The 72,089-nt window shown below is 41.2% G+C and overlaps 5 protein-coding genes across 6 annotated transcripts; 3 read left to right on the plus strand and 2 right to left on the minus strand.

Moving 5' to 3' along the window:
- Window positions 1-10,079: 10,079 nt before the first annotated feature.
- LOC311064644 (beta-1,3-galactosyltransferase 1-like) lies at window positions 10,080-11,072 on the plus strand (the record flags this gene model as incomplete). Its single annotated transcript, XM_084084554.1, has 1 exon — window positions 10,080-11,072. One exon carries the CDS (start codon window positions 10,080-10,082, stop codon window positions 11,070-11,072), a length of 993 nt encoding a protein of 330 aa, XP_083940680.1.
- Window positions 11,073-12,567: 1,495 nt separating this feature from the next.
- Window positions 12,568-50,481, minus strand: stk39 (serine threonine kinase 39). 2 transcript variants are annotated; one of them, XM_084083931.1, is made up of 18 exons: window positions 50,144-50,481; window positions 46,853-46,965; window positions 46,388-46,496; window positions 45,441-45,579; window positions 44,989-45,044; window positions 43,377-43,486; window positions 42,334-42,435; window positions 42,065-42,198; window positions 41,895-41,943; window positions 40,909-40,974; window positions 35,908-36,030; window positions 34,403-34,432; window positions 33,730-33,786; window positions 32,146-32,207; window positions 22,730-22,782; window positions 21,918-21,986; window positions 21,370-21,434; window positions 12,568-14,603 (listed from the first exon to the last, which is right to left on the minus strand). In XM_084083931.1, exons 1-18 carry the CDS (start codon window positions 50,343-50,345, stop codon window positions 14,529-14,531), a joined length of 1,614 nt encoding a protein of 537 aa, XP_083940057.1. In that variant the 5' UTR covers window positions 50,346-50,481; the 3' UTR covers window positions 12,568-14,528. The 2 variants fall into 2 exon arrangements, 1 of the variants encoding a protein (XP_083940057.1); XR_014602685.1 differs by having other exon boundaries at window positions 14,519-14,603; window positions 21,370-21,480.
- Window positions 50,482-54,071: 3,590 nt separating this feature from the next.
- LOC311064414 (beta-1,3-galactosyltransferase 2-like) lies at window positions 54,072-55,246 on the plus strand (the record flags this gene model as incomplete). The annotated part of the gene is made up of 1 exon (XM_084084244.1): window positions 54,072-55,246. The coding sequence occupies exon 1, from the start codon at window positions 54,278-54,280 to the stop codon at window positions 55,244-55,246; it is 969 nt and encodes a 322-aa protein (XP_083940370.1). The 5' UTR covers window positions 54,072-54,277.
- A 3,854-nt stretch (window positions 55,247-59,100) lies between these two features.
- LOC311064416 (retinol dehydrogenase 7-like) lies at window positions 59,101-61,968 on the plus strand. The gene is made up of 5 exons (XM_084084246.1): window positions 59,101-59,235; window positions 59,455-59,829; window positions 60,363-60,583; window positions 61,326-61,489; window positions 61,651-61,968. Exons 1-5 carry the CDS (start codon window positions 59,161-59,163, stop codon window positions 61,878-61,880), a joined length of 1,065 nt encoding a protein of 354 aa, XP_083940372.1. The 5' UTR covers window positions 59,101-59,160; the 3' UTR covers window positions 61,881-61,968.
- Window positions 61,969-66,203: 4,235 nt separating this feature from the next.
- LOC311064417 (sodium/potassium-transporting ATPase subunit beta-233-like) lies at window positions 66,204-67,016 on the minus strand (the record flags this gene model as incomplete). Its single annotated transcript, XM_084084247.1, has 1 exon — window positions 66,204-67,016. One exon carries the CDS (start codon window positions 67,014-67,016, stop codon window positions 66,204-66,206), a length of 813 nt encoding a protein of 270 aa, XP_083940373.1.
- Window positions 67,017-72,089: the final 5,073 nt, after the last annotated feature.

Below are 72,089 nucleotides of genomic sequence, written 5' to 3' on the forward strand. Positions count from 1 at the left end.
AAAGTACAGAAAATGGGAAACACTCCAGTAAAGTAAAAATTCTTCAGTAATTGAGTAAATGTACTTACAGTAGTTACTTTACACCACTGATTCCACGGCAATAAAGAAAGACAATCCTTATCCAGAACGAGGTCGACTTTTCGCGGCATCAACATGTACTGTATAAAAGAAATACATTTCAAAGCATAAGCCTGGCACATATAGGGTTGTTGTTTTTTGCAGGCATGAATTAACCATGTTTAGTGTGTACATGTGTGTGTAATGTACAGTATGTACAGCAGGGGTCTTCAAGGTTTTTCAGCCCAAGGACCCCTTAGCTGAGAGAGAGAGATGAAGCAGGGACCCCCACTACATAATGTATAAAATTGTGTTGCAGATTAAACTTTTTCATAGACGGCTTCATAGACTAGTTTGACAACACTGTCATCAATGTTGCATAAATTCATGTTTTTTTTGTTTTGTTTTTTTACACACATTAGCTTCTCTATTAATTCATGTTCATGTGTATTTTCAGACATTATGTAACTAATATAAGCCTCGAATACCTAGTAAACTTGACCGTTGGCTCTGTACTTGCCTTGCTTTTTTTTTTCCTTTACACCTCTTTGCCCCAAAAAACAGCTCAGAACGCCTCGCAGCGTTGTAAGCTTGTAGATCTGCTATTTCAGGCTAATGTTCCCCTGAATCCGAATCTGCGAGCTTGTACATCTGCTATTTTTGATTTTCTTTTTTTTTATATCGAAAATGTTGAATAATGTTGATAATTTTTCAACATGCCGGTACATTGTCTCTTCTGGGGGTCCCTGGCAAAATCTTTTCAGATGGGGGTCCACGGACAAATACATAATCCGTTTGGGGGTCATTGACATGAAAAGGTTTGAGAACTACTGGTATACAGTATATAGCTGGGGGTTGGACCTAATCCTGTGGGGACTAATCACTTTTCTTATCCCATAGTTCTACATACAGGGACTATTCCCAAGATATTAAATATTTTACCCACATGAACCCTAGCATCCCTATTCTGGGGCAAAATACTCAGCAAAAATAGCAGATCTACATGTTCTTGTGTGAGATCTGCAACTTTACTCCGGAGGTCCCGGGGGTCCCAGGTACGATTCCAGCTCTCAGCAAATTTGTGGAAATGTCCTTGAGCAAGACACTTGACCCCTAGCTGCCCCCCCCTCCGCGCTCCTCTGTGGACAGCACTCAGCTGGTTGAAGCTGAAAACTGATGTTCCCCCGGATATGATAGGTATAAAACAGTGGTTTTCAACCCTTTTCATATCAAGAGGTCCATTATTTATTTGGCATTTGAGCCACGGACCACCATTTGATGAGATTTGGACTCTCAGAACCAAAACTTAGAATATTTTGTTATCATTGGATAAGAGTTTGTCAAAATAACAATTCTTCTACATTCTCTAATTGTGAAGACTTCTTGTAAATTAAGTAATGCAGATGTTTAACAATAATTTAACTCTTGAGAGCGTAAAATGAAACCAAATGGACCCTCTCCTCCCTTCTCCTCCCTCCCCGCTTTGCTTTGCGGCCCTAACCTCTAGTGACTAGTCCCATCCTCCCAACCTCGGTCATGTGATAAAGAGGTCAGACTTCCTGTATCTGGTTGCTATGGCAACCTGCCAGATCAGGCTGAGGGTCTGATAGGCAAATCAGAGAATCAATCAAACCGAGAGTCCGATCACTGATCGAGGTGGGGTAAGATGCCTAAAGAATAGCCATAGCTCTGATCAACAGTCTGTGGCAAGTTTCGGGCAAATGGAGTGGTCCTGTGCTTGCTTACCCTGGACGAACTTTCGGAGCTTTTGTCAATTATATAGTAGTAAGATGTATAATTATAATTATGACTAACCTTAATTATTGACTGTATTAAGACGTATGATACTAACGAACTAACCTTCTTCATTACAATTCTGTGGGATTGAGAATTGTCTAATAGAGGAGCTGATGTTCTGAAGAGGCTTTGTTTTGGATATATACACGCAATACAATGACACCTAAATGGATTTAACGGATACAGCTTAAAGTAATGTATTGTTTAGGACTGTTTGTAAACTGCGTCCCTTTATTGCCAGCTTATTGAAGCTTCATAATGAGGTTTAAATCAGCCTAATTATGCACCTGGGATTGGCTCCTGTATCTAGAAACACGGGATAAGAAAAGCCATTGGTTCCACATGATTAGTAAGCTACAGTGTATACTGACGAATACTTTAAACCACTTAAAGCCTGCTATAGCCTATATGTCTTTGTTGACCGAAGGACCTCAGAGGTCTATACTAGGTCCCCTACTTTTTTTCTCTTATCCACTTAAGCCCCATATCATTCATCATGTGAATAGAGAAAATAGCCAATCTACAAGCTCAATGCGCCGTGAAGTGTTGCGTTGGGAGGTTTTACATCAGCTATTTTACCTTTTTTTTTTTAAATATATATTTCTTTTTTGAAAGGTTTTTCACCTGTATGCCCAAAGTTAGTTTGGTTAAGCCCCATATAATACATCATGATGAATAGAGAAAATAGCCTAATCTACAAGCTCAATGCGCTGTTAAGTGTTGTGTTGTGAGGTTTTACATTAGCTATTTTACCTTTGTTTTTTAAATATATGTTTCTTTTTTGTACAATTTTTCACCTACAGTATATGCCCATGTGTACATTAGGCCTTTCACAATTATTACATAATCGTCTTTAATCGCAATTATTTTTTATCATCGAAAATCGAAATAGCAGATCTACAAGATTACAACGCATCACAAAGTGACGCGTTGCAGGCTTGTAGATCAGCCATGATTTCTGCCATTTTTAAATGTGTAATGGCAATTTCCACCTTCCATTGTTCCAATGTTGCACATTACTTCACAGGTGTGGTATGGAGTGATCCTACACAGTAGACAAGTCAGAATACAAACAAGATGGATGTCCAGTCAAAGAATACAGTTTAAGGTGTATTTGTTATAGTTGCAGTTTGTTACTGTATGAACATAAACATACCATTGATATTGCAGTGTCATTCCTGTAGTGAATCTCTGGGTTTGTGGTTCTGTTTGTCTCCTCCTCCTTGCTACTGGTAAAAACGGTGTGCCTCCTCACCAACCTGTGTCCTCTGTCCTGTGATCTGCCTAATCAGTGCACCTGTGTGACCCATTAAATAACCACCCAGTGCTGTCCAAAATAGAGCCTGCCACCCAGTGTCCAAAAGTAATAATGCCAACCTTCCAAATAATATAACACCATCAAATTGGCTCCTACAACATACATGTATTAAATATGTCAATAATTTCTTTGTATATTGAAGTTATTGGTCATACAGTATCTGCCCTGTGCAAAACAGATTTTTTTAAATTCATAATGTTCCAATGTTCAATGCCAAACACACAATTAAATCGTTGATCGCAATTGAGTGACAATTATTAATCGTCAACTTAAATTTGTAATGGTGACAGCCCTATAGTGTACATCCCAGTATTACTATAGTCTCCCAGTATTACTATAAACTGTTTCATGTCAAGGACGCCCAACTTGACACTTATTAGCCCGCAGACCCCCATTTGAAAAGATATGCCATGGAGGGACCCCCATAAGAGAAGATTTCTACGGCTCTAGCAGTGATTCTCAACCATTTTTATTAGGCTACGGACCCCCATTTAATGGCATTTCTATCTCTGGGACCCCAATTAATATTGTAAAATCAATCAATTAAACTCTGAGAGTGTACAAATGGACCCAAATGGACCCTAACGGTGGTCCCATTTGTACACTCTCAGAGTTACAGACCCATAAGGGTCCATTTGGTTCCTACTAGCCATCATTTAGCTGGGGACCCCCTGGAACTCCCTCAAGGACCCCTGGGGGTCCCCGGACCCCACTTTGAGAACCAATGCTATAGTCCATGTCTGAATGAGCCAGAGTCAAGTAGGAGTCAGTAATCCAAGAACAGAACGGAGCATAATACTGTGGGTGTCAGGCTTGGTTGTGGAGCCTGATGATGGCTAGTGGCACAAAAGGAACTGTCCAACTCGCTTTGTGTTGCGCCGGGATCGATGTGCTTACCTTTTTCGTATGGGAGCTGTGTGAGACTGTCAGTAAATTGTGTTGTGTAAGACTTCTGCTGCAAACCCCGAGGGGAATGCAGTGAGTTCAGCATGAAAGCAAACTGAGAAATAAGACCTTCTGGGACTCGTAGTCTAGTCTGCTGAAAGGCTTATTTTTAAAGTCAAACCCAAAAGCTACCAGACAGAGAGAGTTGGAGTGTTTTTCGAAGGTTCTATGAGCACGGGTCAACATACCAATTTCCTTTATTTGTGTGATATCCTGCACTCTTTCTTTACAGATGTTATGACTCTTCTCTCTAAAGCTGAGTGGTACCCAACTTTTTCTGGACCAGGGCCCACTAACAAATCTCAAAGTTGTTCGGAAATCTCAAAAACCCATCGGACCACTTGACCCATTCAATCCGGGAAGGCATCTGTGTCATTTTAGATTTGAGCTATAACCATTATTTTCATACTTAAGCTATTCAAAAATATATCAGACCACGCTATGAGCTTGTAGATCTGCTATTTTTAAAACATCTTGAACATTTGTGCAAATCTTTGAATACATTTTTAGCGGTGCCAACCGCTCTATACGTGGCTTTGTCCGTATGTCCGTCCGTCCGTCCGTCCGTCCGTCCGTATGAGCCTGACGGCAAAGAAGAAACACATACAAACACACGCACACACACACACACACACACACACACACACACACACACACAGACTTGGAGATTGCCTACGCCAACTCTCCCCTCATTGGCCACACGTGCCACTGGCTATCAAAGAGGGGTCCAGGGACCCCCAGCTTATGTTGTGTCCGTCGTCCGTTTCAGCACGGGCTTTAAACAGCTATAACTCCAGTTCGCAGCATGCCAGCAAGTCCAAATTTGGTATGTGGACTTAGACCACCAATAGGGACGAGCATTGACTGCTGAAGCCCCGCCCCGCCCTATTATAGCGCCACCAGGAGGCCACTGGCTTTAAACAGCTATAACTCCAGTTTGCAGCATGCCACCAAGTCCAAATTTGGTATGTGGACTTACACCACCAATAGGGACGAGCATTAATTGCTGAAGCCACGCCCCGCCCTATTATAGCGCCACCAGGAGGCCCCGCCCCAAAGGCACCGCTTCCTTCACACAGGGTGTGATATTTTTTTTAACTCAAATCTTTGCTTCTGGGGGTCTCTGGAACAACATATTTTGATGGGGATCGGTGGCCAAAAACATATAATTTTGGGTGATCCTTGACAAGAAAAAGTTTGAGCACCAATGATATAGCAACAATAGTTTTTCAGAAAAATGAAGACATTTGAAATTCAAAGATTTGCACAAATTTTCACGATTTAAAAAAATATAGCAGATCTACAAGCTCATGCATATCTGCTATTTTTGAATAGCCAAACAAATCTAAAATGACACAGATGATTTCCCGGTCTTGTGGGTTAACATAGCAGCTGTTTAAGAGATCAGAGGGGTGGGCTGCAGGCATTTTCAGAGCACGTTTATTATATTGATCAATCAATCGATTGTTTTCCTGCTTGGATCAATGACAAAGTTTAAAGAAAAAATACCATGACATTTTCTTTTCTTTTTTTTACATTTCTTTTGTTTTTATGTTATCCTAATTTTTTGGTGTGTTTTGCCAATTATTTGGGGGCCCACTTGCAGAATCCTCACGGCCCAGCAGTGGGCCCTGGCCCCCAAAGTTAACCACTTAAACCCCAGCATCGTTTTTGTGGGGAAAGCTTTCGCTGAAAATAGCAGATCGACAAGCCCACAACTGTGAACTTGTCGATTGGCTATTTTCAGCGAAAGCTTTCCCCACAATAACAGAAAACATAAAACACACTAGTATTGAGCCCTGAGGGACTCTGGTTACCCATATGGGGTTTAACCCATTAAGAACTGAAGCCGATTCTACAAAATGTCTTCTAAATCTTCTGAAAAAAATTATGTTTCTATATCAGTGCTAAGATTTGAGTTAGAATGTTCGCTTTAAAACAATATATATTCAAAGATTTGCACATATTTTCACGATTTTTCAAAAATAGCAGATCTACAAGCTCGTAGCTCTATGAGCTTGTAGATCTGCTATTTTTAAATAGCCAAAGTGTAAAATAATGCTTTTTAGCTCAAATTTAAAAGTGACACAGATGCGTTCCAGGTCTTAATGGGTTAAGTGGTTAAGAATCACTGCTCTGGTTGATTTCTTTGAAACCACGGCTTTGTTAGGGGGTATTGTATTTCCATTTGGTTTATTCACATGGGTTTGGTGGTTTTGAAGATGGAAATGTCTGAAGCGTTCTGGTCATTCCGGTATGAAGAGCATTAGCCGTGCTGTGTGGTGACACCATCACCCAGGGTGAGACCAAATCAGATAGTAAAAGCCTTTCCAAAAAATAACATAAAAGCCCTGCACGAATGCCAGGCCACCTGTGCCACCTGCCACTTATGTCTGTAAATTGCAGTCCAAATTGCGAAAATAAAATGGTGAAAAGTGGATGTGTTAAAGGTAATAGGCAGCTGGGGTGCTTGGTGGCTCAGCCAGTTACATATCTGTGACTAGGCCTGTCACAATTGTTACATAATCGCCTACTTGCAATTATTTGAGATAATCACAATCATTTGAACATAATCCTCGGTATCGTTTCCATTCATCTGTATAAATTAATTAATTTGTTGAAATCTTTTGATAAATATTCTTTTTTTTGTCCTTTTTTAATTTGAAAGTATAAAATGATTAAACATGATGGTCTGTTTTGGCCATAGTTATCTCATTATCTATTTTGATTATTTGTATCGGTCATTGCTCTGTATATTTCAGTTATTGTCTCCGCCATGGCGAGAGAGTATGTTTTACCCCCTGTCCGTCCGTCCGTTCGTCGGTCCGTCCGTCTGTGTGTCCGTGTGTCCATCTTTCTGTGAGCAGCTAATCTAATCGTTGGCCCGGTCGCTGCGAAACTGTGCACACACACTGCCTGGATGCCAATTCAGAACCTCTACCCCAAATGTTTTACATGGGCCTGTTATAGCGCCACCAGGAGGCCGATTTGTTCAAAACTCATTTTTTGAAATTACTCCTACAGATTTTATCCAAACATCATGGAAATCGATACACAGTATCTCTATAGTCATGTGGTCAACACGGATCTGTCCGATTTTCCATATTCCATCCTGATTGGCTAAGATTGGCTTCCAAAGTTTGCAGGATTGGTTTGTTTTGAACAAAATGCCTCAAATCATGAACGCAGCGTGCAATTTCCGTGAAATTTCACACGCGCATTCCCACGAGGCACTAGGAGGAAGAAATTCCACCCTTTTCACATTGGCCTGTTATAGCGCCACCAGCAGGTCTAATTTAGCAAAACACATTTTTGGCACAATAATGACAATTAGTAAAATGTCATGATCGTGACAGCCCCTATCTGAGATGCGTTGTAGGTTTGTAGATCAGCTATATGTTCGGCGCACGGCACCGTCGTGACAAATTATAAATCAAGTTTTAGTGCAGCTCCTTTTGTGCGGCTCCTGTCAGGTCCCCGTCAGGTCTGCCCTCCCTCTGCCCTCCCTCTGCCCTGGCTTTTCTGTCTCTCTACTACACTCACCTGTGAATAAAGCATGAAACGCCCGAAAAATAAGACATCTGAGAAAAGGAACAGCACCACTGCAGCGTGGTATAGTGCACAAAGATGGTGATTGTGGTGGTGGTGTGTGTGTGGGGGTGGTAAGGAGGGGGGGGGGGGACTCAAGGGAGAAGCTAGTTATCACTGCATGGCTCTCCCTTTTACTGCCATGTCATTATACGGAAGAGAGATCTCAAAATATTTTGTTCCAGGGACCCCCAGAAGCAAAGATTTGAGTTAAAAATGTTCGCTTTAAAAATATTTATATTCAAAGATTTGCACACATTTTCACGATTTTTCATCTTTTAACATCAAATCTAAAAATGACACAGATGCGTTCCAGGTCTTAAAGGGTTAAATCAACACTCCGGACTTTGATGATGTCTCTTTAAGAGTGTTCATCATAGTGGAATTGAATGTGTGCCAGGACACTCTCAGACAGGCTATTGTTTGAAAAGAGGAACAGTTCTTGCATTGTCTCTTCATTCAAACTTGATACATGAATGCTATACAGTACATTACCTATTCATGCAAGGTTATGGTCTTTGTTGTTTTGTGACTTTGTAAACGTGACAAAGCGTGAAATGAAGATACTAAATGATATCTTCATACTTTGCCAAGCTCTCACCAATATAGCAGTGGGATGTGTTTTTTTCAGTGGTGTGTTTGAAGCACATTCTAAGGTCCTTGATGCCATTGCAGAACACAGAACTGCATTTTTAAGAACTCCCGTGTAAAATTACCTCACCCCCCCGCCTCGAAAGCAGCATTGTATCACATAATAATAAAACATTATCTCATAATGATACATCTCATAACACATTTGTTCAGGATAGTCTGATCATCATGTCCAGCTTAATAGAACCGTACATTCCCTGGACGTCCACTACGCTCCCAGGATGCTGGTCTCCTCACAGTCACAACAAATAATAAAGTAACGGTTGGTTGGGGGCAGAGCATTCACACATCGTGCCCCCTATCTCTGGAATACTCTCCCTCAAGTTGTTAGAGATGCCGACTCTCTGGGCATTTTTAAATCCAGGCTAAAAACGTATCTTTTTTTCCCTGCATTATGGTTCCCCCTAGTTTTATTGAACTTATTGCTTGGTTTATTGCCACGTTCTTGCCCTGTGGTTTTAAATATTGTTCAAAATGTATTCTCTTTCTTTTTTTTCTTTTTTTTCCTTTCTTTTCTTTGCTGTGTACTGCATGGTAACCTGTTTGACCATGCGGGCGCATTTTACGGTGTTTTTTGACTACTATGTATTTTGTGTTGTGAAGTGCACAGAGACCACTTGGGGTGATGTTGCACTATAAATAAAAATAAACTGAAACTGAACTGAAACAGTATCATGTTCATTATCATGTCAGAATCATGTCAGTGATACTGACATTGACCATGATACTGACATGATAATGACCGTGATAGTATCGTGGTCAGTATCATGTCGGTATCATGATACTGACATGATACTGATGATGTCAGTATCAGGTGCCCTGTCACAGCCCCTGTCACAGGGATGTCAGCCCCTGACACAGGGATGTCAGGTCCTGACACATCAGGCCCCTCTCACAGCACTGTGTGACAGGGATGTCATGTCCTGCCACAGCCCCTGTCACAGGGATGTCAGCCCCTGACACAGGGATGTCAGGTCCTGACACATCAGGCCCCTCTCACAGCACTGTGTGACAGGGATGTCATGTCCTGTCACAGGGCCTGACATCTCTGGTAACACATTACCATGGTAACATCATGACACCATGACAGGACCATGACAGCCCTGCCATGCAGTGCTATGAGAGGAGCCTGTTGTGACCTGTTCTCTGCAGTAGTTCTACAGAAGTTTCTACATCCATAATAGTTTATTAGTATGCAATCTTATGACAAATCTCACTGAGAGGATAGGTCTGCCTCTGCCAGAGGCAGTACAGCGTTATTTTTATGAAAGTATAATGCTGTAGTTATTGATACAAAAAAATGCATGAGGTGATTGTGATTGTTTTTCTGTTTCATTTAATTTAAAGGTTTAACAGTACTTACTCTTAAAAGCAAACTAATTTATTTTTTCTCTGTCTCCTGAATGTATTAAGGTTTTTGTATGTTAATGTCTCTCTCTCTCTCTGTCTCTCTCTCTCTCTCTGTCTCTCTCTATCTTTCAGATTTAAATGGAGGAGCGGGACTGTCTGCAGGAGGAATTGGACGCCCATACAGATATAAACTACTGTGCATTTAAAAAAAAAGGAAGACGGCATCTCTTCTCTCTGAAGCAATCCATTACTGACAATTAATGTCAAGCTGCACGTTGGAGCAGCTTAACGCTGCCTCGCTGGGAGAAAGATTGCTAATGGAAGCAAAGCCTTATAAGATCCATCACATTAAAACACACCTGAATACAGCATAATGCCTTCAAAGGTCTCATGTTTATACCTGTTGACAGTGGTCTGCTGGGCGAGTGCACTGTGGTACCTGAGCATATCCCGCCCGACGTCCACGTACGTCGGGCAGATCTACGTGCCTATACGGAAGACTGTGAAACAACAACCCCAGAAAAACGAGACCTTCAGCAACATCCACACTCGCCCCCTCAACCCACATGCCTTCGAGTTCGTCATCAACGAGCCCCACAAGTGCGACGCCGTCACGCCCTTCCTCGTCATCCTGATCAGCACCACGCACAAAGAGTTTGACGCCCGCCAGGCCATCCGCGAGACCTGGGGCGACGAGAGCGTCTACAGCGACGTCCGCATCCTCACCGTCTTCCTGCTGGGCCGCAACACAGAGGACGTCCTCAACGAGATGGTGGAGCAGGAGAGCCAGATCTTCCACGACATCGTGGTGGAGGACTTCATCGACTCGTACCACAACCTCACCCTCAAGACCATGATGGGCATGCGCTGGGTGACCACCTTCTGCCCCAAGGCCCAGTACGTCCTGAAGACCGACAGCGACATCTTCGTCAACATGGACAACCTGATCTACAAGCTGCTGAAGCCCACCACCAAGCCGCGGCGGCGATACTTCACGGGCTACGTGATAAACGGCGGGCCCATCAGAGACATGCGCAGCAAGTGGTACATGTCCAGAGACCTGTATCCGGACAGCAGGTACCCGCCGTTCTGCTCGGGCACGGGCTACGTGTTCTCGACGGACGTGGCGGAGTCGATCTACAAGACCTCGCAGCACACCAGGCTGCTGCACCTGGAGGACGTGTACGTGGGACTGTGCTTGCGCAAGCTGGGTATTCACCCTTATCAGAACAGCGGTTTTAATCACTGGAAAATGGCCTACAGTCTGTGCCGGTACCGGCGCGTTATCACCGTCCACCAGATTCCCCCAGAGGAGATGCATCGCATTTGGAACGACATGTCCAGCAAGAAGCACCTGAGATGTTAAAGAGGCATGGGGGAACGCCCGCTTCTGTTTTTCCATTCTACCTTTTGCTCACTGCAGAATATTGTAAGAATTGTGTGAGGGCTTTTCTAAGTTTCTGTTTCATGCACAGCGAAAATCCTGAGTGTCAGTTGAAAGTGTTAACCCATTAAGACCTGAGGGCGATTCTAAAAATGTTTTCCAAATCCTAACATTTTGAAAAAAATACATTAAAATTTTTTTTCCACGATTTTTCAAAAAATAGCAGATAGCTACAAGATCTAACAATACTATATTAACCCATTAAGACCTGGAACGCATCTGTGTCACTTTAGATTTCTTTGGCTATTCAAAAATAGCAGCCCCACTTGTGGGGCTCGTTGAAAAGTCTTGACATTTTTTTTTTTTTTTTTTTTTTTTAAATAATAGAAAACAGTTTTAAGAATCGCCTCAGATCTTAATGGGTTAAAATAAAGGTATTTTGTTATGGCTGAATCCAATTTAACTTCAAACCAGAACTTCATCTACATCATGCTCCATTGCTCCCCCCACCCTTGACCATTTTCAAGGACCGTTGAGAAGTCAGGAAATAAAGCTGAAAATAGCCAACGCTGCAATAAGATGAAATGAAATATTTTAGGCCAAAATTCGTATAAAAATTCGTAATTATTTAATTTAGCTTGCGGTCGTCATTTCATCATTTCGTCTTTGTTGGACAGTAAGCAGTGGAGGAAAACGCAAAACATTTCACTGAATCAATCATTATATGAATTTGCTTGTTCTTTTTGTTTACATGTCGCTGCCTCTTGTTTCTGACAAGAGTCAGCTTCTGTAAATGATCTTTGCATTTACTGTAGATGCAATTCATTTGCCATTTTTAGGTTATTTTCCTAGGGCTAATTATCTGTCGGCTTCTTGCTTCTCATTAAACCAGCTACTGTTCTTACTAATGTATGCTTTATGTCAACAGCTGTTTCTGCTCATCAACATCGCTGCGCATCAATAGACCTACAGTATCATGTTGTGCAAGTATCTCCATACCGTAACAAAGGCCGTTCAAGAGTGGATGTATTATCATTAGTATTTGCATATCAGTGCTTACTGAAGAACTGCTGTTGAAATAATGGGGGGAAAAAAAACTTTTATATTTTCTAGAATGCGAATGGCTTTAAATGGCCATGTTTTGATTTCAAATGTTTTCTTAAGTTTCTAGTATTATAAGCTATTGTGACATTTACTGTGAAAGCATCTATCCCAGAAGGGATTGTTGTTATATTGTATGTTTTTATATTAAACAACACATACTTGTATTAAAAGTTAAACTATATGCCTTTTACTTGTTGTCTTTCTCCAATTCCCTCAAATTTTGTTAGTCTCAGGTTCTTCTCATGTTTAGCCAATTATTTCAAATACTGTGAGAAAGAGGCCAATTTCAAGCCAAAACTAGTTGTATTTTGATAACATACAGTAACTTCACAATGTGTTCAATCAATACCCAAATAGGCCATGCATACTTGTTTTAATAATAGCAATTCTTTATTTGTTGCTCCTAGGCAGAAATTTGAAATTGGCTGATTACATAGAGAGAACAGGGATAATATGCTGACATGGCATACATACTGTACATAGAAAACACAAATAACTTACCTCCCAAAATAAAGAATTTAGTACAAGTTAAATCCATTCAGTACTGAAAAAATAATTTAGACCTACTGGACTTGTTTGGACTAACAAATGGCTCGTGAACCTTTCAGTAGTTGCCTTTTGGTTTCATCTGCAGATACATTGTCATACAGTACATTTGAGTTACTACTACTACGAGTGTGTGTGTGTGTGTGTGTGTGTGTGTGTGTGTGTGTGTGTGTGTGTGTGTGTGTGTGAGTGTGAGTGTGAGTGTGTGTGAGTGTGTGTGTGTGTGTGTGTGTGTGTGTGTGTGTGTGAGAGAGAGTGTGAGAGAGAGTGTGAGAGGGGGGTTATTGTAGTGCAGTAAGACAGAACAGATAGTAGAAATTGTCTATGAATTTGTCTGCTAGCTCGGTTGCTGAGACCGCATCAGCCAAAGCTGATTACATACTGTAATAGAGGCTCTGTTATGGTTTAGGTGACATTTATCGAATGGTACAAGCATACCATTTAGAATCTACTCCCAGGGCTAAGCATTAGCTTGTCAGGTGCATATACTTCTGCCCAAACATGTTTTATACCATGTCCTCTTAACTTGAGAAAGATAGAGTATTTTGAACTGTATCAACTGCTGGAACTTTTATGTTGTTTGAAATGGTTATAAGCAGGTTCTGCTCTTCGTGGTCTCACTCATTACCTACTTTTGTTTTAGGCACAGAAAAATGAACAAGGCACCTTGAAGCATCAACACTGTCATTGGAATGATTCGCAAATTATACATGGGATCACTCAGGTCTCATTTTTCCTGTCAACTAAACTTTAGTTACTAAAGCAACAATCATCCCTTCTTGTCACGGGCATACATTTACACAGTAGTATATTTCACTCTCTTTTAAGACATTCATTATATTATGAAAATGTGCTTTTTTTCTTTTAAATAAAATATTTTTTTACATTCTGAATGCAGGATGAAACACAGACAGGGGGAACATCTCAAATAAGTGGGTCCGGAAAACTAATTTGGTTTTCACTGTGGCAACAGAACAGTGCAAGGAAACAAACAAAATACATTCTCGTTTCAATAAATAATAAAGAGCTTGGCTGGATGCAGAGGTAACATAATTTAAAGGAACACTCCACTGTTTTTCTTCGTGGCTTCATCAGTAGGCGTAATAATACTGTGCTGAGCCCATCAACGCTCTCCGTATCGCCAAGGCAGCCAATCTAAAGCACTTGCAGAACTACAGTCATTCCCTCCTCTGCAACTAGGGGGCAATGGTGTCAAGAACCACGCCTTTACAGTGAATTCTGGGTATTGTAGGCTCAGACAGACAGCAAAGCTCCACGTTCGGAAACATTGAGAAACATTTTTCTTAGCCGGTATTACATATGCAATCTCAACGTTTTTGTGACGTTTTGAAACATTTAAAGTGACAAATCCGTTAATTCAATTAATTTCGGACACTGGAGAATTCCTTTAAAACAAAATAAAATATATAATAATAATAATAATACACATCCAAAGCTACATCTTAAATCACCTGCTTTCACCACCTGAGTACATCTTTAGTTTCCTTGGGCCTTATATCCTGACCCTGTGGTTGTGCGCTGCGCTGGGCGGTGGAATGTTGTAAGGTGGTAAGGGTTAACGGCAGCAGAGGGGGGCAGTGAGCAGGGAGCGGGGGCTGTGACTTGGCAAGAGTCTGGCCTCGGGGGGGCAAGTGAGAGGGAAGGCTAACGTGTGTGTTCGCGGGGTGGGTGGGGGTCGTCGTGAAGGGTGTGGCAAGGGTGCTTCCTCAGTCCGTCTGCCCTGAACTGTCCTCTCCGTCTCACCTGCTTCGGCCACGAAAGAGTGCATCAGCTAAGGCTAAGCTGGGCGAAGCCGATGAGCTTCACTTCATCAGGGATCTCTGTGTCATCACAGCCGGAAGCCTGGAACGCGGGGAAAAAGGCAATCGGTGGGGTCACAGAGGATCACAGTCATACAGTCAGGGTTGCCAGATCTGCTTATTATAATTTCCCCCGCAAGATTTTATTTGAAAATAGCCGATCTACAAGCTTACAACGCGTCGCATCGCGGCGCGTTGTAAGCTTGTAGATCTGGTATTTTCAAATAGCTGATGTATATGTTAAAAGTGCTCGTGTGGCCCATAGTCGCTTCTATGGGCCACACGACCCATTGGCTATTGAAAATAGCCAGATATACATCTGGCTATTTTCAAATAGCTGACGTTAAAAGTGCTCGTGTGGCCCATACTCTCTTCTTTTTGGCTGGTTTTCCTAGACCTGGTTGCTTGTTTCTCTCACAGAATCTGGCAACGCTGCATACAGTACAGGGGGTTCGGGTCACATCCTGTGACTCTCGCTTCCATCAGCAGAACCTAATCCTCCGACATCCGCGGAACAGCTGTACTGTAACAACTGGGATTAGCCCAATGGATTCAACCTACTTACTGTGGTAAGCTTATTGTTTCACGGATTAAGGCTTTTTTTGAACCGTTTGGTCTTACATTCTGAAACTTTTTGAGATCAGCCTGGAAAAGTACAGTATGGTTTTCTGTTGTATCTAAGTCTCTGAACCTGGAGACACAAACAGTTTCTAGAACAGGTTAGAACAGACTATCAGTTCTTCAGGATTCCCAGGTCTCCCTTCCTTGGAAAAGAGATTTTGTTTAATGTCAATGAGTTTTCTCCTGGTTAAATAAAGGTTACTGAATTCTCAATTTCAGCCCGCACCCAACCCCGACGAGTTCGGGCCGGCAATTCAAACAAGTCTAGCTACCGAAGGCTGCCATGATGCTGTAGGGGAAGATGAACTGATGAATACGTTGATTAATAAAATTGGCTCACAATACAACATAAAAACTACTGCATTGTGGAAGTACAGTACCAATCTTTTTTGATCGTCTGTTTATTTACTTGTGGTGGTGACTGACCGGTGAGATGTTTTTATATCGTGGAATGTTTTCGTGCATGCATGTCCACTACACGGAGGCTGGAGCCACACTGCTCAAATAGCTAACTGACTCAGCTACTAGAAGTTGATTAGATGTGACTATAATGTCACAGTCTATTTCTCTCCCATTCCCACTCTTTCACTTTCTCTCTCGCGTGAATTATTATGTGACGCATCGCGCTCATCCAATAGCGCTATGTGATTTAAACCTCTGCCGACGTGCAGCCGATTCGGGTATTAATAATCTCATTGGGTGGGGGGGGGGGGGGGGGTTTGGGCCGGGTCGGGCTGATTAATGCATGTCCTGAACGGGCTCGGCTCGGGCTTGGGCTTCAACTCATTCGGGCAGGGCTAGGCCGGGATTACATTTTCCGGCCCATGCAGAACTCCACATAAAATACAGATGTTCAAAGTAATTGAGTTGTTTTTTTCTCCCAAATTTTGTCATTGCCAATCCCTCCCAGTTTCACTGCCTGCTGAACAGGTGGCCTAACCAACCTTTAGGAGTTGCTAGTGCAGCGACAAAGAATGCCCTCCCCTGCCAGCTTCTCACCCACGAACACGACCAATCGTATTTGTTGGAACGCCCGACCAAGCCGTAGAGGAATCAAACCGCAGTATCCATGGCGGTTAGCAGGAACTTTTACCTCTGCGCCACCCAGATGCCCCAAGAGTAATTCAATTCAAACAATCTTCTTATTTAATGCATTTCTAAGGTTTAGGTGACCTACTATACTGTAAGCCAACAGGATTATTTTAACTTTCAAAGTTGGCAAAGAAATAGCTACGAGATTAGTTCTTTATAACGACTTGCCGTTCAAATTTAGCTTAGTTCACCCTCTAAACTTTGACAAAATACAACCTTTATTTTATTGACAGTTTCACCTTCCAGTGACTGCATTGTCTTGCTACATTTTAAACGAATTATACTGCTCGGTTGCTTCTCACAGAGGCCATGTTACAGGCAACGTGCATTCAGATTTGTCTGAGTGGTCCCCGAGAGCCGATCGATATCACTTTTTCACTCAGCCATCCCCCTGTGAAAGAGTCAGAGCGTGAGTCAGTAGCCTGATGCCTGCCGGCCCTCCAGCAATTTACACCTGATCAGGTAGTCGCTCTCCAACCCTCCAGGGTGTCTGATGGATATGCAGCACTGAGCAGCCGCAGAGAAATCTGGTCCACCATGACTCAAGCGGTGGTCCACCGACCACTAGTGGTCCATGGCAAAATTACAAGTGGTCTCTGGGAACATGTTTTTTTATTTTATGTATATTATACCTTAATCCATTTAGACCGGGGAAGCATCTGTGTCATTTTAAGATTTCTTTGGGCTATTCAAAAATAGCAGATCTACAAGCTCATAGCGCGGCACCGAGTGCCGCGCTACGAGCTTGTAGATCTGCTATTTTTGGAAAATCGTGAACATTTGTGCAAATCTTTGAATATGTATATAGCTAGCTAACATTTGTAACTCAATCTTTGCATCTGGGGATCTCTAGAACAACATATTTTTTATATTTTTGTTTTTTTATATTTTTATATTTTTATGTAAAAAAAAAGGAATTTAGAAAACATTTTTACAATCGGCCTCTTCGGTCTTAATGGGTTAAAATACGTTTAGTGTGGGAAAACAGCTTGAAATTAAATATTGACTGTTAACAGCTTGATACATGTTGTTTTGCTCAGTGTCATGCACCGAAAATAGCAGATCTACTAGCTCACAACATGTGTTGTGAGCTTGTAGATCGAAATATGATAGTGGACCAGAACCTAAAAAGGTTCAGAAGCACTGATCTAGTCCTTCTTAGAAAGCCTACCGCGAATGCTGTGAACCTCTCGCTTAGTTCGGTCATAAAAGCTGCTCTGCTGCCCACCTACACCTTAAATCTTCCCAGTGACAATTTATGTATTGTTCTCCAAGCGAGGATAATTATTCTCTATGTCTGGGTTTTGTGTGACGCTGCAGACATAATTCTTCTTTTGGGTGAGGGGTCTGCATGGGAACCGGATCGAGTGCTGAATGGCAGCGTGGATTTTATAGTAGTGGTCACACATCGCAGAAACGTATTTCCTTCTGAGTGTCTCAACAAAAGTAGCAAAAATAGCAGATCTACAAGCTCATAACGATGTGTTGTGGAGCTTGTAGATCGGCTAATTTTGCTATTTTTAAACATTCATTTTAAGTGAAAGTAAATGTGGTTAAAGTGTGTCTGTGGGTTTTATAAATGTTGTAACCAATGAAAACCTGTGACTAAATATCACATTGGATGCATTGAAACACTGTTTCTTTTTCCCATTTCCTGAAAAGTAACCATTTTGGACATGCAAGATGTTTGCCCAACGGCGACAATATGAAGGACAGAGAGTGTTGATATCTATCTAGCTCAAGCCTGAGCCTACAGCTGCAGCCTGGCTCTCCTAAGATCCCTCCACCTGTGACATTCGCCAGCTGCTGATGAGATGAACATGGCAGAAAGGTCAGAATGAGATGTACTGTAACCTGACACACAGATGTTGTTTACCCACAACTCCAGAAACGCTGCTGCTGCTGCAACACTCTCCATGCACGGAGTTTTGTCTCAGAATTTGCATTGCCTTTTACATGCCGAGGTTGTCAATGCCATACTGAGGTGAATGCGAGGAAAAGACACTTATCAAGCAACAGAAGAAAGCGTAGTAGAATCCATGCCTCCGTTGTGTGACCCGTGTAATTAAGTGCTCCTGGAAAATTGTGTATTTTGTATGATGCTGTACAATTCGGTATGTCTCATGTTTTTGCGTTATGAACGCACCTACTGGGGAAAATAATTCCTTGAGGACAAATAAAGTATAAAATGATCTATCCTGCATTGTTTGTCACATGCTACAGTACACTCAGTGGTGGAAAAAAGTACTCAAATGTTTTACTGAAGTAAAAGTATCAGTGCTGCAATTTAGAAGTACTCTGTTCCAAGTAAAAGTCCGGAATTCTAAATTTCCTTGAGTAAAAGTACAAAAGTATTGGTATCAAAATGTTCTTTAAGTACCAAAAGTAAAAGTACTAAAATGTTTGAAAATAGCCTAGGTATAAAATACAGTAGGGCTACGGTAATGTAGGTAATGTGGTTAATGTATGTTTTATAATGTAATCATTTATATCTGCAAAGTAACTAGTAACTTAAGTTTTCAAATTAATGTAGTGGGGTAAAAGTACAATATTTGCCTCTGAGATGTAGTGGGGTAGAAGTAAAAGTATAGACAATTGGAAATACTCCAGTAAAGTAAAAGTACCTCAAAATTGCACTCAAGTACAGTACTTGAGTAAATATACTTAGTTACTTTACACCACTCAGTACACTCATCTAACCATTGCTGTAATCTGCAAAACAATTCAAACGTTGGTCCTAACCATACTGTAGCTACACCACAACGTTGCGGTGTAGCTACAGTAAAGTAGTAGCCAATTATTAGCTTCGCAACATGAGGCACACGTAGAGTACAGCCTGAACGCATCGGGTGTTGGAAACTTCCACCGGGACACTGGTCTTTACAAATGCTATTTGCTCGTGTGTGGCATGGCTATTAATCCTAGCTGTTCTCATCCAACTGCTCCCATCAACAAGCTGTGTTTGCCCACAGGCCTGCCGCAGACTGGATGGTTTCAGTTTGTCACACGGCACGCTTTCTCTGTGTGGAAAAAAACGAGGATGTGGGCTATTTCTGAGATACAGAAACTGGCCTCGGAGAATCTAAATTTAGCTAGGTACATTGCAATACGTACTGTGTAACATTTAGGTCAGTGGTTCTCAAAGTGGGGGCCCGGGACCCCCTGAGGGGGGTTCCAGGGGGTCCCCCCCAGCTGAATTAATTAGGCATTAATTATAGCATCAGAATTAGTTGAACCACTTTCACCCTATAGGACGAATCACTGTGATGTCACACTAACAACAACATTCACTTCCGGTTAATTATATAAACTAGACCATACCCGGTCGGCGCAGCGCATCCGTGGGGGGATATGCGCACATGATCTGGCAACCCGGGAGGCACTTCGTCCCATAGCTGGGCAGCCGCAGCTATGGGACGACATTCTTTGACACAAAAACGCTAATAAGAAGCTGAGATTTGATTAAATTGAAAAACGGACTTCACAGTTAAGTTCAGATGGTAATGGTCAATGGCTGTGTGCAAAATCAGAGCAATTGGTCCAGCCAGTGGGGAGAACCGGGTAGCTTCACCACCACCACTACAAACGCACGCACAGAGGTTACTAGAATTATAGTAGGATAGTAGGATAGTAGGATATCCTACTATCCTACTATAATTCTAGTAACCTCTGTAGTAGTGGTGAGTACGTGAGTGAAGATACCCGGTTCTCCTCACTGGCTGGACCAATTGCTCTGATTTTGCACACAGCCATTGACCATTACCATCTGAACACAACTGTGAAGCCCGTTTTTCAATTTCATCAAATCTCAGCTTCTTATTAGCGTTTTTGTGTCAAACACTGTCGCCATGGTTACGGGGCTGCCCAGCTATGGGACGAACTGCCTCCCGGGTTGCCAGATCATGTGCGCATATCCCCCCACGGATGCGCTGCGCCGACGGGTATGGTCTAGTAATTATAATTGTGTGTGGCATACACAGGGGTGTAGTAGTTGCATGCACGTGCCAGCCAGACTGCTGCGTTCTCATTATGAGCCATTCAATGTAGCGGTATGAGTGACTCTCTAACTAAAACTAATGCACTCATCAAGCCCAGTAATGAATATTTGTGCACATTGTGCGCCTGCGTGCACGTGCACAGTATGTCATTAAAATGGCGTTCTTCCCACTCATCATGCACATACATACACATGCAGTGATATACTCTGGACTTAGGCATCATCCACCCGGAAGTAAAGGTAAACAGACTTTGTGATTGGGTCTATATAAAAAGGCTATTTGAGAAATAGTCGATCTACAAGCTCACAACGCGTCACTTAATTTTAATTAGGGCTGGGACTTTAACTGATTACTGTAATTTATATTAATTAATTACAGAAAATTAACGCGATTAAAAAAATTCATCGCATTTTAATCGCGCTTAGTTTATGCACCACAGAACTCACTGGACGAGTTTCAGGTGTACCGATCATACCAGTGCACCAACCAACAGCCAACACACCCCAGCGCACGCAATGGGACAAGCCGATCAGACTGCTTTGCTTGGCCCAGTGGATGGGAAATTTAGATTTAAAAAACTCTCTGATGGAAGCGTGGATAAAAACACGGTTGTGTGCAGAACTATTTTTTGTTGCTTAAAGTTATGTATTCACTCATTGATTCACTCATATACCAAAATCTGTTTTAACTGAAAAGAAATTGCTTCTCAGGTCAAATATTGATATGCGATTAAACATGCGATTAATTTAGATTAATCAATTACAAAGCCTCTAATTAATTAGAATCATTTTTTTAATCGAGTCCCAGCCCTAATTTCAATTAAATATTTTGAAATATTTGAACAACACAAATCTTGTATGGGGGTCCCTGGCACAAAATATTTTCAGATAGGGGTCCGTGGCCAAATAAATATTAATTTGGGGGTCCTTAACATGAAAACGTTTGAGAACCGCTGATTTTTGGTTGTTGGTCCCGCACAAATAGAACCATCTCATCTCAGTCTCACTGACCGTGACATAAGAGCAAAACGTGCATGGTCAACTGGGCTATCTAAAGACAGAAGGTGTTGTGGCACAATTTAATCATCCGGAAACTCACCAGTTTAAAGGTCAATACTTTGTAGGTGGCTGGGTCATCTACAATCTTCTGAAGGTTAGCAGCAACTGCAACAGTAATACAGAGACAGCTTCTGAAGGGCACACACGCATACTGTGCATTCATACATGAAACACCATGTATTTGTGTTGACAAGCCTGACATATCCTAGTGGATTGATTTCTACATACATCTCTATCACTGTAAATCACTAGCACCATCACTATCTCTATCACTCATAAATATTCATATGATCTTAACTTTACACAATAATGTAGATTTATACGGTCAGATATTAATTTAATATGAAGTCAGTTATATAATATGTGATGTGTAAACACATTTAACATGATTGATGATAATGTATAAATCAGTGTGTTTGTACTGTATACTATACTAAAATAACTGATGAAAAAAATACATTAATCAAAACATTCTCCTCCTACCATGGTGATTTATCACTTAATCATTGAATGAGGCATGCGATTCACAATGCACCTAAGGCAAAATAACCTAATGGTGTACATTTAAGCGAGGGTATTTTTTTTTACCAATCAAAACATCAAGTCCGCTGACAAGACCCGCTGAAAACAGCTCCTGGGAAACGCCATCAGCAGTGTCTGTTCGGGGGAATATAGAAATTCTATTAAAAACACTGTACCAACACAAGCATGTCTGTTCATAGTCACCACCATTGGACCATAATCACACGCCAGTAATTTAGCTCTTAAATCATAAGCACAAAAAACAGTGGGAGAATAGATCCCGCACAAAACAATGAAAAAATAAAGTAGGAAGCTCCTCAAATGCAGCAAAAATATGTATTAGTGCTATTAAGGTAGTGCACAGAGTTCAATCAGCAAGGGACCCAGTATGCATGCTGAGGAATAATAATAATGCTATCTGATATAGAACATTAGTTCGAATAGCATTTCCTGGGCTACTTGTACTGTATGTCAACAGTCTATTGTGTTTTTTTGCTGTTAAAGTGCTGTTTAGGGCTGCAACTATCGAGTATTTTCTGAGCGATTTGAAGAAGCAAGTTTATTTTGTATATATATATATATATATATATCAACAAATCAAGGTGAAAACACTGTAATAGATTTTTTATAATTGACAAGCTCTATTTAAAACTTTGTCTACAACAGTGTCACACGAAACTAGTGAAAATAGACGATCTCTCTCTCTCTCTGGATTCTTAATAGGACTGGTTGACTGGTTTGACAATTGATGCTTCATATCCATAAGACTCAAACCGCCGTGGTCATACGCGATATTAAAGACGTCTATGGGAACTCAGAACGGGGCAGGAAAACCGCGAACCAGGTAGGACCTGATCCAGTAGAGACTGAGCTCTTACCTCGACCAGGAGTGAATTCAAAGCGGATGTCATTCAGTTCCTTTTTGGAGTTCCTGCGGAGGGAGACATACAGTAAGAGAAATGAGACATGATGTAATGTAAGAGTGTCAAAACAATACCTCAGATGTCACATTCTGTCTCTCTTTTTATTTCATGTCTCTGGCTACTGTATGTGTGCAGACAGACAGACACGCAGCACCGCCATGTGATCTAACCACTCTGGTTGACAAGAGTGATGACGAGGAGGTGAAGTGTCCCGGCTGACCCGCCACACATTTAACACGACCGCTCTGGAGCTTAACACCCACCACACCCACACACACACCCACACGCAAAACATAAGGACGTGTGTGACACTGTCGTCCTTCGCAGTTAACCCGTTTCAATCCGGGGGAACGCGTCTGTGACATTTTAGATTTTAGCCATAGCCATTATTTTATACTTTGGGCTATTAAAAAATAGCAGATATACAAGCTCATAGCGCGGCACTCGTGAGCTTGTAGATCTGTGATTTTTGAAAAATCTTAAAACGTGTGCAAATCTTTGAATATACATATTTTTTCAAGTGAACATCTTTAACTCAAATCTTTGCTTCTGGGGGGGTCCCTGGGACAACATATTTTAGATGGGGGTCGGCAGCCAAATACATATAATTTTGGGGGTCCTTGACATGAAAAAGCTTGAGAACCACTGATATTATAGCAACATACGGTTCACAGAAAACTGTTAGGATTTAAAAGATATGGGTTAAAGGACGACTTCACCCTTTTTCAATCTTCATATAATTGGTCCTCACTAATGTTCATGATAATAATACTACTGTCTCAGAGGAGGGCAGTGGACAGTTCAGAAACCAGTGACATCATCGTTAGGCAGGTTTCCTTTTTCAAACAAGATTGTATTTTATTTTTTTATTAACGCGAGAACAATGGCTTCCACTGGTAGGCTGGTTTCTGAACTGTCCACAGCCCTCTTCTGAGACACAGAGGGGATAGACAGAAATGGTGCCATATTATAACTACAAAGCATTAGTGAGGACCAATTACATGAAGATAGGTTGAAAATGGGTGAAGTCCTCCTTTAACAAAAATGTGTTGTGTGACAACAATCCACGCCGTTGGAATATAAATGTGATATACCTGTATATAAACATAAATCACCCTACAGTACTGAACTCAAAGTAGGCAATTGGTTATGTCAGGGAGCTATCATGGGAAAATGATGGGCATTAAACTGGTCTGTGAAAGCCTTTATGATATCATGTAAAAGCTGCCTACAGTAACAGAAAAGGCCAGGCTTTGACCTTCATAAATCTTTAATGAAGTATGAATGACTTTATATAATCCTGCAATCCCCGCGGCAAGCAATATACAGCCGGATTATGAATAGCATTATACTAAGGCCTAATTTGTACACTTCATCGTGTGGCCGTGTTGCTTTGCTGAAAACAGACTTTGTTTGTGGGGAGCGATACATTATGATATTGCATAAATTAGGCTTGAGGGAGTTAACAATACTAATTAATAGAATACGATTCGGAGGCTAACTAGAACCACCAGGGAACTTGTAAACGTTATGTCTCAGTGGTTTAGAATTCGATAATGATGAGCAGTGTAAAGGAAACATCTGCCCAGCTGTTTCTCCTGGATATTTCATACTCACCCACTGAGATTTAATTCTATACATGCTATACACACACACACACACACGCACACAGGTCCTCAAGCTATACGGAGATGTTAATTAGTGTATTGGGGTGATTGTAATTCCTCTAACCCACTGAATTCATACTACTACAACAAGAAGTAATTAATTATGAGGGCAATATATCACAATCTGGCCCTTTTACAGACCAGGGACCTTCACAACTCTAAGAAAGTATCTCAAAGTGTCATTAAAACTATGGACTGCAGCAAAAATTGCTAATTAATAAGTATGTACTGTACTAGCTGCAGTGTAATACAGAGTCATTCTGCTGCAATCACATTACTCATCACTGGGGTACTGTGTCATATCTGCTGACATTGCGTTTGAATAAGGAGATGAGATGTTAAAGCTACTTCAAATACGATCCTTTACTTTGTAGCAGTGTTCAGCAACTTAACTGATTGCAGTAGCTTCTGTAATTGTGTACAAAAACACAATTTAGGAGTGGTAGGCAGGGGAACTGTGGTGATTCATTCAAGTTTGGACGCAAGCAGGATGAATCACCGCTATCTAAGTCATCCCTCTCCCCCCTGACCCCCATTTCAGATCAATCCCAAAAGTAAAAAGAAATAACAACACATCTATAATTGGTTTGTTAGTAGGGAAGCCATACAGAGCCTTTCACACCAAGCACTATAACTATAAATATATAGTTTTAACTAGAAAAGTGTGCTCCTCGAAGCACATGTTTCCGCCAGGCTGGGTTGCCAACCTAGGGTCCGCAAACGTCAGTCATAGCCAATCAGAATGGAATATGAAAAATCGGACTGATACAGTACATCTTGATCACATGACTCCAGAGATAATGTGTACCGATTTCTGTGATTTATGGACAAAATGTGTACAAGTAGTACTAATACTAAAAAGTGTGTTTTGACTCAAAATGGCTGGGGCCCATATGGGGAGAAAAATGTGATCGTACGACCTACGGTTCAAGAGTTGTAGGCCAAAAGGTGATGGTGCCATACGACAGAGTATACATTTAGCATTACGCTGTAGTCCTCCTCCCCAGATAGATCAACAGCAGATGTTTCCAAAAGCGGTCCATCAGATTACATCGCACAGAGGCACAAAGATCGTGTTGGAGCATTACGGCTTCATGGAACGAACTGAATACTATCTCTAAATTTGAGGATTATAGTGCTTGTTCATACCACTCCTCCAAACGAGCCATCATGTTTGCCTCCTCTTGGGAGATCATAATGTTATCATTCCATCAGAGAAAAGATAAAGTCTACTCTACACCGTGGCTGAAAGCTTCGCTCGAAAAGTGCGTGGGATACCTCTGTATCCCCCAACAGTCGTTTGGGAGCTTACCCCAATACTTTGGAGGATGAAGTGTTTTGTGAACTTGCCAATGTAAATGTGCCACTTCAGGATTGCTTAACCCATTAAGACCTGAAGACGATTCTACATGTCTCCTAAATCCCAACAATATTCTGAAAAACATATGTTTTAGCGCTCAATCTTTTTCATGTCAAGGAACCCCAAAATTATATGTATTTGGCTGCGGACCCCCATCTCAAAATATTTTGTTCCAGGGACCCCCCAGAAGCAAAGATTTGAGTTAAAAATGTTCGCTTGAAAAGAATATATATATTTGCACACATTTTCACGGTTTTTCATAAATAGCAGATCTACAAGCTCATAGCGCAGCACCTGGTGCCGCGCTATGAGCTTGTATATCTGCTATTTTCGAATGGCCAAAGTGTAAAATAATTCTTTTTAGCTCAAATCTAAAAATGACACAGATGCGTTCCAGGTCTTAATAGGTTAAAAACTTCAATAAATATTGGACTGTCACACACTGAATGTGCAAAATCCAGAAAGGGAGGGAGAGATCTGCACAAGCAGTGCATTACAAAATGTCACCATTCATCACCGGTTCCCCATGGGACACCGAAGTGATGTTTGTCAGTACAAAACATTACAGTCTGTCGACAGTAGAACTGATCGCTATGTTTAGGTAAGCAGGCCGTAGATCTTTCTAAGCACATTCAGCACCAATTTGAGGTCAAGGCCCAAACAAACAGATGGCCTTGCTGTACAAAAAAAAACACACAGGTGTATTCTAAATTCTATGTCACAATGACGAGAAGGCAATTTCCTTACACACTCCAGCGAACACAATCAATACAAGTCTGGGGGGGGGGAGAATCCTCACTGTTGTATGTTCGATGAGAGAAGAGAAAGCACCTCAGACCTCCAATCTTGACAAGAAAAGTACACATGACTGAGCACATGCTGTGGGAGGAGATAGAGTTGAGGCCATCCATTTTCCCCATTGTAAATTAAAGCAGATGTCAAGCTTCCACACAGAAAACAGAACATTATTGCATTTAAACTATGACTTTTATTTACGAATGATATGAGCTCCATTTGGCTCATCATCAGTATGCTGCACTGCTCTGTGCACCAGAAAAGGACACTGCCACCCGATGGACAATTATTGCTTCGCACAGCAAGATCTTTCAGGAGCTGCAATGTCACTTGTTAAACACTAACCTTTCTTTCATTTCACAAACCAGCATGTAATAACTAGGCCAGGTTAGGGAACCATTAATCTGAGTTCTAAGAAGCTCTCGCATACAAGGGGAACCATTAATGTTATTTCTGGATATACCTGTTCATCCACTATATCTTCATCATACCAGTTTAGTTTCACCTTTCTAAAGTTAGGAGATCTGATGCCATCATGACAACATCTGCAGGTCTACGGTTTTAACTTTCTTTTTTATGCTGCTAATTTTCACATCAACTATGCTCACCTTATGAGATAAAAGATAGTAATTTTGTTTTGTTTTGTTTTGTTTTCTTAATGCCAGACACGTTTATTTATCGTATTAATTTGTATTTTTTAACTCCCTCAAGAATAATTTATACTATATTAGAATGTATCGCTCTCCAAAAACAACATCTGTTTTCAGCAAGTAATGAACACTCAATTTCACCCAATTCTGCTTTTCTCTTGTTCCTTTATTGCTGGGATGATATTTCCATAAAGATTCAATCTAATCAGCCTTAACAAACACATTGTTGAGAGAGAAGACCAATTAACAGTCTGTTACTCTTTCAAATGACAGATCAAATAGGAATGATATGTTTTGCGATCTTTAAACATTTAAACGCAACACAAACAGTTTAATCAAAGCACTTTGCGGATTGTTAGCGTTGTACCATTTGTCTCATACATTTTGTCAATCCTCACACTACTCCTCTAATGAAGACAACAACCACCTATCAAGTACTGGACTTTTATTTTAGTATTCTCTAGTCTTTTAAAATAGTAAATGATGCATTTATAGGGCGCCTTAACACCTTTATCCAAAGCACTTTACAATGTCACCCATTCACTTACACATTCAAACACGGATGGCACAGGAAACCATGCAAGGCACCGACCTACTGTGCTCATCAGGAGTAATTAGCGATTATGTATCTTTCTCAAGGACTAGGGATGCAAATGATCAATTAATTCATTAATTGATACATAGTTGATAACCTTATCGATCGATTAATCGATTAATTGATAAGTGGCGTCTTTTAGGGCCAAAAGCAACATTCTTGTCCGAAACTGAAAATGAGTGCAGAAACATAATTGCCTTGATTTACTGTATGTAACATTAACGAGCGTCAACGAGCATCAGCTGGACACAGACACACACACCTCCCCTCTGCAGTGCATGGAGTCTGTCTCATTTCTCATGATGGAATATGATTAAGGATTACTGTGATTATGGTAAGCTCACATTTGATATCCCACACACACCACACCTGTTACTTTCACTAGCCCAAAAAAAAAAGTTTGGGCTAGTTTGGTATTCATTTAAAATCGAGCAATTTAACAGAGTAAATTCTTAACGGTAGTTAATCTATTATAGATGAATTGTTAACATCCCTATCAAGGACATTGACACTAAGCCAGGATGAGATGGGGATAGTACCAGGAACTTTTGTTCCAACACTTTTCTTTTAATAACAGATCTATACAACACATCGCAACGCAACACATGCTGAGCTTGTAGAGCGGCAATTGTTCCTTCATGATACGTCATATGACAAAGTAGCATAAATCAGGCTTAAGTGATTAACTCAGTTACTACTGATATAAGTCCACTCATCAGTGGAATGACAGAGCTGGAAAAAGCCCAACAAACTCAACGCAAAATTAGTTGGTTGAAAAAGAGCAAAGAGATTATCCTCATTACTAATTCCAAGCTGTTAGCTACAATCATCATAACAGCGTCCCAGATGCTTTTAAAATGTTGGACTAGAACCAAACTTCAGTTTTCCTGAAAAGCCAGGAAATGGTCCAAATTGGCCTCATATTTTCTTTCTTTGACTCTCCAAGGGCTATAATCTAAATACCTTGACTGAACTAAATAACAACTAAATAACAATTAAAACACAGGTACTTACAGCACAGTACTGTGCCTGTCTGCATCATATGCAGCCTCATTCTCTCATTGGCTAATACGAATGGCTTTGATCTCCAAACTATGGGAATACTCCCATTGAATAATACTCAAAAGGAATGCAGTCTTTCTTCCAAAAAAATGCTTTTAGAAAGCCTGTTATATCAAGCACTCATTTAATCACGTACATTTCCTTGAATCCTATAGTCAGTCTCTGGAACATCTTGTAATAACTGCAGTGCTAATGCCCTTTCAAATTATACCAAAAATTCCTGGCAAAACCAATTCTAGCCTTCTGTATTCATCCCTTATACATGACTAGTGACTTTCTTTTCATAGACTAGTCTTACAACCTGCCGCCCCCTTATCTTGCAATTACTTCAAAAGCCTAGAATCCATTGGCCAAAATTGTGGCTTACAATAATGCCACTAACTCCTAAGATACTGGTATGTCTGCCCTCAGACAGAAAGGTCGCTGGGTCAAAACATTCCATGCATGCCAGCAACTAATCTTAAACATGGCAGTATGCCAACATATCGCCCGGTCCTACAGAGTTCTAAGTCACCATGATATCTCTTGATCCCATGAATGCAGTTTGATTGGTGTGAAAGGAGCTGTAAAGTGTGAGGATTCATTTGCACACAAACAGGATCTTTCAAACGCTTTGATATAGTGCAACAAATCATGGTTGGTGTTGGGTTTGCAAGTAAACAATTCTACCCTTGTACATGCACTGAGCCTGAACGGGATTTACCAAAACATCTGCCAAGCTATTTTTGAGCACAGTCAAAGGCTGTTAAATGTGACTAATGTGATCCGGCCTGCATAAAAAGGTATCTTGCTACTGGATCAAAATGTAATGTAAGTGTTTACAGTCATTTACAGTTTGCCACTGCATAGAAATCCCATCGTTAATACATCTACGTGGTACTTCTATAGAGAGCACGTCAAAACAGATTGCACCGACAAGCCTGCCAGGGCTCTGTGGGAGTTGACAGGGCTCAGCTAAATCTGAGCCACTCGTTGAGTCAAAAAGACTAAAAATCTAGAATCCTTATTACTGAAGCGCTCTCCTTTAGCTGCTGGGTGACAGATACTAAGTGTTTCAGCTCAGATCACACAAACCGATCTTGTCTGGTGACATGTTTCCTTAATCCACTAATAAGGACATGCTGTGTATTAGTGTCTGAAGCCATAACATCTCTGGCCAGATACCTAACAGAGAGGCTGGATTTAATTCAAGGCTTCCAGCATATGCGATTATTTCTGATACGGGATATACATTTATAATCCATTCAAGCAACCTAAATAAACAGACATTTGTAAACCCACATATAGATCTGATCACCCAGTAGTAGCTAAATCTTGTCAAGTTACATGTCAGGGTTAAAGCCATTCCAAGCAGTTACAAACAGTAAAGTCTGTGGTATTCATTTTATTCTGAGAATGCAAAAAAAGGACCTGTACGGATCCATTTTTTTTGCACTCTCAGGCTTAAATGAACACTCCTGATTCAATTGAGAGTGTAGCCCAATATTTGCAGTGTTTGTGAGCAGAGGGAGGGAATGGATGGGCTTGTGTTCCACATATTCTGCCTGGGAGGGTCCTTCAAACATCTGTTATCTCATCGACCCAGAGGCTGCTCCGCGCCCAACTCATCAGGGAGCTGATGTCAGACATTCAGCTGTCTGGAAGGGCCAGTTGCATCCTTTTTTCAACACAGTAGCACTCTCTTTTTTTTTCTCTGCCTCTGTATGTGTGCGTGCGTGTGTGCGTGCGTGCGTGCGTGCGTGCGTGCGTGCGTGCGTGCGTGCGTGCGTGCGTGCGTGCAGAGAGAAATAATAAGTCACCCATAAAGTTGCACATTTGCATTCCATATCCTGTTAATATATTATGTTTCAAATATGCAACCAGTTTGCTGAGGATGGAGGTGAAAAAAAGAAAAATTCAATACAATAAACAGTCTGCAGGAGGAGGTTTTGATTGCTTATTGAACTATCAGTCTGAGGCCACCTGCTCATCTTCATAAAAAGGCAAATATTGTTATGAAGCTACAAAAAAAAAGCCTTCACTCGTCCATCGGAATATTTTCATAAGCGACAGCATATCTTTTATGGAATATGCATAAATGCATATTCCATAAAACATATTGCATAAATGCATATATGCATAAATGCATATTGTGGAATGCATATTCCACACTGTGAGTGTGTTAACAGTAACTTCTCATTTAGTCTCAGAGACTAAGGCTAATTGTGGAGCACAGCCAAGGGAGAGCCAATGGAGTGTAAGACTCAAAATTAGGAACAAGGCATCCATAGCCATGCCAGATCATCTCTCTAATCATGAAAGATCACTGGGTCTGCAGATAGCACGCTGCATGGATAGGTCTTGGTGAACAGGGACTGTTAGGATAGAGACTGACAGGGCAAGCTACAGAAAATAAACCTTGTCATGCTAAGTATTAAATCACATTGGAATCTCCTATCAAGGGAAACATATGAGGGGTGCAACAGTTAATCTAACTCGGTGCTTCTCAAACTTTTTCATGCCAGGGACCCCCAAATTGATATATATTTGGCCGCGGACACCCATCTGAAAATATGTTGTGCCAGGGACCCCCAGAAGCAAAGATTTGCGTTAAAATGTTCGCTTTAAAAGAAATATATTCAAAGATTTGCACGAAGAGTTTTCAAAAATAGCAGATCTACAAGCTCATAGCTCGGCACTCGGTGCCGCGCTATGAGCTTGTAGATCTGCTATTTTTGAATAGCCAAAGTATAAAAGGTTAAGATTATTGTGATGCTATATTCACACATTTTGCTGGGGACCCCCTGGAACCCCCTCAAAGACCCCTGGGGGTCCCCGGACCCCACTTTGAGAACCAATGATCTAACTAATCAATTTAACTGATAATAAAATAATGATTGAGAAATTAATAATCAATCCCTCTTTTGGGTATGTCATTAGGCGAAACATTTTCAAAATCTCTCATGTAGCCCAGATCATTGTTGGGCCGGACTGGCCATGAAAATGACAACTGCGGTGGTTGCAAACTACAGTAGTAATGACAATTGTGCTGCGTTTTTGCGCCGCTTAGATACAGTATGGCCCATAATGACATTTCTACATGGAACTTTAACCTTTTTGACCCAACAGGTAATCCTTTCTCCACGGCAGCCTATAGCAATTCCAAGTTTCATAAAAATCCACCCATCCATTATTGAGTTATATATTATTCACATGCACACACATGCGAGAGGTTGTGGGATTGATTTGACTCATTGTCTCACCTTAGCCGTAGGACCATGTTCACAGCACCTTGGATGTATGGTGTGTTCTCAACCACTTCTCCCTGCAGGACAGAAAGAGTGCAATCAGGCTAAAGGGCTGTCCACATCAAGCACTGCAACTGTAACTGTATCATTCATTCACCACTGTCCTTGTTATAGTCGTGGCATGGACTCTGCCATCCACTTGAGTTAGAACGGATTTTAACCCATTAAGACCTGGAACGCATCTGTGTCACTTTAGATGTCTTTGGCTATTCAAAAATAGCAGATATACAAGCTCATAGCGCGGCACCGAGTGCCGCGCTATGAGCTTGTAGATCTGCTATTTTTTAGAAGAAAAAGGATTTAGAAAACATTTTAAAGAATCACAAAGTGTGGATGGCCCTTAACTGTACAATGTAAATACACTGATTCAATTCAAGTTCAGAATAACTGCTTCTTTTTTTTTACAAACAAAAACAAGGCAACCTAGAGGTGTGCGTAGTTGAGCTGTGTTTTAGTTGCTTTAGTTGTTTTGGGGTATTATTTGTCAATGTGCACGTATGTAAAATGTCTCCACTGCGTTTAACCCATCCTAACTATTCTGGTGGGAAAAGAATGTTGACAGAGTGAGATACAGACATTATACACAGACACACAAACAAACAGAGCTTGTTACAGTTGTGCTTGTGTTTTGCAGATCCTCATCTTTAGATGTGGGTATAAAGATGTTACATTTACTCCATTACATTTACTTAGGTAACTTTTTAGATAACTTGTACTTGTAAGAGTGGTTTCAATGCCACGTACCTTTTACTTGAAGAAGAAACACTACTCTGTTACATTGGGCTTTTTTTTACCCCAATACATGATCTGTTTGTTTTCTTCTGTCAGAGAGACTTCCACCAAAGGTTCTGTCACATGACTCATGTTTCTCCAATCAAACGTAGCCAAGCAGTCACATGACAGCACACAAAATCTCTGTGGGCATGTTCTGTATGTATGAAGTGGCTGATCTACAAGCTCACAACGCATTACAGCACGACACATTGTGAGCTTGTAGATCTGCTATTTTTGGTGCATGACAACCCGCACACAACTAAATAAGAGTAAATCAGGCATAAGAGTGCCGAACGGCAATTATGCTCCGTTCCTGACCAGGAAAACAACAGCAACAGCATTTCTGGCCTCCTTCACTGTCAGACACGGGGGGGTTCTGTCCACCTAATACTACTTTGGCTCATTTTCAAAATGGCAATAGCCTTGGAAAATGGGCTACAATGGCTGTGAGTCTTTTAGGAAAGAAACACCCTGACCCAGGCAGTACGCTGTCACTGCCAGCCAGGCGGCCATTTACCCTGAGTTATTACTGCCGGCGAGAGTCTCTACAGGAGACTGACGTTCACACACACACGCACAGGCACGCACGCACACACACACACACACACACACACACACACACACACACACACACACACACACACACACACACACACACACACACACACACACACACGCACGCGTACGCACACACACAAACAGGGAAAATGTGGGCATCGAGGTCATTGAATCGTGACAAATTAGCACTGCTATTACGTCCCTCACCTGGGGACGCTGAATAGAAAGCCCTCCAATGGGGACATCGTTGACGTTCTCCTCGTTCTGAAATGAGGAAGAAGGAAAAACAACGTTAAAAGGCATTGCGTGGTCATCCATGGTCAGCTCCAAGCCACCTCACAATTTACAATAGACAGGAGTTGACACAAAGCTGATGCAATTTCTTCTGAGGTGTCTTTTTCCCAATGATGCACTTCTGTCATGTTATCAAATGACCTGTGTACTAGGTCAGTGGTTCTCAAACATTTCAAGGTCTCCCCTTAACTCTGACAGTGTACAAATGGAACCAAATGGACCCGTTAGGGTCCATTTGGTTCCATTTGTACACTGTCAGAGTTACAGACTTGTAAGGGTCAATTTAGACCCCCCTAAAGGAACCCAGAGAGTCCCTGGAATCCATTTTGAGAACCACTGTACTAGGTGATGTTAGTCACATAAGACTAATTTAAACGCATTGTGTATTAGCTTGTAGCTGTGTTCATTTTGACACCCTCGTGAGATGGAGTATATATTAAGCTTTAGCCTACCAACAGATATGCATCGTTACTGTAATGGTGGATATCTGAGCCACTGGTAAAACAAAATGTATAGATCTAAAATGCGATTTTAATATTTTCTATAATATCATTTCAGCTTTTATAATGGAAAACAACTAACTTACATGTTTGTCCTCATCTGTGAGCCTTCGTGACTGGGGGGGAAATAGCAAAACACAATGAGGTTACAAATCTTAGTTTCAACAACAGCACATTGATTTATTGTTTCCCACGCAGCAAAATCCTGTCTTCACTTAAAGGGCAAGACCACTTTGGTAGAGGTTTGGGTTGTGTAGTTACCTTGCCATGATGTAACTCCAAAGGTGGGCAAGAAAACAAAAATAATTGCTCCATTGATTAGAAATTGATAATTCAAAATATGCTCCTCATTGACTTACATTGTACGGTAAAACAGCTCTCAAAGTCACTCTGCACATAAATGAACGCAAACAAAGTTGATTCAGACAATATAGAACATCACCAAACCCAGTACTGTTTTTTTTTTTTATAAAAATGTTAACTTCCTGTTGATTTTGCCATTTTTCATAAGTAGAAAACCTGGACTGGATCCGCGGATCCGGATCCAGATCTTCAAATAGTAAAATCAACAGGAAGTTGACATTTTTATTAAAAAAACAAACAGTACTGGGTTTGGTGATGCTCTATATTGTCGGAATCAGCTATGTTTGGGTTCATTTATGTGCTAAAAGAGTGACTTTGAGAGCTGTTTTACCGTACAATGTAAGTCAATGAGGAGCATATTTTGAATTATCAATTTCTAATCAATGGAGCAATTATTTTTGATTTCATGCCCACCTTTGGAGTTACATCATGGCAAGGTAACTACACAACCCAAACCTCTACCAAAGTGGTCTTACCCTTTAACTCCCAGAGTTTGTGAGATTAATTCCGGGGTCACACAAAGAGACAAAGACACAGACATAGCCACACTGTAAAAACATGTTTAAATACTGCATGTAATGAACAGAATGATCAATAGAGTGTTCTGTTCCGTTTTAGGTCCCTTTATGTACCTAAACAGTGAGACACCAGATGGCTTCTCTCTGATATAGGATGTCACAAGTCATTAGGTAGCTGTAATGGCTCTGAAGATAGTGGCAGGGTGTGGACCATAGATCACAAAGTCCTTTGACAAACATCTCTAACCTGAACCATCTTCTACAGTAAATAATTAGCTTTACGCAAAGCATCTTAACAAATAAGACATATTTTTTATTGTGTGGACCCAAAGGCAGGAGCCATAGAGAAAAGCGTTTAGTCTGTACAGTATGTTTTAAGGGAAATTTCACTTTTAAACAGTTATGGGGTCATTTTCACATCTACTCAGGCTTTTGTGTGCACCCCAGACAGATTTTAAGCAGCTCAAGATTTGTATACATTTTACACATTTGAAAACTTGTGAAAGGGGACATTCTGCATAATGAGTACTTTCTACTTTTGGTACTTTTAAGTACATTTTGATACCAATATTTTTGTACTTTTACTCAAGTAAATGTAGGATTCTGGACTTTTACTTGTAACGTCGTATTTCCACACATACAGTATTGATACTTTTACTTAAGTAAAACATTTTGAGTACTTTTTCCACCACTGGCGTAGCCTCACCTACCCTGCCCTGAGTGACCGCAGCCTTGCCCAGCTCGCTCTCTTCGTCCAGCTCGTCGTCGCTCCACTCCCAGTCTCCATCCTCCGTCTTGTGCAAGTGGCCACTGGAGCCTGGAACTCTCCTCACCTGATCAATGACAACACACACAGTGTTAGGTGCTAGAGTACTGGCTATTCCCAATTCATGGAGCATCATGCTGTACCCACATGTCTCTGTGTCATGTGCTGCGCACAAATCGGTCAACTACGAATGTAAAGTAAGGTATATGTTTGGAACCAGGACACGTGCACTGGCAGGGATCTGGCAGGTATGTCACTATTAACTCATTCACTGCCAAGGACGACTTTTAAGACTTCTTTTTCTCAAAGGCCCACACTGCCACTGCCGATTTTGTTTCTTCTTTTTTTGTGGGGGGGGGGGGGTGTTTCCACTAGATGGCGCTCTTCGCTAACACATGAGTGACCATTTCATCCCCAGATGCACGCAGAACCAGGAGATCACGTGATCCCAAGACGTACTGCCCCATTCACTTCCTGGTTAACGTCTTTGGGAAATCGCCTGTATCTCGCCTCCTGTGTTTTTGTAATGTAATTTTGACGAGACATGCTATTTTCAACGGCCTATAACAAGCAAACGGGGGGTGGCAAAGTTTTTATTTTTTCTTTCGCGGATAATGATTACCAACGATCAGGGGATCGATAATACTGGAGATAAATATTCTGTGACTACTTGAAACGGTAAGAAAATCGAAAAAAAATCGCTGGCAGTGGGTGATTCATTTACGCATTTATTCTGGCAGTGAAAGAGTTAAGTCTAATTCATACTCATCAGGTCTACCTTGCCAAAAGGAGCTGATCATCAATTATTTCCGACGAACGACACTGTCATGTGATGAAGCAAAATTGTGGCTTCACAACGGTGACATGAAAAGACGTTACATCACCGCTCAATACAAGTGGAAAAGTGTGTAGTACCTAAGGATGCTAACAGCAGGCCCAATGGGGGTACAACACGGTACTCATGCAATTGAAAGCAATCATCAGGAGATGCAACATAAGGGGACACTGAGCCTGAATTAAATGGGGTTAATCACCGACATTAACGTACAAAATGATAACTGGTATCAGCTTAAAGGCTTCAAGCAGATGCACTTACAGGCATAATCACTAGTACAGCCCTTGAGTACTTGCAAAGTATTTGTAAGGTCTGTTAAAACGTTTATTAAAGCCAGCAACGGGGGGGGAGGACTAGTCTTTGTGGTTGGAAGTTGGGATATTGTGGGCAGCACTATCAAAAAGAAAAACAAAGCACAGACAAAACAGTGAAAAGCTGCTGCCGCAGGGTCCGGCTTTTGCCCCAGCTATTAGCCGTGGGCTAAAATCAAAGGAAAACTACCCTCCTGGTGCCGTCAGGGTCTTTCTCTAAACCTGACATCGAGCCCAGGCTCCCCCAATTCTGCTCAGGCTGCTAGAGCAAGACAAACAGGAATGAATTCCACACACGCACATGCGTGCACGCACACACGCACACACACGCACGCGCACACGCCACACACACACACACACACACACACACACACACACACACACACACACACACACACACACACACACACACACACACACACACACACACACACACACACACACACACACACACACACACACACACTAACACAGCTGGTAGATTAACACATTATGATGGTGTCACAAAACAACACATACTGTAATACACAGCAGAACAGAATTTGTGTAACGATATAATGACTCATGTGAACAATATTGCTAACTGTTGGTATCAGTGTTTGTGCTGTAAAAAAAAAAACTACTATCCAGGTATTAAATAGACCACATACAGAGTTTGAGCCTAAAAAAAAAACGCCCCTGCTGTTCGCAATCAATATTCTACCATCATGTCTCCTGCACAACCAATGCAAACTCAATCAGTTTTCTAACTTTCCATTACTGTAACAAATCAATGAGAACAGCCCCATACACTGCCTTTAGTTTGTAGATACTGCACAACTAATCTTTGCCAACACAGCCTTGGCTTGCAGTCCTTTGTGGAGAGAGTTCTATTTGGAGTTGCGCAGTGCCCTCTGCTGGTCATTCGGCAACACTACACACATTCACACAACTCATTCACCATTACTGTCTATATCCTGTTGTTTTCCCTCACTTTGAGTTATCATTACAATGAATTAAGGATAATAAATATTAAGATGCAGGGAAAATATAACGGCGTGTTCGCTGTGATTCTGTTAGCAAAATATGGAATTTATTTCTCTTCTATTTAAAATAAAATGATTCTACATTCAACCCTGATGCATCCAATGCAATCTTCCCAAGGTGGACAGAATAACCCTTTTGAAAAGGAGTTCATATACACAGGGTCCCCCAGGGGAGAGTGAAGGCCATTCAGGGTTACTGGGCTGAGGCAGCGGAAGACAGGGGCAGATACGCAGCGATTTTTTTTACACTCTCGGAATTAAATTAACGCTGAGGATTTCACTGTGTATTGTGAAGGACCTTAGAGGAGAGCGAGGTCACAGCATCCCGAGACGACAATGTTTCTGCAACACTGCCTGTCTTTTGCAGGCATTCGCTGAGTTGGTAATATGGATGGCTCCACAGGTCACACTATAGCACAAAACCCGAAAGGACAAGGGCCCTAATACTCATCTACCTGTCAAACGGCTGTCAAACGAATATTCGATATTCGAATATTCTTCGAATATTGGGAAAATATGTATATTTGAATATGAATTAGAATTCGAATAAAAAAAAATATATATACATTGTTTTTTGTACTGTTTCTGTCAAAAAAAATACAAATAAAAAAGTATATATATTTTTTATAATTGCGAACGCGGAAGGAGGCGCGGCGAAGCCGACCAAGTGGAGCATACTATGAAACTCGGCTCGGCTTGTGTGTCTGTCTGTCTGTGTGCAGTATGTGTGCAGCCGCGCCCCCATGTCACTCACGCTCTCATTGGCTGCCCCCATGTGAGTCACGCTCTCATTGCCTGCATGCACTACAGTGTGGCTGAAATTCACCTGTGCCCCTGGGTGACTAATTACACTCCTCTGAGAAACATATAGCAGCGACAGTCAAAAATAACACATCTACAAGCATCTACACGAGTTCATCTATTGGGATATCTAAGAATTCCATGTCATTTGTGCATATTTCAGGCCGGATGGCAAGTAATTGCTCATTCCTTTCTATTCTTCTCATTGTTATTTTCGAGCTGCGTTCGCTTCCAGCGTTCGCGCGTCTTACTTGTAATAATATTCAAATATATTCGAATATCTGCACATTTTTAAGACCAATATTTGAATATCATTTCTGAGGAAAGTTGACAGTCCTACTACCTATGCAATCAGGCAAATCAGACACTATAGCACATGATGCACGCTGGTTCCACATTATCTCTGCCCTATACTTTGAACAAACCCCAAGAAATAAAGATAAAATGTAATATGTATATACACATTGCCTCAAACACATGACCTTAACATAAGTTCATTAGTTAAAATCTCCTAAACTACAGCATCGAGTCTATGAAAGTGTCACCATTTTGCCAGCCAAAGATTTTGATTACCTACAGTTCAGTTCATAATTTGTTTTATTGACAGTGGTGGAAAGTAGCTTTTTTGATACTTTATACTTCTTCTACACATCTCAAATGCAAATTTTGTACATTATACTCAACTACAATTATTTGACAGTTACTAGCTACATTGCTGATTTATATTATTAATACAAAACATATATTAACTGATAAATTGTGATGTATTATTATAGGTTAATCATCAATGTTGAATGCAGGATTTTTACTTGTACATTGTGGTATTGCTACAGTACTTTTTCTTAAAAGTAGAAAATGTGAGTACTTCTTTTACCATCTGATAATTGTTTATATTTGTATGCTGCAAAGTATATTTTCAACGTGTCTTAGAGAGTTAGTGGATGTACTAAACAATGTACAAAATTCACCCAAGCTTCCAGTGTTACAAGCTGTCCAGTGACAGCCCTGAATCACCTCCCTCTTTATTGATACCCTGCTCTGTCTGTGCGTAATGTTCACGTCATCGGCCTACATGCTAAACATGCTCCATCCACCATGTCCTCCATTTACCCCTGACAGAGTCAGTGAATTTCCACCCTGACCACTATATGCCTCCCGGCCATGACCCTACGCTCTCCTGCTGCTATCGCCCCTATCCTGGCCTTTCCATCAGAGGCCAGAGGCTGATGGGGAGACAATATTAGACTAGGCCTGTCACAAAAAAAGCAATTATTTTTGCTATAATCGTCATAATCAATGTAAAGAAAATTCATATATTTTCAAAAAACTTCAAAAAAATGTGGAAATAGCCGATCTATAAGCTCAAAACTCGTCGCATAGCGACGCGTTTTGATCTTATAGATCGGATATTTCCACTATTAATGTTTATTTTTAAGTATAAAGTCATTAAATATGGGTTATTTGTCATATCTGCCCTGTGCAACTTTTGTTTCCCGAAGCTAAAAAGCCAAACAGAAATGATTTTTTTATTCATAATGTTCCATTCATTTCCATTAAGACAGAAACACAATGAAATCGTTAATCGCAATTGTTTGAGTGATAATTAATCGCCAACTTAAATTTCTAATCGTGACAGCCCTACGTACAACCAAGTATAAATGAGGCAAAAAATGTGTGTGTGGTCAAGTGCACCTCAGTTGCTCAACGCTAACCACTCACTTCTGCAGTGAAGACACATCCTTTCTGCATGACCGATACGGCTCTAGCAGGAGCCCATATTTGCAGACAACCCTCACAACAGTTTGGACACGAGATGTTTGCGGTGTCGGAAGAAAGGGAGTACGTTCGGTGTCTGTTGACTGTAAATGCAATGCACTGGAGGGGGTTCGGTCCGTCCCCAGATCTATGACTTAAGTTGTTCGTGTTTAGTCAATAATGCAGTTACTTTACAGAGATCGTTTGTTTACACATACCTTCTTGGCTCTCTGGGCAATCTTTGGTGCGCGACACAAAAGTTTTTCAATGAGATATTCTCTGTTCTGCAAAAGAAAAACCAAACACGGATCAAAATCGTGACAGTATACTTAATATATCACTTAGAAGTAAACGCAAACATAGTTTTTGGACACATGTTGTGCAAAGGGTCTTGAATGCAATAACATTCCACAACTATAATTATCTCCAAGTTAGAAATAGGACATCAGATAATATTCTAAACAAAACACATTTTAAATGTATAACAAGTTGTTATTTTACAAAGATAGCAACATTTTGGAGCCTATCTTGATATCCATGTCTAAAAATGTGCGGTTCACTGTTCTTTTTGCAATAGTTGCAGGCAATGCAGCTCAAAAAAAGTCTTGATTTTCAGACCAGACTATGGATTTTAATGTCAGTAGGCTTTTCAGATCACACATTTTTGGAAGGACTTTATCTTATTGCATTAACTGCTGTTGCAGTACAGTATGTTATTTGTGTTAAGAAAATGGTTTATTATATCCCCACTTCCACAAGTGCACATTAGGAACAACACCATGTTAATCATCGGATTACACATTTTTGGAAGGATTTGATCTTATTTCATTAAATACTGTTGCAGGACATTATTTGTGTTAATAACTACTTTATATAACCACACTTCCACAATCACATATTAGGAGCAACACCTTGTTAATAAACAAGAGAGGAGGGTTGGACATGGGGATGAGGGGTGTTCATCCTGTTTTTGCATGTCTTCTGTAGCACAATACTATGACTTCATAATGCTGTAATAATAATACAAATAAGACTTCATAATACTACTGCTTACATTTGTTTTAGAATTTTGAAATTGAAATGTGAGTTGCTTAAAATCTATTTCAATAGAATGACTGATGGGGATGGGGGATGGGAACATGAGACAGGCATGCTACTGTAACAACATCAAACATAGAAAGCTACAGATCATACAGGATCATACCTTGGCTTTTTGGAAGAATTTACACTTCAAAAGTTCTGCTGCTGTAGGCCTACATATAGAAAAAATATTGTTTTTGTCAGATGACACTTGATAGGACAGCATTCATTCTCTACAAACACAACTAAGTCGTAGATGAAAGACAGAAGATTCACAGTATGGTACAAGCTAACCTTTTGGTTGGCTCCTTCTGAAGGCACATCGTTATTAGCTTCCTAAAGGATTTGCCATATTTCTTCAGCATTTCCTTGTCCTCCACGCCTGTTTCTAGGGTGGGTGGATCATTCTGTAGGGTAAGCATTAAGACCTGGAGAGACAGGATGAAATGGTTACGGCCATACTATAATGACCAGCAAATATTACAAAAATGGGGTTGGTTGAATAGTATTTTGTAGCTTTTTCTAAGTAGGTTACTGATAATAATACTGCTGGGAACACTCACCTTCATGGGTGGGTATCGGTGGTATGGCGCAGACCCTGTTGCTAACTCTATGGCGGTAATTCCAAAGCTCCAGATATCTGCTTTGAAGTCATAGCCTCGTACCTGTGGGCATAGCATTACACCCAACTATTTGTAAAATATAAATATTTATTTAAAAAAAATCACAAACCATAAGTGTTTCTTCAAACAAAAATTTCAAGGGGCAACAAGGCTTTTGTTTCTCAACATAATTGTCCATATAGCGCACATTTAATTATTCACGATAGCATTGTAACTTTTTTTTCTTCTTACATATAATCCTCATGCGCATTTCTGCACATACTCTCTTTTTCATTCATACACCCACACTTACACGCACACACACACACGCACGCACGTGTTCCACGTGTTATGGATTTGTATTAACTTGAATCAAAAACACTCACCCAAACACAAGTGCTCAAATAGATTGTATACAAACGGCCTCATTCTCATTCATGCGTGAGTGAGTGCATACACGCATGCATGGATGTAAGCTCTGAAACGATCTGACACCACCTATAATTTGTATTTTAAATTATGTTTTTATTTGTGCATATTGTTGCATGTTTTAACTCATGTAAAGCACTTTGCGGGCTGTGCGAGAAAGGTAATATATAAATGTAGTTATAATCTGAGATATGAGTCTGTATCTACCTGTGTATGAACATGTTATGCCAGATTTATAGTTAGCTGTGTTGGGGTGTCCCGCTCCACCGAAAGTAGCGGATGTACAAGCTTGCGACACATCCAGTGTTGCCAGATTCTGTGAGAGAAACAAGCAACCAGGTCTAGGAAAACCAGCCCAAAAGAAGCGACTATAGGCCATATGAGTACTTAAACATGTACATCAGCTATTTGAAAATAGCCGATCTACAAGCTCACAACGCGTCGCGATGCGACGCGTTGTGAGCTTGTAGATCGGCTATTTTCAAAAAGAAATCTTGCGGGGAAATTATAATAAGCAGATCTGGCAACCCTGAATGCGTCGTGCTGTGATGCCACTCAGGCTTTATTAGACTCACCTGCTCCATGACCTCTGGAGCCATCCAGCACGGTGTTCCTACAAACGTCTTTCTCACTTTGTTTCTGGTCATATCTCCTCCCGTGGCTAGAAAAGCGCTTACTCCAAAATCTTAGGAATTTAAAAAAAAAAAAAAGTTTTTTATTGTCTGGCAGAAATAAATATGAAGTATGTGTTGTTGTATGGTCACTTTTGAATAAATGTGCAGTAGTGTTTATAGATTCATTATAGATTCCAAAAACAATGCATAAATAGTGTATTTGTTATATGTGCAGTTGACACTATGTTTCATAACAATAGACTCTATGCACAACAGCCATTTTGGAAAGAAATTGGGCCCCTTCTTTACTTCCTTCACAGGTGTTTCTAATGATACAAATGAAGGCTCTGTTCCATTCTGGTCAAAGGGACAAAGTCCAGGGACCCTCATGGTTCCTTGGGGGGGGGGGGGAGGTTCTAAATTTCCCCTTAAAAAGGTGTGTAACTCTGAGAGTTATAGGGGTCCTTGAAATTAAAAGGTTTGAGAACCACTGTGCTACATGAAATATGGAACATTAGTATCATTGGTAAAACCTGTGAAGGAAGTAAGGAAGAGGCCCAATTTCTTTCCAATATGGCTGCTGTGCATAGAGCCTATTTAGGAAATAACACAGTATATTGTACAGCAGGCAACTAATAAACTGCCAGGGGGATTACGGCTCTCACAAAAATGTCCGTCAGGTACTTTTATTAAATTGGCGCCGGTCGCAATGTGCCAATTTAATGAGTACGTGAAGGGCATTTCCGTTGAGAGGAGGTTACCCCTCTGACTGTACAATAACTTTTCTAGACCATGGCATGCACCCGGTACAAAATGACTAGAAGAGCTTTGAGTAGTGCTCACATACTGTCCTGTACATACACTGAAATGTATGTAGCTGCATCATGTTACAGTACCATTTGCATTTCTGACTGGACATGCCCATTTGTCGGCATGTCCCTACAAATGGGACTACGTACTCCTAAAGGATCTATGAACTGATTTGCATTTTTGTCCCTTTTTGTATTCAAGTTGAGGGCGTTTCTTGCCCCCATGAAAGTACAATACAGCTGTAGCAATATTTCAAGGCATTGACATTCTTGTAAGCTTCCTTCAAGGTTTGGATAAAAACACAAATTAAATAAGAATAGCAATAAAATAAAACAGCAATAAAACTTTTTCATGTCAAGGACCCCCAAATTGACACTTATTAGTCCGCGGACCCCCATTTGAAAAGAAATGCCAGGGACCCCCCATAAGAGAAGATTTTTACAGCTCTAGCAGTGATTCTCAACCATTTTAATTTCAAGGACCCCCAGTTTTACATGCATTTGGCTACGGACCCCCATTTAATGGCATTTCTATCTCTGGGAGCCCAATTTATATTGTAAAATCTATGTTAATTTAACTCACAAATGGAATGGAGTGTACAAATGGTTCCATTTGTACACTCTCTGAGTTACAGACCCATAAGGGTCCATTTGGTTAACTATCTATCATTTAGCTGGGGACCCCCTGGAACTCCCTCAAGGACCCCTGGGGGTCCCCAGACCCCACTTTGAGAACCAATGGTCTATTCTACATCACAACCCACCTGCTATCTGAACAGATCCATCTTCACCCAGTAGAATGTTTCCGGCCTTTACATCCCTAAGGTCAACCAACCACAGAAAATACAGTCACACACAGTCAGTATGTAGAGCACCATTGATCAATACATGAGTGTAAATGACTTGCTCAATCCATTGCCATCATGGACAACTGCCCAAGGGATAAAGACTGATTTACACAGTAAAATGCAGAATGTTAAAGCATCTCCAAAAGTGTAAACATGGACCCATAAGGGTCCATTTTACATGATCTGTGTTATTGTAAATCAACTCAGCATTTTACTGTGTAGGCCTGGCTCTCTATGACCTTGAAGTCCAGGAATTTAACACAATACAGCAGCTGTAATGGTGGTCAATAAACACAATCGTACGTACGTTATTGAACACTTTCAAAATGTCACTCAACTCATTGAAACATAATTTTACTGTACGTTACCTGTGGATTTGTCCATTTCTATGCAGGTAGTCTAGGGCCGCTAAGACTTCTTTTAATATGGTGGCAATGATGGGCTCATCTAACACCCCATTTTTGTGCTCGTCTTTGCTAGTGTGCTTTATGATATCCAGCATAGATCCTAAAAAGGATGAAAGAAAATGCAATGTTTACTCCTGGTGATTCATTAATTGTTCAACATCGATGGTTATTTGCATTGATATGCACATACGTTTAATGTATTACAATAGCTTTCTGTTCGTTCAGCAATAGTACACATAAGGTAGTTCTTTAACACTGCAGCTGTTTTTCAAGAGAACAGACATGATCACTAACAGATTAATTTCAGGGTTCTGTTGCAGGGCCCCAGCAGACTTAAAAAAAAACGGGTTTGTCCTTCAGAAATTACATTTCAAATGTTTAATCGTGTTAGAATCTATTGATTTTAAACAACAATAAATAATTTAAGGCAAGATAAAATGAGATAACGTGAATGTTATCGATCCTCTGGCAAGAAATTGGATAACCTTACAGCGTTAACCTTTGCAAGGACACGGATCAGATCATGACAAGAAGTTACTTGAGATAGCTGGCAATCTAGCTTGGCTGAACTATTGAATATTCCTGTCATGAATCGGGGTAACAACAAAAGAAATAAAATGTTCAGCTACCATTAAAATGTACACCTTATTTCATGCCTGGTGTGCCTCTAAGCCTGTTTTACATTCCTTGATCTTGACAGAAAGTGATATGTCAACGATCTACCAGATCACACGACCAAAACTGTTAAAGGTCAAGGCACAAACTCTGCTTTCATAAAAAAAAGAGCATGAAAAACAGAGGCATCTAGATTGTAGGATCACCATATTAACTGTACTTCATGCACTCTAACAGTCGGGGCAAGGACAGGTATTTACTGCATGTACTGTATCTTGGCAGCTGAAGCTTACCACCACTTAGAAGCTTCATGACTAACCAGAGTTCATCCTTCACTACGAATGAGGTGAAGTAGGTGACGACATTTGGGTGGCTGCACTGGCTCATCGCTTGTATTTCTTTCTATCAGGAGAGAAAGAGTGAGGGATAGAGAGAGGGAGAGACAAAGAGATAATATTAGAAAAAGGTATGTCATATCAATACAGTAGGTTCTTTTTTTTTTGTCACGAGGCCAGCAAAGGGACAGAATCGTGCGCACATATTGTACATTATCAAACAATCTATATTAAAATGAACCCTGGAGGACAATGCGGACGTAAAATATGCAATTTCGTTGCACTCACGCACAGAATAGTAAAAAATAACAAAGCACATCAAAAGAAAAACAGCTCTACCAGGCTGGGGGAGCGTTAGGGAGGGACAGAAACGCTCTGTGGACACAGGCTGAAAAAATAGCCCTTATTTATTGTTGTACTAACCAATAGCTCATCCATGCTGGTCTGGCATTTTTCCAGGTTGATTCTCTTTATGGCTACACGCTCCTGTCTCGGGGTGCATAGGGCGGCCTGAACCACAGCTGTGGCCCCACTGCCTGCAATCACAGTCACAACAGAGGAGAAGAGGCACATTATACACCAACCGGGGGGTCTTCAACAAGGGGTCCGGCACCCCTAGGGCAGGGGTCTTCAATGTTTTCAGGCCAAGGACCCCCTAGCTGAGAGAGAGATGAAGCAGGGACCCCCTCTATATTGTATAAAAAATGTGTTCCAGATGTAACTGTTTACTTGGTCTTCTCTTTTTTCCCTCTACACCAAACACCAAAAAATAGCCGATCTACAAGCTCACAACGCCTCGCAGCGCGAGGCGTTGTGAGCTTGTAGATCGGCTATTTTTTGGCTAAAGTTCTCCTCAGAAATGGGATGCTAGGGTTCAAGTGGTTAAGGTAAAAAAAAAATCACATCACACAAAGATTTGGCGGACCCCCTGTAGTAACTCTGATCAGAGTGGTCAGAGTTACTACAGGGGGGCCGGCAAATCTTTGTGTGATTGGATTTTTTTTTTTACTTTAACCACTTTAACCCTAGCATCCCTTTTTCTGAGGAGAACTTTAGCCAAAAATAGCAGATCTACAAGTTCACAACGCCTGAGAGGCGTTGTGAGCTTGTAGATTGGCTATTTTTGGCAAAGACGTATAGGTGTACAGGTTAGCAGACAAAGCAACAAAAAAAATGTACACAATATGTGGTGGGGGGTCCCTGCTTCGTCTCCCTCTCAGCTAGGGGGTCCTTGGCCTGAATTACGTTGAAGACCCCTGTTATATACACACAAGTCCAAGTATTTGCAGTCAGCAGTCTACAAGTGGTCTCCGGGGGTATTATATTGTCGTGGCATTCGTTCACTGTTCCAAATCTGTCAGCAGAATTTCATGTATTTCTGTGGCCTTTCTTAATCTTTTTGTCCTTCCTTTTTCCTTTTTTCTTTTTTTAATATTCACCAATGCCTTTCATAAGAATGTCCTACCAGACAAACACAGCAACACAGTGTTATTAAGTACAGCAGTGGTTCTCAAGGTGCGGTCCCCTCAGGGGTCCATGGGGGGGAGGGGTTGGGGGGGGTGCCAGGGGGTCCCCAGCTAAATGATTGGTAACTCCGAGAGTGTACAACATGGAACTATTCTATTTATACACTCTCAGAGGTATGGTTTGTCCGTGGTCCTAATGCATAACAAACCCGGGGGTTAAAATGTTTTTGAGACAAAGTTTGAGAGTCAACGAAGTACGGCAGCACATTTTTCTCTGCTTGCTTTGTTGTTTGACGGGTTTGGCTTGTTGGGTTATTTCAAGGTGGTTATTTCAAAACCAGGTCACACTCAAGTGGCAGTGAAGTTCTCATTAGGGGCTGTGACACAGTGCACATAGCTTACCAACTGCTGGTGACAGATAAGGAGAAGTAGAGAACAGAGGAGAATTGACTCCTGTGTTGCACAGAGCTGAGGGTACTCACTAATTAGTGACAGTATGCGTTGTTCCTTATCAGCGCTGATAAAGCTGTAGCTTTAAGCGCATCCACACATATTGATCGTGGCCAAATGTGTGTGTGTGTGTGTGTGTGTGTGTGTGTGTGTGTGTGTGTGTGTGTGTACACACACACACACACACACACACACACACACACACACACACACACACACACACACACGCACACACACACACACAGTATCACACAATATATTAGCTTATTAGCTAATTGATTGCATAGTAAGCTATGCAAATGTATTATGAGCGACTGTATCACAGCAGAGATCACTGGGCAGTTAAGTGAACTATTCATTTGTAACTAACTAAATATGTGACCTTTAAAACTACACAGGACTTCCAAATTATAGTCAACCATGCAGATGGGGGCAAAATGGGTCAAATTACAGTAGCCATATAACCAGTAGGCTATAGGCTATAATGAAGTAGTGGTCACGTGTTAGCCTAATTGACTATCAAAGTTAATAAAATGCCCATAAGCTTAACTAAGTTGTTATTACAGTGACAACATCATCATTGTTGCCATTCTCTCTGGGTGTACTAGTTTCTGCTCTCTGTCAGCATGAATGTTAATCTCTGCGTCCGTGATTTAAAGAATCGCTTAATCTTCAATTTATAGCCTGTCACACGGGAATTTGGCTTGCCAAAAAAAAAAGTAGATCTACAAGGTAACAACTCGTCGCAACGGGATGCTTGGTTAGCTTGTAGATCAGTCCTTCTGGCAAGTGACACACCGTCGTACTACGGAGCATAAATTATACGGTTTACATGAACTGGACACGTGCCAGAAAAAAAAGGAACGTTTAAAAACGTACTTTCAGTACGTTTTTAAACGTTCCTTTTTTATAAGGAATGTGACATTTCCGCATGGTGGTGCGGTGAGTGACAATTATGTCAACACGTGATACTATGTCGGAGGAAACACAGATATTAGTTGTCAGTGGTGGAAAGTAACTAATTACATTTACTCAAGTACTGTACTTGACTACATTTTTGTAGGCTATTTTCCAGTTTTGAGTACTTTTACTTCAACTCCACTACATCTCAGAGGCAAATGTTGTACTTTTACTTGATTATAATTATATGAAAACTTAAGTTACTTGTTACTTTGCAGGTATAAATCATTACATTATAAAACATACATTAACCCCTTTAGCCCTGTGTTTAACCGATAGCCGATCTACAAAGCTCACGAGCGTGATATCTGCTATTTTCAAACATTGTTGGTACTTTTACTTTTGGGACTTGAAGTATATTTTGAAGCCAATACTTTTGGCCTTTTACTTGTAACCGATAATTTTTATATTGCGGCATTACTTTTACTTAAGTAAAATATCTGAGTACTGCTTCCACCACTAGTTTTCCCTAGAACAGTAAACGTATAAACGTGCCATCATCATCATCATCAGTATAACCTAACATCCGCATAGCAAAGCATCGCCAGAAACGCTGTTCTATCCGTTGCATAGGAGGGGGAAAAAGCCGGTAGGCCCCGTAGCGTCTGATCATGACGCCGGGGCTATTATTAAAATGACAACACAGACAGATCATCATTATTCATCAATAAATCCACCCAGACTTCTCTCTCTCTGTCTCTCTCACACTAACCTATGCCGGTAAACCCCGTAGCGTCTGATAATGACGCTACGGGGCTATTATAATGACAACAGATCATCATCATCATCATTATTCATCATTAAATCCACCAGACTTTCTCTCTCACTACTTACTAACCTATGACTTCCTGCAGCTCGTACGAATCCCTGGTAATTGGCCAGATCGCCGTGGTGGTGGCGATCGTCGGCACTGGTTGTTGCGGATTGTGGTGTTGCTGCTGGAGGAGAAGATGGTGGTGTTGGTGGTGGTGTTGGACACCTCCAGGACCGGGAGGACCAGGAGCCGGAGATTCGCCTTGCTGCTGCTGCTGCTCCGCCATGATGATGAAGATGATGGTGGTGATGATGATGCTGAGCTGGTTTAGAGACCTCGATCACAGCCTGTGTAAAAAATGTGCTTTTCTTCTTCTCTCCGCCTGACGTGACGCTGCTGCCTGCCGATGTCAGCTGCTGCCTGCCTGCAGTGTTGCCACGTCCGCTTATTGTAAGCGGACGTGGCAAGCGGACCTGTAGATTACAGGGGTCTTCAATGTTTTCAGGCCAAGGACCCCCTAGCTGAGAGAGAGATGAAGCAGGGACCCCCTACTCTATATTGTATAAAATTGTGTTTCAGATTAAAGTTTTTTTTTTACTTAGTCTGCTCTTTTTTCCCTCTACACCTATAGCCTCTTTGCCAAAAATAGCCGATCTACAAGCTCTCAACGCCTATCTGCTATGTTCGGCTAATGTTCCCCTCAGAAAAGGAATTATAGGGTTCAAGTGGTTAATGTAAAAAAACTCAACCCTATCACACAAAGATTTGGCGGACCCCCTATAGTAGCTCTGAGGACCCCCTGTTGAAGACCCCTGACTTAACCCATTTAGACCTGGAACGCATCTGCGTCATTTTAGATATATTTGGCTATTCAAAAATAGCAGCTATACAAGCTCTCGCTACGAGCTTGTAGATCTGCTATTTTTGAAACATTGTGAAAAAATATTCTTTATATTTTTTTCAAAAAACTGTTAGGATTTTGATTTTTTTTTAAAGAATTGCCTCATGTGAGTACTTTTTCCACCACTGCTTATTTCTCTCACAGAATCTGGCAACACTGCCTGCCTGCTGCTTAGTGCTGCAGAAGAGAAGAGCGTTCAACCAACTACCGCCTGTATCGAAACACCCGGAAAATAACGGACCGCACGAGACTGCAACTAGTGGTGGAAGAAGTACTCACATTTTTCACTCGAGTAAAAGTATCAATACTGCAATGTAGGAATACTCTATTACAAGCAAAAGTCCGGAATTCAAAATGTACTTTAGTAAAAGTACAAAAGTATTGGTTTAAAAATATACTTAAAGTAGCCTACAAAGATAAAAGTAGGCCTACCCATTATGCAGAATGTCCCATTTCACAAGTTTAAAAAATTCAAATGTATAAGATGTGTAAAAATCGGCTATTTTCAAATGACCAAAATGCTGGCTGAAGTGGGTAATCTATGTTTTGTAATAGGCTAATAATAAAAATCTACAAAGTAACTAGTAACTAAAGTCTTCAAATAATTTTAGTGGAGTAAAAGTACAATAGTTGCCTCTGAGATGTAGTGGAGTAGAAGTATTGAAAATTGGAAATACTCAAGTAAAAATGCCTCAAAATTGTACTTAAGTACAGTACTTGAGCAATGTACTTATCACTTTTCACCATGGTTTAGTTAGTATAGTAGTTCGACTTTTAGATTGAAATCTAAAAGGCCAACAACATGACTATAAATCACTTCCTGTTAGGCTGTTAAAAAAGAGTTAATGTTTTATAACCTTCAATTAGGCAGTAGCCTAGTTAATTAGACCTTCTTCTGGACTGGAATAATCCATTTACAATCTGCCCTTAATGTGATTCTCAGCTTTGTTGTATGTTTTATGTTGCAGTGAATATAAGGGGGGAAAAAACTCTTAACCTTATATCAATTTGTATTATCTATTTTATTTGCCTGAATGAATCTTCTTTAACCACTCAAAATTGACAAAAGGCTGGCAACCAGTTCACTCCTTGCAATATGCAGTAGGTATATAGGCTTTTTCTTATGTCACACTATTTTTCTTTTCAATGAAAATCACGGTATTTCTTTACTTAGGTAGCCTAGTATGTCATTTTTTTTTAAATGTCTGAGTGAATTTATAGTGAGGTTTAAACTAATAAAATATATATATCATAGGCGTTTTTTTGTTTTGTTTTGTTGCGACAGTAAGGCTAGGTCAAGTAGGTTTTCAGGCCTTATTGACCCCCCAAAATAATCATAATTTGAACTGGGGACCCCCCCATTTTGTTTGACTTAAATATTGAAAATATTGATAAATATTGATTGATGAAATGTTTGGAGCGGGGGAGTCTGGTGGAACGCACAGGTCCTGGACCTGGTGAGACGGAGGAGGAGCCCGGTCAGGAGGCCATCCACAGAGCCTAGCCCCTCCACGTACCAGCAATTCCTCTCCCCCATTCCTGGCAGAGTAGTTTCGGACAAGCATATTGAGTGGCCCTGTCTTTCCCTATTTAGGACTGACCGTGGGTTGCTACCTGGGACGTAAGTTGGGGCTTGATCAACCCTGGCTGGGTCACCTGGGCGAGGGTGTATGTTGCGAGACCGTCCCAGGTGCATCCATGTGATGTTTTTTCGTTATATATATATATATATATATATATATATATATATATATATATATATATATATATATATATATATATATATATATATATATATATATATGTATATGTATATATATATATATATATATATATATATATATATATATATATATATATATATATATATATATATATATATATATATATACAGAGTCTTTTTTTTCTTTCTTATTATTTGACAATTTGGCCAATGTTTTATAATAGGAAATAGTTTGTTGATTACTTTTGATGCAGTCATGGTCTTTTTTCTTAGGTTTTAAAAAGGTCTTAAAAGTCCTGAAATTGTCACTTCACTATCACCCCTATTATGACAGTACGCTCCCTGTCTTGGTCTTTGGAAGCTTCAAAATGAAATGCTGCCTTCTACTGGCATACAATGGACACTGCAGATGAGTACCATAATATATTATAGGCTAAAAACTAAATGGTTTCCAAATATGAACTGTGTGGCCAAACATGTCAAACCATGCCATTGGTGTGACACACAGTGTCCGATGGATTTGGCTTTCCTTGCCTGACAGAGATACTGAATTAACAGAATTTATATACAGTTGCAAGCTAAATTTCTAATTATTTTATATTGTATATTTTTGTATTCTTGTATGTTGCTTTTTATATTTGTGCTGAATATTCTATTTGCACATTGTGTCTCATACTCATCCATAACTTAGTTAGTTAGTTAACTAACTAAGTTCCGTATTGTCACCCTTCTTGTTCACCCTTTATTCATACAACTTCCGCTTCAAATCTAAAATGTGGCATTTCCACACCGACCACACTGTTGTTATCAGCTGTGCTAAGAATGACAACATGGATGAACACATGCCATGGTGGACAGTGCTGGCCCTGAGGAATTTGGCACTTAGGATGCCAGGTCAACAATGACCCGGCATCTGTCTAAATAAAATGCTATCTAATTTACATTTTAACGTTTGCATAAGACTGCATGGTCGTCAAGGCTAGAACATTTAAAACCAAACTATTATATATTAATGAATTTGTATTGGCCGTTATCTGAGTAGATAGAAAGGTGTTTTATTATCTCCTGGCATGGAGAGAGAGAGAGAGAGAGAGAGAGAGAGAGAGAAAATACCTCTGAAAGTCGTGGCCGTGCACGTATGTTCGTGTCATGTTCTACTTTGCTGTACCATGAAACTAATAAACCATATACATATACACATACCTAGGGATGAATGCAGCACTTCAATTATCTGGAATTTGAAACGTATTTGAAATGTAAAACATGTCAAGCCTCATGACGTTGTGTGTTCCGCCCTCAGATTCAATCTCTGGAGGCCATCACCCCTGCCACGCCCCCAACCAATCTCCTGGATTCTGACAGTCCAATGTTGGCAGCCCTGCGTCATGACGACAACACACCCTCGTCAAGAGAGTCTTTCTTTCTAAAGACCTACAGTATGAGTGATTCCTGAGCTTACATCTACAGAGTCTGCAGCTGCATCCTATTATAGAGAAGCTTTCCCCTACATCCATAACTCAGGTCCCGTTTAACTGAACATTTCAACAACGTGAGGACCCTTTCCGTCGGAGTCCGGCAGCGAGGCCAGACCACCATGCGCTGGAGAGGACACATCATCATCGCCGGCGCCGTGCTCCTCTCGCTCGTGGGAATCCTCGCCTATCATCCTGGACTCCTGAGGAGAGAAGAGCATCCAGAGGGCACGCTGCCCGCCGGGCCGTTCCCCTACATCATTAACCAGGCCAACAGATGCCCAGTGGGCGAGGCCCCGCCGTTCCTGGTGCTGCTCATAACCGTGGAGGCCCATCAGGTGGAGCGCCGCGACGTCATACGGCGCACGTGGGGCCACGAGGGGAGCCCGGGGGCTCCGGGGGGTCCGCGGGTCGTGCGGCTGTTCCTGCTGGGGGTGAAGAAGGAGGAGGGGGAGGAAGGCGAGCCTCGGGGACGACGCCTGCAGAGGACCTTGGAGTCTGAGAGTCTGAGGCACGGCGATATCCTCCAGCAGGACTTTATGGATACCTATCGCAACCTGACCCTGAAGACCCTGATGGGCCTGAACTGGATGGCCAGGCATTGCCCGCGGGCCAGCTACGTCATGAAGACCGACAGCGACGTTTTCGTCAACACCGAGTACCTCGTCCGCGAGCTGCTCAGACCCGAAGTGAAGCCCAGGAAGAAGCTCTTCACGGGTTACGTCTGGCGGGGAGAGAGGCCATACCGGGACAAAGACAGCAAGCAGTGCGTATCCAAAGAGGAGTACCCGAGCGAGACGTACCCCGAATACTGCTCCGGGACGGGTTACGTGTTCTCCGGAGACTTGGCGACGGAGATCTACGAAGTCTCTCCGAGCGTCCCTCGCTTCAGCATGGAGGACGTGTACGTGGGGACGTGCCTGGTCAGGCTGGGGATCCGGATCACGCCGCCGCAAAACCAGTTCCTGTTCCTTCCTTTTGAAGGACTGAGGCCCTTCGACAGGGACAGGTACAGCCACCTGGTCACCTCTCACCCCGTCACGCCCACCAAGATGCTGGACTACTGGCACCGCCTGCACCCCCCCACTTAGGATGCCAGGTCAACAATGACCCGGCATCTGTCTAAATAAAATGCTATCTAATTTACATTTTAACGTTTACATAAGACTGCATGGTCGTAAAGGCTAGAACATGTAAAACAAAACTATTATATATTAATGAATTTGTATTGGGCGTTATCTGAGTATAGATAGAAAGGTGTTTTATTATCTCCTGGCATAGAGAGAGAGAGAGAGAGAGAGAGAGAGAGAGAGAGAGAGGACCTCTGAAAGTCTTATCAAAGAAATGTAACTTAACGTGCTGTACGGCACGTCGTTGCCATTCACGTGGCCGTTGCGTGTGCATTTTGCACGCATGTTTGCGTCATGTAGCATACTTTGCTGGACCATGAAATTATAAACCGGTTTCTGCACATACCTAGGGATGTACTGTATGCAGCACTCCTTAAATTATCTGGAATGCATCCTTCTAACAATACAGGTCGAGTTATTTGCAAATTGAAACGGATTTGAAATGTCAAACATGTCAAGCCTCTGACGTTTTTACATATAGTTTATCATGCAACGTGTGTGTGTTCCGCCCGATGATTCATCTTATGGAGGCCATCACCCCTGCCCGCACACACGCGTTAAAGTCTATTTAAGTTCATGTAAATATATATTAAAGGTAGGGTAAGTGATTTACTTTTGTTAAAATAAGTGTTAAATAGCTCTATGTTCTGATGGTACTCATTGCTATAGAGTGTTAGTTCAGTAAAAGGAGTCTCTATGTCTCTTCAGCCCTTTATTAAAGTGCTTTCAGTTCTCCTGATTGGCTTAAATGTTGTCACCTACCTGAAAATATATTTATTAAATATCTGTTTATTAAAGAGCTGGAGAGACCCCTGTGACCGAACAAACGCTCTGTAGCAATGATTACAATCAGAATATAGTACTTATATATCACTTACCCTACCTAAGTTCTAAATAAAAACGGGTTTCACTCCCACTTTATGTTGCATCTCTTTTTCCCCTAGACGGGGACGTAACACTATGATATCCGTTCCAAGTTTTATTAGCCTTTGGTCGTGAGGTTAAGCTGTAAACAAACTTCTTCTCTTCATTACACTTGAGAGTCGGCTATTTACTTTATAAACGTTTAATCGTGTGAGGGACGAAAATACGCACCCCTTTAGTCACTTTATTTAGGCACTATTTACGAACAACTTAGTGAATCAGGCCCAAATATGTATATTTTTCTATTATTAATTTAAAAAAAAAAATGCAATCTTGGTTTGGTCGGCGCCCCCCCAGCCTAATGGCGCCCTAGGCAATTGCCTACTCTGCCTATTGGCTGGGCCGGCTCTCATCCACTTTCGTCTCAACACAAGCAAGACAAGGGAACGGATCAAAAAGAGACCCCCAGCACCATCCATGGGGAATCAGTGGAGTACATGGACACTAATTGCTACATCATTTATTGGTGCAATGCAATTTTATTGGACTATTTCTTTTTATTTTGTGTTGCAGGACCACATTGGAAATAAGTGTTTTATTACACTTTTATGTGTATATCCTGGGTTTAAGTTATATTGTGTTTACTTGTATTTCCTTTGCCAAAATCATATCAAATCGAATACAAGTTCCTAGGCGTACGTACACCTGAACAAGAAGCTTGAACTGGACCAATAACGCTGAGGCCCTCTATCGGAAGGGCCAGAGCAAACTGTTCTTCCTGAGGAGGCTCAGGTCCTGGCATGTGCAACAGCAGTGGTTTTCAACCTTTTTTGCGTCAAGGACCCCCAAATTGACACATATTAGCCCACGGACCCCAATTTGAAAAGATATGCCAGGGACCATTTTGATTCCTTCCCAATCTACACTGTATCATCATCATCAGTGTTCATTTAACTCTGAGATGGAACCAAATGGACCCGTTAGGGTCTATTTGGTTCCATTTGTACACTCTCAGAGTTACAGACACATAAGGGTCAATTTGGTTCCTAACTATTAATTTGGCTGGGGACCCCCTGGAACCCCCTAAAGGACCACTGGTGGTCCCCGGACCACTGGTTGAGAACCACTGTGCAACAGGATACTGCATAATATGTTCTATCAATCTGTTGTGGCCTGTGTCCTCTTCTCTACAGTTGCTTGCCGGGGGGTTACATCAACATAAGGGACAGAAACTGACTGAACAAGTTTGTGAAGAAGGCAGGCTCTGTCGTTGGTGCTAAACAGGATGGTGTGGAGGTGGTGGTGGTGGTGGTGGCGAGTACAAGGAAGAACCTGGTGGCTATCTGAAATGGATCCAGAGTTTACATTTAAAAAAGTATCCATTAGGTGGCGATATCAGCTCCTTGATTACTCTTCTTGCAAGCTTTGTGAAGGAACCTGAAGGAACTTTACTTCTATAGAAAATAAAAGCAATGTAACACCCATTCAGCCGTTATATAGGGCTATGATATATGATATCTTGTTGTTTGTAATCATTACTTTATTCTGAGTTATTTTGATTTTACATTATTTCATTTCTATCCACACTATTAGGAAGCTCACAGTAAAGAAGTAACGCATATTCATTAGTGATGTGAATGTTTGGTAGAAATGCACTCTGGTATTTGACAGAGACAGTTTACCTCTAGGATACAATAACACAACAGTTGTAATAGGGGAGTGGAATGTATTCATAAAGTATTTTATCAAACAACTAAGAGTTAAATGTCATTAAAACTTCATAGCTGAGAGTTGTTTCTTAAACCTATTCACAAACCTGCTGGCTGCAACTTTTGCTAATGAATGGGAAGACATTTTGAGAAAGGGTGGGATTATCTAGGTGAGATTCAAATAATCATGGTCATCATGTCACAAGTTTATTTTCATCACAGGAGTTAATGCCCCATTTGTCAGCTGTAGTTTTGCCATATTTACATTGTCTATTAGTGTATGAATCTGTCAATGGTACACAGTAACAGTAGACCTCCAGGTGCATTAGCTGAACAGAGAAATACATAATCACAGAGACCTTTATCTAAGAGAGTTAGTTAACTAACTAAGTTATCACAACCAGGTATGCAGTTAATGATGTTTATGATGCAAGGACCTGTGCAACGTTGGTAGTCACGGTGGACTTTTGACACTAGTCAATTTTGCAATCCCTACACAGCGCCTCAGTTGGATCACACAAAGCTTGTGTCAACAATCTGATCATTATTTATGTATTCATAAGGACATATGCACGATTCAAGCAGTGTAGCTATGGTAGGTTCACTTTATAATCAATATTGGAAAACGAAAACGTAATGTTCAGTCTCTTTCTCTCTCTCATAAATCTCATTTGATGTGGTTTATGTTCCTGCAGAGTATGATAATGAAAGCAAGTATTAAGAGTACTGTATTTCACTTGAATGATTTCATGTTATTCCATCTTCATATTATATTAGGCCTATGATATGAGAGTATTCTTTTTTTCAGCTTTAACACGATCTCTACAGTATATGGACTATAGGTCAATGTGACAATACCTCTTAAGTGATTTGTTTTCAAATGTTTTGTTTACAGGAAAAGTGTTTCTGTATCTAGCTCAGTGATTCTCAAACTGGGGTCCAGGGACTGTCAGTTTTCCAAATGGACCCTTAAAGGTCTGTAGCTCTGAGAGTGTACACATTTCTACACTCTCAGAGTTATGGTCACTGGTCTAGCTGCATACAGTTCATGTCATTAATATTAAAATCTCTTCTGTAAATGTAAGATGGATGGACATGGATTATAAAGTGTCTCCTATATCATTTCTATAGATATTTAGTGAGGCATATATCCTACATGTAGCATGATCAATCTTTAAACATTCAGAGTGATTTAAACGTTAATTGCGTTAAATAGATGTTAGAAGATAGAAGACATTGCATTCCCTTGTCTAAGTACAATTATGTCTAGCATCTGTGTTCTTGTACATGAGGCTTTTATAAATGTTTGTTTATATACAGAAACTCATCACAAGTTTCCATCCTCAGGTGTCTACCCCTAATGTTGGTTTCTTTGAGGTAAGATTAATTTCTATTTTTGATAACTTAAAAATATTAATCATATTAATTACACTTTTTTCTGACATTTAATTCTGTGGGTCACTTATGCCATAATATTTGATTTATTGTATTACTTTTTATTATTATTTAAACTTTATGGCAATTTTATTATCTCCATTCAGAATTCACAGGAAAGTGACCTGTAGCCTAAAACATTGCGTGACTTTTGTCTTGCAGGAAATCCTGTCACACCTGGCCTCAACCTGTTTCATAGTCTTGGCCATGGTCATTGTCATTGTCTGGTACATTAGAGATTCCTACAAGGTTGATGCCTTCAATGAGAAGCACGTGTTCATTACAGGCTGTGATAGTGGCTTTGGAAATCTGCTGGCCAGACAACTGGATGGAAAGGGATTTAATGTGATAGCTGCATGTCTCACAGAAAAGGGTGCTTCAGATTTAGCATCTGCGGCGTCTTCCAGACTCAAGACTCTTCTGTTAAATGTTGCCGACAGTACAAGCATCAGGAAGGCGGTGGAGTTTGTGGAAGCAGAGGTCGGACAGCGAGGTGAGGCGCTGTGCACAACAGGAGCTAGACATGGATTAGATAGCGTACCAGACAGAGTTAAGCCCAGTCTCTAAGACATATTTTAACAAAGGAAACAAACCCTGTCCTTCAACCCACAATCAGGCACAGGAAATCTCCAATAGGTGCCGAGACGGCAATATAGTGTACAAATGCAAAACTCTTAAAATAATTATACACTCGCAGTACTGTATATCGATAACACAAGGTTCACAAGACATATAACATAGAATCTAGTTCAGTTGAGGACACACAAACACAGCAGACAGTGTAAGGGGAACTCCAGGCCCATCAGTTGGGTCGATAGTCCACAGGGCATTTGCCGTATATGGTGCTGACTGACAAAGATCAGCTGAGGTCGCATCGTCACAGCTGAGAGTGTCTGCAGGGTCAGCAGTATAGGAGCACGCTGTAGCCTGGGACATAGGGCTACACATGGTCTAGATCAGTCATTCTCAACCTTTTAAAATTTTCAAGGACACACATTTTGATATGCATTAGGCCAGGGGTCTTCAACAGGGGGTCCGGGACCCCTAGTGGGTCCTCAAAGCTACTATAGGGGGTCCGCCAATCAGAGTGGATGCAGTTAGAGGACTTCACAAAGGTTTTGGATGTTAATCTAATAGGTGTCATCGACGTGACCCTACAGTTTCTCCCACTGGTGAAGAAGGCCCGCGGCAGGGTGGTAAATGTGGCCAGTATCTTGGGGAGGCTTGCCCTTACTGGTGGAGGCTACTGCCTGTCCAAATATGGGGTGGAGGCCTTCTCTGACAGCCTCAGGTATCACTCAAACACAATAATACTTGCTTTGTTCTAGATGGGGCCCTATTAGTTATTAGCAGATTAGTCGTAGCTGAAAGATCTCAATGTAATATGATAGCTGCTTGTCATTACACTATCAACCCAGCCAATCATGTGAACAGTACGACTACTCTAGCAAAGATCAAAATCAGCAAACAATCACTTTCATCAAGGAAGGGATTATATGAAAAAACAGTCATATTAATAACTTTCCCCAGATATTTTCTGGGGGGGGGGGGGGGGGGGCGCTAGCAGCTGATAAAGCCTGATCGTAAATACAATCTCATCTCCACTGTCCACACAGTAAAATTCAAACAGTGACCCATAACAGCTTAAAGGAGCCCTTCACCCGTTTTCAACCTTATCTTCAATATCTTCATATAATTGGTCCTCATTGGTCCTCACTAATGCTCATTAGAAGATGGCACGATTTCCATAATACTCACTCTGCATCTTAGCAGAGCTTTGCTTTGCTGCGTGTCAACCCCCCCCCCCTCTCTCCCCATTTCCTGTTAGCCCACTTTCCCTATCCCTCTCTAAATAAAGGCATAAAAAGCCCCAAAAAAAACTTTAGATGAAGATAAGTTGAAAATGGGTGAAGTGGTCCTTTAAGTCTTAGGGGAAGTCAGTCAGTTTATTTCTGCCAATATCATTCCTGCAGACAGAAAATAATAGCACAGACATTATATTTTAGCCATTGCAGCATCTTCCTTCTGTTTAGGTTGGACATGCAACACTTTGGTATCAAAGTGAGCATCATTGAGCCGGGCTTCTTCAAGACAGCAGTGACTAGAGTGGATCTCATTGAAGCAGACCTGAAGAGACTTTGGGACCGCCTCACTCAGGAAGTCAAAGACTCCTATGGAGCCAACTACTTTGATGAATGTGAGTGGATGTCATTTGCAATAAACTGATTAGCATCTTTATTCATTGATACCCTGCAAAAAGAAAAATTATCAGGTAAAAAAAAAAAACTATTGCACTTTACAATCACTGAATGTCTGTCCCTTGTCCCTGTTCTGTCTTATATATACTGTGAATCTCAGATATGAAAGCTCAGGACTTCTCCATGGGCATCCTGTGCAGTTCAGATATCTCCAAGGTGACCAATTGTATGCAGCATGCCCTGACGGCTCGCCACCCTCGCACGCGTTACGCAGCAGGCTGGGACGCAAAGTTGTTCTGGATCCCTCTCTCTTACCTCCCAACATTTGTTTCAGACTTTGTAGTCAATGTGCTGCTTCCTGTACCAAAATCTAAACAAAAGTCTCTGTGAATCAAATTCAAAGTTTTGCAAATACATAAGCTGAATGACACTGTTGTACTGTATCAGCACTGTTGTACTGTATATGACGATGAATGTGTACTATAATGTATGTGGGTTGTTGTTGTTGGGGTATTTGACAAGTACATTTGCATAATACTGAATTATTATCCTAGCTATTAGGGGCAGTGGATGACATTAATACAGTAATGGAACCAATAGAACCAATAATAATAAAAATTCAAGATTGTGTTACAAAACAAGAAATGTATTCATTCTCAGGTCTCGGCAGCATCCATTTCTTATTGGAAAAACACATTTGTACATGTTTCCAATGCTCATTGATTGTTTAGATTTCTCCTGTGTTTGTTTCTCATAATACAAAACAATCATAAAGCAAACAGAATTTGTAGCCCATCTTTTGAAAATGACATAATGTTTCACATGCTGGCACACATCTGCAACCTCATGTCATATGGATATTTTTCTCATGAACATAACTACAGAAATTCAGCTCCATGGGAAAAAAACACATGAGCAGCATGCACAACTATTGTTCAAAAAAATGTGTTTGTTACTAAAAGTTATTTGTGAAAAAGAACTTCCGCACGCCCAGATCAGTTTAAAAGCAGGTACGTAGGCGACAAACAGTAGATGAGATCAATAAAAGGTATTAGCCTGGTAAACCCCCAAAAGGTATACCCGCACACTGCCACTTGCATGTTCAAGATAAGTTATTTTAATGTAGAGGCAACGTTACAGTCGTTTAGACCTTCCTCTGGCATCAGACTTGAATTATGATCATAGTGATTCAAATATCCACAAAGTCAGAGAACATAAAGTAGAAATGAGTATGTGCAATGTACTGTATGTGTGCTAAACATCATACACCTACCAATGATTGATTTATTACTCATTTTCAACCAAAACCCAGATTTGCTCAGCAGCCATATTGGAAAGAAACGGGGCCTCTTCCTTACTTCCTTCACATGTGTTACCAATGATACTAATGAAGGCTCTGTTCCATTCTGGTGAACAGAGTCAGGGTCCATTTGGTTCCATTTGTATACTCTCAGAGTTATGGGGGTCCTTGAAGTTAAAAAGTTTGAGAAACACTGTGCTACAGTAAATGGAACAGAGCCTTCATTAACCTAACACCTGTGAAGGAAGTAAGGAAGGGGCTCAATTTCTTTCCAATATGGCTGCTGTGCATAGAGCCTATTGTGCATGCTGGCTCACTGGAAAGGCTCTGCTAAACAATGGAATAGAGCCTTAATTGGTTTCATTGGTACACATTTCATTAAAATGTTCAGATGGGTGGGCTGTGTGCATTTTCAGAGCATTTGCAGAGCATTTCAGAGCATTTTCATTTGTTTTACTGATCAATCAAAAAAAGCGATTGTTTTCTGGCTTGGATCAATGGAGCTACTACATAGTATTTAAGTTCCTATTCATAACATTTCAAGGTTCTAATATTAATAATGTTATATTATCAATAAAATCTTTTGTGTTTTGCTAATTACTTGGGGGCCTACTTGCAATATCCTCGCGGCCCAGTGGTCCCCGGCCCACAGGTTGGGGAAACGCTGGTCCATTATGATGCCAGAATACATCTTCTGTTAAGTTTATTTTATTTTATTATGTTGTCTCTTTGTAGGTAGTGATTGCGATATGTATTTATATTGGGAACCCTCGAAAACTCAAGGGGTTTATCCTCACAAAGAAATTTGATCAAAAACAAGGGTATGAGCTAACCAAAACCAACATTATGAGATAAATAGCACTTTTGAATAGTACTATACTTATATTGCACTTAGTACCAATGTCGTTTTTCCTTATTTTACTGCTGCTTTCTCTATCCTTTTCAAATGTTTTTAATGCCCTTGCCTCTTTTGAATGTGTTTTTAAATGTGACAAGCACCACGAGTTGCGGGGAACGGTATTTTGCTCCCATGTAGGCCGAGTGTATTATAGAAGTGACGATAAAACTGCTCGTTTAGCGGGAACATGCTGTCTTTGCAAGAGGACAGTCAACTTGAACTACCTTCCAGTTCCTCCGCTTCAACCACTCTTCAACCAGTCCTCCCCCTGTGTGCCCTGTCTCTATCCATGGAGGGCCGACTGCCAATGGTCCTCAATACCACCATCACCTCCTGGTGTTTTGAGAAGCATGCACACACAGGTGGCTCAACCTGAAGTCTCTTTTCCTTCCTTCCCTGCTGCTCTGCCTGTTTTGTGTCTTCATTAACGCTTTGGTTGCTGCATCCCACCAAGTCCTAGAGACTGTGCCAAGTCTACGGGCAGAACTGTATAGAACTCCCCTCTTCCTCTGGGACGTTACCACCAGCCTCATTCTCCAGGCTTCTCTGCAGTTTGGAGAGGTGAACAGACTTTTCCTCCATGGTCGGCAAGGAGGTCTTAAGGTCAGTGACCTCAGTGTCTCTGTTAGATAGAACCTGTATATGCAATGATTTCAATATGCATTTGCATCTGTTGAAAAAAAAACTTTCATTGCATTTCTTTGTACCTATCTCTTACAGCCGGGGCATATGGAAGACTGTGTGTGCGTACAACACCTAAATAAAAAATGTTTGACATGTGCTGTCCATGGATCAAAATGAAGATTTAACATTTGAGTCCTCAAGGAGAAACATTTGTGACACTGTATTTTTTCTCCTCCTCCATTTCTTCCTCTCTTCTTCCTCCGTGTCTTTAATCTTCTTGCAAGAACAGCCCTTCGTCTTCCTCACATTCATTATTTCTCTCCTTGATGGTCTGGTTCATTTCCTCCAAGGCCTTCTGGAGGGCAAAAAAAAATCACTCTCCCTACCTTTAATTTAGCTTCTTTTTTTTAAAGAGTAGGAGAGTTCAATAAGTCGGCTATCATCTTGGCTTCCACTTGTTTCAGATGACCTTCACAATAGGTTGTGCAATGGCTAGGGGAGGTTTTCTCCCTCAGCACCACCGCCAGCTCAGCCATCATATCCTTGAGGTTGCTCCATCGGCTGCTCATCAGCCCCCTCTCATCTACTGTAGGCGATCGACAGGTTGGAGGCTTGTCAGTCCTCTGCCTCTGTAAAGTCAGTCAGGTGAGAACAAATGGAGGTTGGATGGTGGAAGGACTGTGCTGCTGACTGAGATGTGCAGACCATGGTGGGGGCAGCAGTGATCATCCTGACCAATGCAGGAAGTTACTCCTCTTCTGCTCCTCTCCGAGCCTCCTGTCGGGGACTGTACTTGCTAATTAACAAAATGACCTTATTCATTTAGGTTAGCTGGGGGTGGGTCTGTCTTTGGGTTCTAGCCCCCAACTCCATACTATCCTGAGGAGGTAAATGACGCAGATCAAGCTTGAAGGATCACATATTAGCGAGACTCTAAGGTTATGGAATGTAAATTATTGTCTGCTTTGCCTCAAGAGTACTGCCCGGTAAGAAGGCGAGATCCACTTTGTTCGACACCCACCCACGGTCCACCCAAAAAAAAAACATTAAGCGCTAAAGCGCCAAATCTGGGCCAGCTGGGGCCCACTTCATGAATGAGCGAGAACGGTTTCGATCGATGACCTCGACTCACGGGCTTGCGAATGGAGGTTGTTCGTGACGTAGACCCATAAAGAACACTACTGCGCATGCGAATGGGGCCCATGCCCCATTAAAACCCAAACCAAAGAAAAACCCAGAAGGAGGGAGTATGCACTGAGTAAGGGATGTCCCTTTTGTGCCCATATATGGGTCTGTATCTGTCTGTCTGCCTGTGTCCCTTTTATGTCCATTTATGGAGACGTCTGTATCTATCTGTGGCTGTCTGTCTTTGTCCCTTTTATGCCCATATATGGAGATGCGATGCCTGATGTATATGGGCGTTTTTGGATTGGGCGGTTCTGGACAACAGGCAATTCAATCAACTTGGCACCGGGCATGGCTCTCCCTCCGGTCATCGGCGACGTGCGCGCCGAGTTTGAAATCAGACAGTTCTCGAGAGCTACAGACGGACAGACAGACGGACGTGGAGGTTTCACGCATTCATTGTAAGATATACAGGCAAGCATATCAAAGGTTAGGGTTAGGGTTACGGTTCTTTTTCCATCATGGACTCGATTTTCAGGATAACAATGAACATAGCCATAACATCATCTTTGACTAGCCACACCTCCTGGTTGAGATATGTGCTCCGCTGAGTGCATATGTTTTTTATTTTATTTATTTCTTATTAGTGGTGCGAAAGTACTTTAGTACATTCTAACCACTGGCATAAACAGAAAGCCAGTGTACAGCAAATAAAGGGTAGGTCCTGTATAGGATATTAATGTCTTTGTTTTGTTTTTCCAAAAACCTAGTCATCTTTGACTTGGAGCTTAACATCAAAGCGTCCCTGGTAGCGGTCTTTGTCACTGTAGTCAATGTCCTCTCCGAACACTCTGCACTCCAGGTGGATGGGCTCGTTCTTGGCGATGTCAAATTGAATGCCCACCAGGGGCTGGAGGTACTGGGGATGCAGCGGTTTTCCGTAGTATGGGTAGTACTGGAGAGGAAAGCCGCCCTCAAAGCCAAAGTACTTGATCCCCCGGATCTTCCCCTCGTCCTTACTAGTGCAGTGGATAGGAATCTTGTAGGGTGACCCCCTAGGAGCTGCTGGTGTGTACTTGACAACCCTGTTAAGCTTGACGATCAAGCATGGCTTTCCGGACTTGAAGCCAAATGTGTTGTCGTCATTTTCCCCGGAGCAGCCATCCAGCCAACTCTTGTGGAAGCGGCAAGCTTTCATCGCTTCAACTTCAACGGGGCGATCTTTGCTTGGTCCTGCTTCCTGTCCACAGTCCTCGTAGTTCATCTCAGGAGTCTGACGCTCTTCCTCATACAATGCTAAGAGGTCCTTAATGGCATCGGTGTACTTCACATAAGTATCCTTGTTGTTCATGTTGAAGGAGATCTCATGTTTCTCAGAGTGCGGGGTGTGTGTTAAACCTGGGCTTACGAGTCTGTCTTGATAAGTTGGTTTCTCTTCGCTTAATGAAAACAGTAATATCTGAATGGTCCCACCGAAGAACATAGCCAAGAATGCATAGAGTACTGTGTAGAACCAAATGATCTGAAGCCAGCTGGTGCCTGTGCGTCCCATGAATGCCTTCCTCTCTGAATCCCACATAAAACCCCGCCATCTATGGCACAAGCCTTTAACTGCCATTATTTCTCTTCTTGTGTGATTTTCCTTTTAAACCAGAAGTCTTGCAAAGAAAATCAGAAGGAACTGTTTCATACCCTGTTATTTATATCCCCAAAGTCTTCCAATTTGGTGTGTCACAGCTGCATGCTGATTGGACATTTGAAGTATTTTGATGTCACACCGCTGATCCAACCAATATGCCCATATATGGAGATCGCTGATGTAATCAGCTGGAATCCCAAAGGTTTTTTGAGTTGGGTATATTGATGTGATGTTTCAGATGCGTTGGTCTCAAAAGAGAGGGTTAAAACAAAATAAACTTGTATTGTTCAATGTGTCCACTTGAGGGAGACAGAGAAGGCAGAATGAAAAACTGTGAACCTTTCAGCTCATCACATTTTGAATCGCATTACAAACCAGCTTTATAGCTTCATTAACGCTATAAACACAGACTAATTGTTTTATCACAATATTACCTAGTTGAAGTAAACCAAATATATATAAATTCTTCTTTTCTTTTTTTTTGCCATTTAAGGGGTCATACATTATTAAACTCCATTGAATTTCCCCATTTCCCCATGAAATAGGAAGTGCTTTGTAACTTTAACTGGTTCAATCCTGGGCATTTGCTGCACATCACTCCCTTCTCTCCCCACTGTACTATCAAAAAAGGCAGCAAGTCGATTACAAAAGTTAAAATCTTCCCCATGACCCGCCCGGATGTCACATTGATGAACAAATCAACACAGAAAATATCAAACAAGGCAGTACGATTACTGCATTGGCTATTTCTTGCCTCAAACTTATTTGAGTGTACTGTTAAATAGCAATTATTTGTAACATTCGGCAGCCATGTCTGCTGACATTCAACAGTATCACCACCCTCTAGTTATTGATTAGCATAATATCATAGGGCTATGAGCATAAACGCACAAAGCCCAGTAATGACTGACAGATGTTTGTCATATTGGTTAAAATGTGTTAGTACCTACTGGTGTAAGCTTGCATGCTTTTGTTTGACAGTATGTAGCTTAATTAAAATTGGGCTTCATATATAAAAAAAAAATCACATTTTCATTTTTCTTTTGGCATGTATTAAACTATGTCCCCATCATGACCACTGATATGCTTTAAAAGTGTTTTTCAGCTCACCTCAAGTACCCTGCTTACCTACTGAATGTAGGCAAAATACAATTTAGCCATTAGTTAGAACAAGTCTACGGTTGATGCGTTTTATATCCACAAAAGCTTCTAACAAATTACATTAGCCTATTTGCCTGACTTTAAGCTAGCATAGTCTTCAAGAACTTGACACCAAGACCACACAAGCACATGTCCCTTACGGCACAATATTTATTCAACAATATACAGATTAATTTCTCTACATCTCAGAATGGTCACCATTTTTTATAGTTTTCTTGCTTTCACTCTTTGTACATTTATTTACAAGATTTAAAATAAGTCTTTCTTTCCATTTATACAACATCAATGGTACAGTGTTTTCACATCTTTAGCTTCCACGTCGAAGCTTCTAGATTTGATTAATCATCAAATAATCCGTTTATATTTTTGTTTTCCATACACCGACGTCTCTGAGCCACAAAGCAGCACATTGACAGAGGGCTCTTGACATGCACCGTGAGTCCAGTCCCTGTGGGAGCCGCAGCGTGGCTCTGTGGGAGTCTGATGACAAATACACAACATATAGATGGTTCCTCTGGTTTCACACCACACAAGATGGTGGGCCAGAAATTCCCTCTCTCTCTCTCCACAGCACCTCAACAGTGTGTGTGTGTATGTGAACGGACCCAAAACATGGCGCTGCTGAGGACACCTCACACTTTAAAAAAATAAGTTCAAATGCTTGCAGAACTCTGGTGTCTGCACCCTCCCACCCCAAAGAGGTTAAATTAAAGCCCATGACAAAATGGGAACAAAATAAAAGTAAAACAAAAACAAAAACAAAAAACATGTTGCATAGAATCAATTCTGACCTCAAAAACTGAAGTTTTCGTGCTGCCAGATTTGACCTGTGGCCTTTTGACTAACTTAAGACTCCTGAGACCTTCCTGACCTTTTTGTTTTTGGTTTTGAAAGAAAACGGATATCTCTTTATATATATACATATCTCCTTTGTTTTAAAAGAAAGAAAAGCATTGTGTTTTGTGACATCGCTTAGATTTACTACTTTTGAAGAGACTAAAACCCTGCATTGAGTGTATACACAACATCTATCGCTATATTATATCGCTTAATAACTGGAGAGAGGTTGTTAAAGACTGGAATAAAGTGCATCATACTGTATGAAAACAAACCCCACACATACCACATGCAGGGCAGGAAACCAACATTTTATTCAGCCATCAGTCACAGACACAGTGGCTCGTGGATAATGAAATTCACCAGCCACGAGGGGGCGCCTGGGTGGGGCAGGGGTAAAGTTCCTGCCTACTACTGTGGAGACGAACACCGCTGGCCGTGTTCACGGGTGGGCAGCCGGAAGGGGGAGGGTGATCTCGGTCACTGCACTAGTACAGACTCCTACTGGTTGGTCGTGCCACCTGTTAAGCAGGGAGCAGAACTGGGAGGGATAAGCGTGTTCCTCTGCACGCATTGAAACCCAGTGAAACTCCTCACCGCCAGGTGAAAAGAAGTGGCTGGCGATTCCATCGGTGGAGACGTGGTGGTCTATACCCCTCCCCAAGACCAATAAGTAAGGGTTGGCAGTGACGGGGACTATTCATGAATTGGCATAACTATGAACAAAAATTGTGGGGGGGGGGGGGTTGGGGGTGTCACCAGCCATGTGAAATGGTTTCAGAGGATAAAAATATATATAGGATGCCTAAATAAAATCTGGTCACTTGCCACAGTGGCTGGATGGCCAGACAAAGTTCCCAGCCACAGTTAAAATTTACCAGCAATTGGCTGGCTTGGTGGCTAGCGTTAATTTCCCACCCTGGTCACATGCATTTTTTTTTAACACAAGACACAGATATTCTTCTATCCATTACACCAAGTTGACATACAGTGCCACATGGCACCGTTTACCTTGGTCAGGGACACAGATACGTCACCAGTTCGAACAGCAAAAGAAATACAGCAGATGAGGACAGCGTTCATTGTGACCAAACACAGGGAAGACAGCCGTGTGCGTGTATATGGTAACTACAGCATTGCGTATTGGGAGCCTCATGTACTGTTCAACTCCCTCGTTTGGGCGGTGAGCCAAGCAGTGGGGGACCATATAGCCTAATTTATACTTTGAAAATAACCAATTTTCAGTGAGCTACAGTACACCATCGCACAACAAAGTACAAATTAGACCTACGGAGTCTGAGGTCCAATAACCAGTGCATTGTGATCCGTAAATGATATGGCTAAGCGAGCACACACACACACACACACACACAGACAGGACTCACACAGGACTAATACAGCAGTAGCCTATGGGTCATGACGGTGTCTCGAATGATCACCGTGGACCAAAGTGACTTTTTCTATACATTTAACAGAACCATTCATCCATCTTTTGTATAAGCATATTAAGCTAGAAATGTAAATGTCAATACATAACCCTGACATCTATACACAAGCAACTGGCTCTGGATGCTCTTGCACATGAACAGCAAAGCTTCATTGTGATTGTGAAAGCACTTTTTAACAACCATATGAACTTTGCCTTGTAAAAAGGACATTATACACAGCAGAAAGAAAACGAAGTACAGTAGAGCTGCATGTAAGGGCACATTTAGCTGTGAAACCAAATCTCACTTCTTGTCCTTTCACTTTTGACATACCGTAAGACTAGTAAACGGAAGAGAAAAAAAGACATTAGGCAAATATTTTAATTAAGACACACAAAAAGATAAAAAAGGATTTCATGAAGAGAGACTGTGTATTGGCACATTTGGCTAAGACGAGGAGCCTGTGACAGGACAAGACGGGGTTTGGCTTGCTGGCTGTTTCAGTTTCAGGGAGTGGCTGAAACAGAAGTGCTTCACAGCGCACAACGCATGCAGACTAGCACGCTACGTTCAATTCACGCAGGCTGGAGGGTGCACTACAGAATGCTTGCTAGTGCTGTGCACAGAGATAGGCATTTCAACAACAGAGAACATCCATGCATATCTGGGAAAGAAATTGCACTTCAAAAATCATGACTGAAGAAAATCTGGATAGTGTTAAGGGAATTTTTAAATGATAATTCAATTCAGGTGTTTTTAACATTTAAAGGCAAGGAAAACAAAAATTAAATCAAACCTGAAGACATACAGTTGTACTTGCTTTTATCTTGCGGCTAAATTTTGTGCATAATGTGGTTGAACTAAAGCACGAGGCCTCGATAAGACACAGTTACAACTCCTCACGCGCACAGATTATACAGTGTCCTTACAGTTGTAGTGTGTGAAACTGTTTTGGTCCCCACTTCTCCTTCCCAACCTGTAAAATTCTCCAGTGGTTGCTGCTTCAGAGGCAATGGGAAGTTAGTCCCCGCCTCTGACCAGAATGTGATTGGGAGACAGGTGTGAATACACAATGAGGTAGAACAAAATATTTTCATGAGCATCCAATCAAGGTACACAACACTGGATGATTGTCATAGTGACCGAACCTGGGGGTGCAGTGACTATTAGCAACCTCCAGAGGGTGATTTCACTCATAATCTTTTAGAAAATCATACACAGCCACACGAAAATCCACGGCTTCCTCCATGGATTGACAAACAAACAGACAAGTGCTTTCAGATGGAAGGACCAATTAATAATAATATTTTTTTTTAAACCCACACTGAACCATATCAGCATCTAACTTTGATTCAAGTCATTGTCTTGCACTTAGGTCTTATTTGTTATTATCTTAATAGTTTTTTTCCTTCTCTTTTCTAACGTTTCTCAACATCATTTCCATTGCAGTTTCTTCAAACATGACGAGAAGTTACCAGAGGACCTTGAAAGAGATTCGATTAATTGTCATGATTAATTGTCATGCTCGGGTCTCTGTAAGCTGCCCAGCAGCAATGCCATCCCAACATTTTGTCCATTTTGTTGGGCT

The sequence above is a fragment of the Gymnoscopelus microlampas genome, assembly GCF_963454915.1.
Source record: "Gymnoscopelus microlampas genome assembly, chromosome: 17".
Taxonomy (NCBI): Eukaryota; Metazoa; Chordata; class Actinopteri; order Myctophiformes; family Myctophidae; genus Gymnoscopelus; species Gymnoscopelus microlampas.

Coding starts and splice junctions, on each gene's coding strand:
- stk39 (XM_084083931.1), bottom strand. CDS start 50,345: ATGGCGGAGCAGCAGCAGCAGCAAGGCGAATCTCCGGCTCCTGGTCCT. Junction 42,436..43,376: donor CTCCAGAGGTCATGGAGCAG/GTGAGTCTAATA, acceptor CTATGCCCACAG/GTACGAGGCTATGACTTCAA. Junction 33,787..34,402: donor TCACAGATGAGGACAAACAT/GTAAGTTAGTTG, acceptor TCCTCATTTCAG/AACGAGGAGAACGTCAACGA.
- LOC311064416 (XM_084084246.1), top strand. CDS start 59,161: ATGTTTGTTTATATACAGAAACTCATCACAAGTTTCCATCCTCAGGTG. Junction 59,830..60,362: donor CTAGACATGGATTAGATAGC/GTACCAGACAGA, acceptor AAGCTACTATAG/GGGGTCCGCCAATCAGAGTG. Junction 61,490..61,650: donor AGCCAACTACTTTGATGAAT/GTGAGTGGATGT, acceptor TGTGAATCTCAG/ATATGAAAGCTCAGGACTTC.